Genomic DNA, 71,180 nt, shown 5'->3' on the forward strand with positions numbered 1-71,180 from the left:
TTTTCTATCTGAAGTGTAGGTAATATAAATTATTTTCCAAGTAATGTACAACAAAGTAATTACACCCTAGTTGTGACTGTGTTCTTTGAGATTGTGTGCCAGTCTGTCAGAGGTAGATGGATGGGCATGAAGTGTTATGCAAAGAGGGGGGGTTTTTCTTTAACCAATATGGGATGGATTTCAACTTGAAACTTGTTTTAACGTAGATTCAAAGAAGAAATATAACTAGATTAAGAACTAGTTGGTTGCAGGATGGTTATTTTGTTGTTGTTATCGTGTTTTGTAACTTCAGCTTTAGCTTGTCATTTGGTTGTAGATTTGTACATTTGTAAAATGAAAACTGAATTGGAGATTCACAGATAGTTTTAAAATTTGTATATTGTTGAATAAGCCAACCAAACTAACATATCTGCCCTCTCAAGCGCCAAAAAACTCCAACCAGTGTACATGAGGCGAGCCTTTCTGGGAGGTGGCTTCCACAAACCTCCAGAGAATTTCACCGAAAAATGCACGCCTTTCTGCGAGGCTTCCACATGCCACACGGAGCATTTCACCGAAAAGGCGTAGCGAGGCGCAGTCAAGGCGATCAAGACAGAACAAAAGGAAATTGATGATTGTATACCCCAACAATCATGTATAAAATGATGATTGTATACCCCAAATCAAAGAAGGATTCATCAAGGAGGGTAGCAAATTTCTTCTATGTATACACATGAGCTTTAGAAAGTCAAAAGCCCGAAGCCAAACAAACCTTATTGCAAGATAATCTATAATTTTTAGATTTCTTCTATATACACCAAGGTTGTACTATTTTCCCTTCACTATGGCTTTCTCCCATTGAGTTTCCCTAGCAAATGTTTTAATCATGCAACTTATCATCGGGGCCACTCTTGAATTTTTCAGGCCCAGGGCAAATGTGAAAAATTAGGCCCCTTAGATATATAATTTTTTTTTTTTTTTCACTTAAGTGCTAGACTCACTTTTATTTTTCAATCAACATTTAACTTATTCAAATTAACTAAAAATTTAACATTCAAGAAAAATAAATTATATAAATTCAAACTTCAATATACAAAAATCTAAAATAAGACGCTACCCTTGATACATTCAAATCTAATGCATAAACAAGATAAATACTTGTAACAATTCAATCATTTTCTTTTCTTTTTTGACTTCCAAATTGTTTTCTTTTTAGGAATCATTGCTACTTGAAATAAGAAATAGTAGAAGGAAATCCAATGAAATTTTAGTTCTTAAAATAATAATAAAGAAGAACATAACTTAGAATTTGAGAAATCCCCCTCCACGACAACAAACTTAAAACTTCCAAATTTGCAATTAGTTAGCGCTTAAAAGAGTTGAAACAACCCATGTTACTTTTAAAAAAAATTAAAAAAATATATAATAAATATAATATACATCTTTATAAATAAAAATAAATTTGGGCCCCTCAGGACAATGACTGCTCTTGTCCAAGGCCGACACTGCTTATCATTGTTGTGTGAACATCCAAAGAGAGTGTTGTGAATGTTATTATATTGATGCCATTCAATTACATCTAATATTTATTATATTGAAAATGTATTTATTTAAGATAAATCATCTTAGTAATATGCTTAGGGTTCTGTTTGATATATATAACTAGAGACTTGATGACCTATTTAATCACTTGGTTACCTATAAAATAAGAGTTTAATAATAAAAAATAAAAATAAAAACACTCTCTAAATTCCCTCAAACATTTCTCTCTTGCTTATTTTGTTTCTATAATTTGAAGTATATATGAAAAGTTATTGGGAGTTGTCACTGATTAGAAAGAAATACAATTGGGTGAGTCTGTATTGGAAAGTATGAACAGAAGTCTCCCCTAATCATGTCATGTGCAGTATGATCCATCTCACCTGCCATTGCAAGGATCACCCACTTTTGCACTTAAATACTTTGGCAAAGTCATTGTCCATGAACGTGTGTAGTGAACAGGAGCAAGCAAGATTATATGGGAAACCCATTTCCCACATGCAACAAGCCCCACAGATATGCTGATGATTTATACACCTGGCATTTTTACCTGACTAACTCTCAGTGCTTTTTGAATCTATGAGGCCAAGAGGGAGATCATGCATCCCCTCGCGTTCCCATTTTCCTACAAAAGTTTAGTGGCATGGAGCCCAAAAAACAAAAAGGTTTAGTGGTGAGATCGACACTATTTAGGCAGATCACGTGACGTCGTGTCATTGGTCAATCAGCTCGGTGAAGATCACATGCCAGCAATTCACATATCAAAATCAAGCACTGTATATAAAACTTCCAAAGGAAGATGTCAATTCTTCTTTTATTTTTTTCATTTTTTTTGGTTTAGGAAATCTCAACCAAGGGAGGAAATTTATTAAATCAAGAATTGCAATGGGAGATGATACATGAAGCCTAACCTCGACGCATAGACTTTAAGAAAAGAACGTCTTAAATAAAATCAGGAGGCATATGTACTCAAACCAACGAAACCTCTTTATATAAACCAAACTTGGCTTGTCTATGCGCTACACCATTAGCCTCTCTATGGACATCTTGGAATAAGAAAGATCAGGCTTGAAGGTAATGTAATTAAGCTAACTTAGAGATCAGGCTCTGTGAATAGACCTCTCGTACAAAGTAAAGCTTATTTTGTGTCATGCATGAAAAAGACAAGTGTCGTGCTTCCCACGCTCATGCAGTAGTCTGCTGAGTGTTGACTGCTTGCATCGTTTTCGTGACAAAGCGTTTTGTTCTACTTGGTATATACGTCTAGTGCGTGCATAGACATGTAGCTAGCATTATTACAGAGGGGGGCCAGCCAAAGAGTATGTACGACCACATGATATATGTACAATTGTTTTACTACGAGGTAACTGATAGGATTTTTAGTACCTGTGTAAATAGGGTTAAAATCACATAAAATACTTGTAAGAATACAAGACTATTGTATTATAGATGCTCATGCAAGGTCGTTCTCCCCAAGGACTATTTAGCAATTTATGTAAAAACAATTTCCAATTAACTACTTAAAATTAAAAGATGAGAAAGATGAATATGAACTTATTTGATACTAAAAATGAATTTTAAACAAAAACAAATACGATTGAATGGAAAAAAAATTTTAAATACCAATTTATAAAAGCACTAGGGTTTCACTATTACCTAGCAATCCTATTAATTTTTACCAATTACTTATGATTTGCACATGCCATTTTGAAGGTTAGGTTTTCCTAATTTATATTCTACTTGGAACCTCCAACATAGAACGTATATCCAACATGCAATCCGTTCAGACGTTCGGATCAAATCTGAACATGAAAGACTCATTAAGTTCTGTGAAAACTCTTTGAAAAACCATGCAATCCGTCCAGACATTCTGATCAAATCTGAACATGAAAGACTCATTAAGTTCTGTGAAAACTCTTTGAAAAACCATGCAACCCTTAAGACGTGGTGTTCATCTCAAGTGAAATTACAATTACTAATCACAAGAAGCTAGCGTCAATTTCAGGGAACCTTTCGATCAAAATTGCATCTAATTACTTTTCTAAAGATCCTAATGGTGATCAGATATTAAAACAATTAGATAGTTTAAAACAGTGATTAACAATTCAAAGAATGCATGCACTCAATCATAAGCAATTAAATAAAAATCACATATTCATGCTAAGGCTCAAGGCTTCACCATAGCAAAAGAGAATTAGTTACGCATATTCATAATTGAAATCCAAGAAAATATTATTAAGAAGAAAAAGAATGAAAACACCTTCAAGTCGCAAAACTCAAAACCCTAGCAATTGCTCTCCACAATGTCACGTTCAAAAGTGAAAAAGAAGTCCCAAAATTACTGTGAAAAGAAGCTTAAATATCTCCTAAAACCTAGCTGCCCAATCCCCACAAGGAAACTAAGTTAAAATAAAATAATACTAGGAGATAAAATCCAAGTTGGATTAGGAGAATCTGCCCACAATCTGCCGCAGCCACATTTTGGCCTCAAATCTCCTCCAAATCTTGCCCAATATAGCTTGTTTTAAAGATAAAAATATTCTGAACACTTCTCTAGAAGGCCACGAACCCATCCGAGATCATCTTGGGCTCCAAAAATGCAATAAAAGCCCAAAATGTCACTATTCCAGCACCATGCATGGCTCTTTTATTTTATTGCCATAAAATAACTGATTGGTTGAAAAATCTGAAATTTCGATACGATCAAGCTAAGTGACTCACGAATGTCCTTCAACTGGAATTACTCCAAAATTCGTCCATTTGATTATGTTTTGCTCTAGAGAGAGTCGAAAGTCCCATATTGGAAATATAATTCAAAGTATCAAAATTCTTCCAAAATATTAACCAAAATATACAATGAATGAGGTTAAATATATAATATAAAATATACCCATTATTAACTAACATTGATCATTTACTTGGTTTCATTTGGGTGCAAAAATTCTTACTTTTTTTTTGTGGGGAAAAAGGAAATTACAAAACAAAGCCCCTAGAACAAGAATGCCTAAAGGGGTTGAAATAAAAGACGGAGCAAATTGATAAGGGAAGACCAAGCTCCCAACAAACTTGCAATGAGAGCCCATGGTCCAGCTTAGCAACCTGATCTACCGTGAAGTTTGCCTCCCTAAACACATGCTGGAAGCGGATAGAAGCAGCAGAAGTGTTAAGGAGCCAAATATCCTGAATAATTTGTTGGATGCTCCAAGGGGGATGAACTTTTTTAGGACACTGTCAATAAAAAGTTAGAGTCACCTTCAACCACAATTTGACCCCAACTTCTATCGATGGCAGTAGCAAGACCATCCCGAAGAGCAACACTTTCAACCACATTTATGGAGTTCGCAAAAATTCTTACTTACATATACACAATGCGCCTTATTCTCGTAAGAATGTATACGCATGCAACTCATTATTTATAATGAATCTTGCAATTATGTGTACTAACCTAACATATTATGTTGACCGTACATAATAGCTAATTTGCCTGAGGTTGGCATGTCCCTGTTCTAATGGCAATTTTTTTTTTTTTTTCTTCCTAATAAAAAGTCTCTATACAAAAAAGGAAAGGGAGTACTTCAATTACACCAAAAGTCCCAACAAGTCAGAATTGATAAAAGATTTGATTCACATTGGGAAAGTTATATACTATGACAGGCATTAGATACTAATTCACAAAGCAACTCAATTGTTTGTAACATAATCAATAGAGTGCATTTGACAATAGGGGATTAGAGGGTAGATAGGCCCACAGCCTGCCGAATGAAAAATACTTCTAGAAAATCACTAAACACTAATGATGTCATCATGATCTCAGTTATCAAAGATACATCTTCCTTCGATATGGCAATAGCCTGTCGAGGTTGCTGAAGCTTCACTTACAGAACCTAAGCCTTGGATACATGTCGCCCTCACAGTGATTTATGAAGTTCTGCATCGAAACTTTGTGCAAATACTCACTTCCATTCCTTTATAAAAGGGGAATAGTGCCTAGGTAAAAAAGTAACTACCTTTCACTTTTACTATTACTCTGTCAAAAGTACTGTGTCTCCCGCACTTGTTGACTTAAGTATTAGAGAGCCTTTGGCAAGTACCACACCGATGCCCAAAGCTTGACGACTGCTTCCTTTGTCCCTCTTATGCATGTCAATCTATCTACCGAAAGTCTCCCTACTGAAGATCTACACATTTCCATCTTCGTTGAAGACCCTATACTTCATTATCTAAAGTTGAAACAAGATTTGAACATCAACAGATTGGCGTTGTCTGTGGGAATTGACTTCTAAATCTCACTTCTCTACTAGCCTTTCCTGGCTCCTTCACCCATTAGTGTCTCCCGCACTTGTTGACTTAAGTATTAGAGAGCCTTTGGCAAGTACCACACCGATGCCCAAAGCTTGACGACTGCTTCCTTTGTCCCTCTTATGCATGTCAATCTATCTACCGAAAGTCTCCCTACTGAAGATCTACACATTTCCATCTTCGTTGAAGACCCTATACTTCATTATCTAAAGTTGAAACAAGATTTGAACATCAACAGATTGGCGTTGTCTGTGGGAATTGACTTCTAAATCTCACTTCTCTACTAGCCTTTCTGGCTCCTTCACCCATCAGACCGTTATGCCAAACAAAGCTAGCCTTGGTACTGAGCACACCCTTAATGTAGAGTCCTCTAGAAGGAAACATTCTGCCGATGTTGATCTTCAGGCTAACGTGGAGCAACTCCATGCTGATGTTTCCAAAACCATGGAGAACTACGACCACCTTTGGACAAAAAATATTGAATTGGAGCATGACTGACATGCCTTGAAGCGTAATTGGGAGAACCCTTGCCACCAGTTAGCCCAACATGACATTACCCAAGGTGTCGAGCATACCCTATCGAACCAGCCAGCCATCTCCTTTCATAGTGCCCTAACTTAGCGCTTGACAAAGGCGAAGGTCTTCTTCATCCCGAAACAACCAAGTCGAGCCCCCTCCAGATCTCACCCCAAAGGACCAGCCTCATTCCCCAACCAAGGTTTATAAGGATTGCAGAGATCGTATCCACGAGCTTCGGCCAAGACTTATTCGCGTCTCCGTGGACCTTGACGATCCACGTGTCGCACACCTTGGTCCTTCTCCAAAACCACAATGTTTCTTCGCTCCAGAACAGTTTATCAAACGACATCTGGACGCCTATTCAGGCTACACTGTACTCGTTTATGTATGGCCTGGAAGCCGTCTTGCCTTTAGAAAGTCAAATTCCATCACTAAGGATAGCCATACAAGAGGGATTGACTAATGAAGAGAATGCGAAGCTGCGTTTCCAAGAGTTAGAAGCACTATCGTCAATGTCCAACTCAATCCTTCCTTGTCTAGCCAATTTCATAATTAGCTCCTTCAACACGAAGCACTTCTCTACTGGATGGCTGACAATTCAATGGTACTTGCAAAACTTAGAGTTGCTAACCCAGTTCATCTCCTAGACCGCTTACATTCTGGCAATTCGATCACATTTTTTTCAAGCAAGTCCTCAAGCATCCCCCTTTTTTTCGTCAAATTGTTGAAATTTGGGAGGTTGATATCCCATTAGCATCTGCAGGTTATCTATCCTCCAGGTGTATGGCATGGAATATATGAGCGTGTCTCGGGAAGGAGCTCTGTATTGAACCCTGATGGTGTTCGCGATCTTGTCCTGAAGTTTTTGGACTGACAGAGAACCCACTAAGGCGGCGTCGCCTTTTCCTTGCAACTTCTTACCCGACTCTATTTCATGACCCAATCCTTTCTCGTTGGATTCAGCTTCATGATGTGGTCCTTCCTTGTGCACATCTTGACCAGACTTATTATCATGATGTGCCTCCCAGTTGTTAATGAGGGAAGCAATCTGCGGATCTTTCTTTTTGACCATCTTCGTCAATTTTGTCACTGCTTCGCTCATATGGGCAAGCTATTCTTCAATAGACATCGTTCCTGCCACCATGACCTACATGGCCATAGGTAGACCCGGCAATATCGGACACGACCCGTTAACACGACACTAATTCGCACAAAAATAACATTATTTGGGTCGAGCTTAATGGGTTGGGTTGAAAACTGTGGACCCGTTACTCACCCAATAAGCCAACGGGTCGTGTCCGATTTTTCGCGAATCACCTGTTAACCCGTTAAGAGCAACGGCATTTTTGTAATTTTGTTATAAAATTAACCTAGCTTGAATTGAAGCTTCTGTTTCGTTATTCCCTTTTCACGCCGTCGCCACTCTCTGTCTCTTTCTCTCAAGAAAAACAAACAGTCTCACTTTCTCTCTACATCCAAACCAAACCATCAACATCAACTACTTACCTTTCCTCTTCTCCAACAAAAAGGTATGAAAATCTCAAGTATTTAAGAGTTTTAATTTTCATTTATGAATTATATCAGTACCAAATTGAGTTGGAAGGATTGCTTTCTGCCATCTGTCTTTCCCTTTTCTGTCTTTCTCTTAGCAAAGTAGGCTCAAGTTAAGATTCATTGATTCATTCAATAAGCATCCTTTATTTCATACAAATTGGGGAATAGATTAAAAAAAAACAACTGATCCAGTCCTTTACTAGTTTAGTGGCTTCTGCCTATTTTATCAACTTGATGCACTATGTTCTTTGTTTGATTTATTTATTGGTTTAGATGAAGACTTGCTAATTAAAAAAACCAATCAATTGCAACTCGAAAACCAAAGAATTTATTATACTTTTGTCTTGGCAATGTTGCTATACAAATATGTGTATAATAAACTCATTCAATGTTGTTTATGTCTCAAGATTGAGATATCATAAAATATCTTAGTGGATATGATGGATTTTCTATACAAGTATTTTATCTTCTCTTTTTTGTTTTTTTTTGGATATTCAATGGGTATGATAATGATTGATTAGCTGCGCACTAGGCTATTATTTTGATTCTTGAAACACTCCATCTGTGAGTTTTATATTACTGTAATTGATATTGAATTTATGTCCTTTTTTTTTCTTTTGAAGCTCATGGATGTTACAGAGAGTATCGAAGGTATGAGACTCACAGATGAGGAGTCTATTGATGTTTCAATGGGTGGGGATACAAGTGCTGCAAATGTAGAAGATAAAGAGTCAATCCCTAGAAGCAAAAAGCCTAGAGGCATCAATATTGGTGAGAGAAAATTGAGATCTTCTGCTTGGGAAACATTTGATTTATTGCCTCTTGGAGAAGATAAAAAAAGGCGTGCTAAATGTAAAAATTGTGAGACAATTTATGTGTGTGATAGTAGGTGTGGAACTGGAAATTTGTTGAATCATGCTAAAAATTGCCTTAAGAAACCACATGGTGATGTGAAACAATTACTTATGTCATCATCTAGATTGCGTTCCCCTAAATTTGATCATATCAAATTTCGTAACTTGTTAATAGAGGCAATCATAAAACATAACTTGCCTTTTAGCTTTGCTGAATATGAGGGAGTTAGGGCTTTGTTTGCTTATGTCTCGCCAGATATTAAGTTGCCTTGTAGAAATACTATTAAGGCATGTGTGTTGAGGATGTTTAAAAGTGAAAGACAAAAACTTCAGAGTTTGTTGAACTCAGTTCAGGGAAGAATTTGTTTAACATCAGATTTATGGACCTCTCTATGTACTGATGGTTATCTTGCTCTTACTGCCCACTTTGTTGATAAAGATTGGAGATTACATAAAAGAATTATCAACTTTTGTCATATGCCTCCTCCGCATTCTGGTGTTGCATTATCTGAAAAAATCAATACATTGTTAACTGAGTGGGGGATTGAGAAGAAGTTGTTTTCTACTACTCTTGATAATGCTTCTGCAAATACTGCTTTTGTTGATATTTTGACGAATCAATTGAACTTTAGATCTCTTCTATTGATGGGTGGTAAGTTTTTTCATGTGTGTTGTTGTGCCACATTTTAAACTTGATAGTCCAAGATGGACTTAAAGAAATTGATTCTTCAGTGACATAGATTCGAGAATGTGTCAAGTATATAAAGGGATCCAAGGCAAGGAAACAAAAATTCTACGATTGTGTTGCACAAGTAGGGATTGTGGGTAGTAAGAGAGGATTGAGACAAGATGTCCCTACTAGATGGAACTCAACTTATACCATGCTTGATAGTGCACTTTTCTATCATCGTGTATTTATTAATTTAGGGTTGATTGATTTCAATTTTAGTAGTTGCCTTTCTCCCCAAGAGTGGATTAAAGTAGAGAAGATTTCCAAGTTTTTGGGGTATTTTTATGAAGTGACATGCTTACTTTCTGGGACAAAGTACCCCACATCAAATTTATTCTTCCCTAAGATCTTCATAATCCAACACCAAATCAAGGCAACCATGGAAGATGATGATATTTTCATGAACAAGATAGGAAGTAATATGAGCATGAAGTTTGAGAAGTATTGGTCAGAGTACAGTTTAATTCTTGCAATTGTAATTATCTTGGATCCTCGTTATAAGTTGCATTTTGTATAGTGGGCTTATACTAAGCTTCACGGTAAGGATTCTCGAGAATTCAAGGGTGTTATAGACACATTGACTTCCCTTTTTCATGTGTACACGGAAACTTTATCTCCTCTTCTTAATGCAAGTTTTCCAACGAATGAGACAACAAGTCACAATAAAGGTGGAGACATCATTCTTGAGGTAAATTCAAATTATTTCTTATTATTTTATTTATGTATTCTTTCATATTGTATATTTGCATGTAACTAATAATTGTGTTTTGATTTTGTATGGTGTAGGATTTTGATAATAGTTTCAAAAATGGTTCAAGTTCATGTAAGAAAAATGAATTGCATAAGTATTAATTTGGATGAGGAAAGACTAGATAGAAAGCAAGATATAGATGTTCTTTCTTGGTGGCAAATGGAGCATTTTCATTATCCAATACTTTCACATTTAGCTCGAGATGTGTTAACAATTCCCATTTCTACCATTGCATCGGAATCGGCTTTTTGTATTGGCAGAAGAGTATTAGGTCAATATCGTAGTTCATTATTACCTCAAACTGTTCAAACTTTGTTGTGCACTCGAGATTGGCCTTTTGGAAATGGAGGTAATATTTATATAACTTAATACTAGCAGCTATTTTTTTTTCTTTTATGTTTTTCCATTATGTGAATTCTTTGTAATTTTTGTTTTTTCAATGCTTAGCAATAGATGAAGGAAGTGCCGAAGTGGAAAGCCTTACTGAAGATATCTTCAATCTTACTTGTGAAGAGACTAGATCAGGACAATGTTCCAATAGTATTTCCCTTGACGATTGATGAAAGGTAACAATAAATAATTGATATTTTATTCATATTGTATCCCTCCATAATTTTATTTTTTTCTCATATTTGGCTGTTGTGTTTTTTGTTTCCTTACAGTGAGATTGCATATTTGGTGAAACGTGAAAGTTGCAATTTTGAGATCATGGAGGATTGAAGTTTTGAGATTAGGTTCATGGTGGAGGCTCTAGACTTGTTCCTTTTCTCCTTAACATTTTATTTAAAACTTGTTTGAATTGAGATTAATTTGAAACTCACATTGTCTAAGAGTTGTTTTGTTCGCCAATGTGTAATGTGTAAGACTTATTTAAAGGATTTCATTTTTATTTTTATTATATCTCTAATTTGAGGTGTTTTCATTTAATAATTTGTTAAAAAATATTGTTATTTTTTAAATGGGTGAAACGGGTGAAAAACGACCCATTAGCCATAACGGGTCGTGTCGTGTTATTCGCGAATTTGTGCGGGTCGTGCTTGGGTCTAGTGTTTCGACCAGTAACCCGCAAAAACGACCCATTTGCCAGCTCTAGCCATAGGATAAGACTAACCTATGGACGTCGAGGGTTGCATGGCAATCTTCTTCTATTGGTCGTCAGGCAAGGATCCATGGTATGAGCCTGTGCTCAAGTCAACATCTGAAACAGACGAGAGTGAACGTTCTCTTGAATTCTTCGAGCTCGAAAAACTCTTTTCTTCGTTCCAAGAGTTTCTCTTATCGGCTTGGGAGGTATTCTTCTTTGCCCCTAAGGAGGCCAAATTGATAACCGTTTCACGCCTTCAATTCACATCTTTCGCCTTGGCTTGAGTCGGTATGGAAGTGACATGTTAAGTTGCGGATATCGCCTTGGCCTTGCTCCGGGTGACGACCCCAGCAGAGTCTCCGCTTGAGAAGGAGGTGCTTACGCTTTTGCCTCTCGTCGAGAGAATGGTTTGAATCTTCTTGGAAGCTATTGTTTTCAGTGTATTGATTAAGCTTGGAACTGGAAAAAGAGATGAGAGGCAGAGATGGTCCCACTGGGTGTGCCAAATTTGTAAACACGAAAATCCTGCGACAAATGATACAAGAACACGTGTACAAAATAATATTAGTATTAATGAAATTTAGGGTTACAATCTCTGTATTAAATCCTCTTATTCAATCTCCAAAGTGTTTAAAGAAAATTTGTGTTTTATACAAGGGTCGTAGAGACTTGATCTTGATCAATTGGGTAACACAAGGCTTGTTTGGGGATTGGATTTTTCTAGGGTGGAGGAACCGGCACGTACTTGTTGTGCTTGGTGGCTCTTCCAAAGTGAAGTAAAGAATGCAGAGAGTTTTCTGTTTCTTCTAAGTGCTTGGCCTGTCTAACTCCTTTCCTTCGTCTTGAGCCCTTTTATTTATAGGCTCCTACAGGATGTTTGACCTAACTACCTTTCCTTCTTTAGGTCCTTACTTTGTGGGATTTTGATTTGATTTAAAATCAATTCTGATAATTTGGCAATTTAACCTAATTATCTTCGATTGATTGACTTGATTAATATTTGATTTAAATTAAAGTCAATCACAGAAGATTCTTCCTTTTAAGTTGTCTTCACTTTGAACCGTTTGATGCACTCTGCCAAATGTCGACACGTGTCACCTTTGACAACTAATCCAATTTTGATGAGTCGTATGCCACATGGGCATATTATGGGGCCCACAATTTAATCCACCGAACCTAATTATTTTCTTATCTAATGGAATTTATTCCTCCAAAATTTCTTTGTCTACACCAATCTTCAAATGATTTTGCTTATGGACAACGCCAAGCAATCTTGGATCCATATGGGTGGCATGTTAACAATTACATACAAAACTATTTTGAGGATTTATCATTTGATGACTGCTCTTCACAATGCACTTACTCTACACATAGAGATGATGAAGATAGTGAAAATTTGAATCTTATAGAAATTCTATGTGGTACTAATTCACTCATGTATCTTACGATGCAATGTATAAAGCGTAAAATATTGTAGTAAATCATTATTATAAATGATTATGGTGTGTTTAATCTTCTTTCATTAATTACAACATATTTTCTACACTCACAGTGTTTTTCAGCTCGCTATATAATCAACTTAAATCAGTTAAACCCATCATGCAATGCATTTCCTTCCAATTTTTTGTGATAAACTAATAGATAATTGACTAAATAAACATCCTTCAAAGTTTCTGTGGTTTTTATTCAATTTTATAGATATCGATAATATTCCGATATTTCCATCGAAATTTTCGTGTTTTTGGACTACCAATATTTCCGATACCATCGATATTTTAGACCTTGCCTTTGAACCATATCCACTCCTTTCAATCCGTCTTAGGGTGCAAGAGCCTGTGTGATGAAGGCATGTATCTCTTCTTTCCTTCCACGCTCAGTGAGGCTACCCTAAATTGGTTATATTGGCTGAACCCCGACATCGTCAACTCCTTCAATAGTCTTAAGCAAATTTTCTTAGATCATTTCAGGATCCAGACCGATTGTTTGTATTCGGCAGACGATCTCTACATGATTCGGCGGGGTGAAGACAAACCCCTTCGATCGCAAGACCCATGCTAATCTTGCAGGGGATTATCGAGTGACAAGCACGAAGTCACCCCGCCAATCGCAAGGGCCATGCCGATCCTGTAAGGGACTCTCACATGACAAGCACGGTTACCCCTACCAATCAGCAAGCACTGTGCCAATCGTGCGGGAGACTGTCATGTGACACACATGAAATCACCCCCTGCCGATTAGCAATCACCTCGCCAACTGTGTTGGAGACTCTCGCGCAACACACGCAAAATCACCCTATGCCAATCGGCAAGCACCATGTCAATCGTGCAGGAGACTCTCGTGTGACATGGGCGAAATCACCCCATGTCGATCGATAAGCACCGTGATGATCGTGTAGGGAGAGCTCCTCGTGTGACACGCTCACTCCTTTACCAATCGATAGGCTCTGTGCCGATCATGTCGAGGAGAACTCCTAGCGCGACACGCACACTCTACTACCAATCACGTAAGAGAACCTTTTGTGCAAGATATGCGCTCTTCCCCATTTGGTAAGACTTATGCCAATCATCTAGCTGCCTACCCCATGTTCACTTCACAGTTTAGCCTAATTACCTTTTTGCCGAAACGATTCCTAACTTGCAAACTTGGGGGATTGGGGGCTACCTACGGCGTCCGTCACGCCGAATCTCTCAGTTTGATTATTCGGCATTTTACAAGTTTCCAACCTAGAAGCCACTTGTTGATCAGCAACTTATGGGACTACTATTTGTACCATAATCAACCAAGCACATTCGGCATTGGGGGACTTGCGCACAGCCAAACCCATAGCCTGACGAAGGGAAAACACTTCTGGAAAATATCTAAACATTGATGATGTCATTGTGATCTCAGCTTCCGAAAGATACATCTTCCTCCGATGCAGCAATATCCTATCAAAGCTTCAACTTACAGTACCTAAGCCTTGGACATGTATCGCCCCCACAGTGATTTGCACAAAGTCTCACATCGAAAATTATATATAAGCAATAGTCTAAAATTACTCTAAATTAATCTTATCTGCAAAAAGGGGAATTCGAACTTGGGTATAGAGAAACAGAATCATTACACTGACCAACTGACATAACTCACATCTACAACTCATTCCATTTCTTAAAGAATGGTTTTGAGAACTATACCATGTTACTATATCCATGTTTAAAAGAACAACAAAATAAACAATCACATATACCTTTGAATAAAACTGTATTATTACCATATTTACTGATATCACACCTCTCACATAGATTGGACTAACTAAAATATGTTGATTTTATGTAAACAAATCAATAACATAATACATGTACATCAGAGAGAGAGAGAGAGAGAGAGAGAGAGAGAGAGAGCAAATGAAGTAACAGCTACCATGTTCATTTTTCATATGAACTAAGTACGACATCCGTGAACATAGCAGGCACTTCCTCGATAAAGGCGGCAAATTAATGTATATTCTAAACACCCCTCTAATCATAATTAGTGCCTCCCAAGTACTTTTATTTTATCCTTACTCATTAAAAACTATATAAATTCCAGTTGAGGTACAGATGGAAGGTACCACGAAACAAAGAGAGGGAGAGAGAAAGAGAAAAGAAGATGAAGAAGAAGACGTATAGCTACATGTGGGTATGGTTTGGGGACAAAGCAAAGGAAGCTTAATTACAGCATCCATCCGAACAATTCACATGGGAGCTGTGACGTGATTCCCTACAGTTTCTCTGTCCACCCTTTCCTTCAAGCATCATGCCCAAATCCCCTAATCCCACTAATATATTAAGATTATCTTACAACTGCTAATATAATACTGGGTCCACCTCCTGTGCATAACCCTCGCACCAAGAAGCTTCAATGCGAATGGTTTTTCTTGTTTTCTTTCTTTGGTTAATTGATTACGTACGTATGTTAGTAAGACTCGTTAGAGTAAAATTTTACGTGAATATCCCAAATTCACAGAGATGTTATAATCGACTGGCCTAACTCACATTTACAAAAGAAAATATTTTTTAATACGACAAGTAATTCCTAAAAATGGCCATGATACTATTGATCCAAGGACGAGTAATGGGGGTTGGTTGGCACTTGGTACTATATGAATCATTCCCCCACCCCATGTGGATGGATCAGACGGTCAGAATTGAGACTGCCAAGGTTAAACGTGGAGGGGGTGGTGCATGTACATCATCGGAATGTTCCCTTGGATGCAAAATGCAAAAAAGAAAGAAAGAAAAAAAATAAAAATAATGAGGTTATTATTATAAGCTCCCCCACTAAAGAGACGGGCACGAGGGCACGTGGTGTCTGATTCCTCTAGTTATTAAAACTAGTACTGGCGACTTTCCAGTAAAACCGTTGAGCCCCAACCTCCTCCCAGCTGGCGATAGCTGTCCGATCCCTCCCCTCCCATGTGACCCCACTGCACATTAGAGATCGAGAGAAAAAAATATTTCATTAAATAAATAATAAAAAAATTAAAAATGAAAGAAGAAGCTCAAAATATAATCATGTTGTCTCGTGGGTTTCTTTCTTAACCCCCTCTCCTCAACAATATTCATGATTGAACCTTCAACATTCCCTGGTTTGTGTGTATTTTTTTTTTGGGTATATATATAGGAGCCTTTGTTGGAGCTTGTAATTTTGTTTGGTTTCTTCCAAGACTCATATCCCTCATCTCCTCTCTTTCATTCTCTCTCTCTCTCTCTCTCCTCTCCCTCCCTTTCTCTCTCTTAATCATTTTAACATTCCAAGTTTGATTGAGATTGTGGTTAATTTGTGTACATTATGGCACAATTACCTCCAAAAATCCCAAGCATGACACCCAGTTGGCCTGACTTTTCTCACCAAAAGATGCCTCCCATGGGCCATTTTGCACCCAATGGAAATGCCCCAGCGGTCAACGCCGCCACCGCATCTCAAAACACTTGTTGGGTTGATGAATTCATTGACTTCTCTTCGGCGAGACGGGGGTCCCACCGGAGATCGGTCAGCGACTCCATTACCTTCCTCGAGGCACCAATGCAGGACGAATGCCGTGCACCGCATGGTTCACACCCCAACAACAACCACGAGTTTGATAGGTTTGACGACGAACAATTCATGTCCATGTTCACAACCGATGAAATCTCTGCTGCCGCCGCCGCCGGCCCCACGGGCTCGTCCTCGAACCCGTCCTCGCCTTCGGACCATAACAGCATTAATGAGGACGAGAAAGAAGCGGAGGCGCCTCATCACAAGCAGCTGAAGAACGAATCTGAAGAGGTGGAAAGCCAATGCGAACAACCAAATCCAAATGATACAACAAAGAGCACGTCCAATGACAGGAAAATTGATCCAAAAAGGGTCAAGAGGTAAATCATGCAACACAGAGTCATTTTCCAATAACGTAATTACCCTTTTGTAATTTTGTAAAAATTATGTTGAATTAAATTTTTAATTACGTGTTTTTGTGTTTGCATTAGAATCTTGGCAAACAGACAATCTGCACAAAGATCACGGGTGAGGAAGCTGCAATACATATCAGAACTCGAACGCAGCGTTACCTCTCTACAAGTAGGTTAAATATGTAATTCTGAATTTAATTAATTAATTTCGTTGTGAAATTATACCTTAATTACTAGCTGATTAATTAATTTAATTAGACTAAATTTTACTGACTCTTTTTTTTCCTTTCTTTTTGGTTGCAATTTGCAAAACGAAGGCTGAAGTTTCAGTTTTGTCACCGCGGGTTGCGTTTCTTGACCATCAACGCTTGCTGCTAAATGTCGACAACAGTGCTCTCAAACAAAGAATTGCAGCATTGGCGCAGGATAAGATTTTCAAAGATGGTACGTATATATAATTACACTTTTATATCATCAATTATTTAACTTCACAAAATTACATAATTAGTAATATGAATCTTGTTCATTTTATTTTGTAACAAAACATCATGATTTTGGACTTGGGTTTTAAGTTCCTGGCATATGCAGACCTATGTTAGGCTAGTTGGTCAGGGCAAGTGAGTCGGCCCCTTTACACCCAAGTTCGAGTTCCTATTCCTGTAGATTAGATTAATTTAGATTAATATATCGATTGTATATATAGGAAAAATATAAAATTAAGATCAATTTCAATCTAGGTCACATGTGTCCAAATATCAAATTTTATAATAAACTTATTTTTATCAATTTTAATTTATCTTGAATGAAGACCATTATTGTCCTTCAATCAGTTCAGCTCCTAGCTACCAACTTTTATACTGGTGTACTGAGATCTAATTAATTCCCTCAGCCATGTTAGGAAAAAAAATAAAATTAAGAGCTGCAAGCCATAAAAGGGTGGTTATGCTTGGTACTCAAAACTATGAAAATGGAAAAAGACCTCTAGATTGGATAAAGAGACTTATTTGATCCAACCAACAATCAATGCACAGCACAAAGCAGCCTCAAGGTCATCCATGCATGCTAAGAGTAGGAAAGAAAATTAAGGAGATGATGCATATCATGTGGCACTTCCTACTTTGAAAGTAGAAAAGAGGATCATATTAGAGTGGTGGGACGAACATACGAGTAATGTTAGATAGATCACATTTATGGGTCAAATTATAATTATAAATGCAGTCCACAACAACTGTGATACATAATAATGTATGAATTTTTATTCATATTCTTTTAAGGGGTGTTAGGTAAACTCCATGAAGATGTATGAATTTTTATTTTTTTTTATTTTTATTTTATATACAAGTTCAGGAGGGAAGAGAAGTGATTAGGGATAAAGTAATATAATAATGGTCTCTAACGTATAGGCATGTGTTTACATGTGTACTTCTCATGTGCAAAATTTTAATAATGTGGGTTGGGCTGTCATAAGTGATCACATGTACTTATGAAATTATTTAAACCTTATTATATTTGGTTTTTTTTTTTTGGGTAAAAAAAAATGCAGCTCATCAAGAAGCATTGAAGAGGGAAATAGAGAGGCTAAGGCAAGTGTATCACCAACAAAACCTCAAGAAGATGGAGAACGTTGCTCAATCACCAACAACACCCTCAGACACCATAACAACTCCTGAAAAAGAACAGCTCCTCAATGTTTCCTCCTAATCATCATTTAAGTTCCTCTAGTATGGTTAATTAAGGGTCTAATGAAATCTCATCGTGTGGCCTCCAAACAAATTATTACCCTAAATTCATGTCTATGGGGTCTATTGAAAATCATATCAGCATTTTGGATGATTGATTTCAAAGCTACATGGGTCTTTTGGGGAAATTGAAGACGGATCGATTATAAGAAAAATAGACGCATAGTTGTATAAAACTGATTATACTCACCGTATGAGTAAGTTGGGTGATTTTTTTAAGACATGATGAACACGGAAAGAAGTCACATTATTCTGGGTGACTTGGCTGCTGCTGCTGCTGCTGACCTGTGCAGTCACGTGTTGTGTTTAGCTGTAAAGAAGGGGACCACTCAGATAATGAATGATTGGGTTGCAGGAAGGAACATGTGCATCTGTGGTTTTTAGAAAGAAAAGAAGGATTAGGATTGTACCGCTTTAGCTGATTTTGGGTGTGTATGTGATGATTCGTTAATATTCTATTGCCACTATTTTTTTAATTTAACTTTTATTTTTATTTTTGGATTTTGGATTTTCAACTTAGTGCTAATTGGTATAAGGCAAAGTATAGTGGGGTTGTGTTGGGATGAACGAAAGTAAGGGTAGTAGCAGCAGGGAGATGCTCGGCACTTTGAGACGTCAGATTTGTTGTACATTTTTAGTGTATTATTGGTTGTAATAACTTCATTGGCCGAAATAATTTATCAAAACGAGGTTTAAATTATAAAGAGAACGAGATTTCTCACACACATCATCAACATTATGCGTCAATATGCAAATCAAAGTTTTTTTTATGGTCAGATTAAGTTTTGTTAAACAAATGTTGTTAGCATATGACATAATGGAGCAGATTCATGCTCTACAACCACAATCATTCCATCACTGTCATGAATCTCTCCAATACAAACCGTTGGATCATAAAGTACAATTGATATGAATTGTTGGGTTTTCTTTATCACGTATTTGAACAAAATATAAGATTCTCACAACATATAAGGTTTCATCTCAAACCGACCATTGGATCAAATAAAGTAGATTTAATATCATCCATCGGATTATTATATCTAGTTTGCACAAAATTCAAAATCCGACATTATATAATTTCATCGCATCTTAAACTGTTGGATTTCACTAATTAGATCCTCACGAATCGGTAAGTAGGCATGGCATATACAACTATATCTTCTGCAATGGAGAATTGTGACATTTTAACTGTTCCTGCACCTTCTCTGGTTTGTGCTATTTTGATGAAAAAACTAGATAGTAAAAAAACCATTTTTTTGGTTAGCTACATAAACCCCTCAAATTTTGGGGGCATTTCAATTTCAAATTAGTACTTGAACTTCGAATACTTTACGAAGTCATACGGAAACTCACGGTAACCATCATGTACTCGAGTTCCTCTGTTAGTAAGAGCGTTATGAAATTGTGTTAATGCTTACTTGAAAAATATGAATTCTTTCACAAAAAAAATATTTCACTTTTCATGCTCACAACATGGACAAAAAATGAAAACAAAAATCAAATTACTCTTTGTCTATTCGACTAAGATTTTATTGGATTTCAAAGTAATTAGGAGTCGTCTATGAATTTTATTTGACGTTCATAAACTCCATAGATACTTTGATTGAATTTCATATGAATTTTGATGAAAATTTTAAAAATTTATCGTAGAGTTTTTATAGATTTTTATAAACTTCTATAAATTCTCTTGTACTTTTTAGTAGTTCATTTAATGTGTATTTTCATTAGTTCCAAATTTATAATGTTTGAAATAACAGTAGGTCATCATGTTTGATGTTGGTGGTTGGAATATAGAGATAGTGGTTGTGGTGGTGGTATAGAGGCATTAATGGTTGTGGGGATAATGTTGGTAATGATCATGTCAAGTGGTGGCTACATATGGTGAGTGTGGTGGCGACGATGGTGATGATGGACATGGGGTGGTGGAAGTCATGGTGGTGATGGCTATTGCAATATGATGGTTGTGCTGGTGGCAAGGTTGCGGTACTGGTGTTGGCTATGATGGTGGTAGTTATCATGACGAAGTGGTGGTGGTGGTTGTAGTTAAGATGATGGTGAAGGTGGTTGTGGTTGCAATGGTGGGAGTAACAATAGTGATGGTAAATGGCTATGGTGATGTGTTGGTGGTGGTGTTAACCATGACAAGATGGTTGTAGTAGATGTGGTGAAATCATATCTTGACATGAAGAAAAAGATTTTCTATAAAAAATATAAGGGGAGGAAAGATATATTTAGAATAAATGGGAATCCACTCTTTTTGTATTTCCTTCAAAGTCAATGACTTTTGTTTTTAATGCAATTAAACTTTTGTAGAAATTTTAGACTCAATTGAATACAAAACTAATTGCACATGAGTGGCACTACAGTGGAAATGTGGGCCAAACACTCCCTCTCTCCCCAAGTGCATCTGGGTTCGATTCACTTAAGAGACAATTTTGAGACAACCCCAATTCTAATATAATACTCCCCCCCGCTCCCCATCCTAGCGAATGAATATATATAAAACTACATAACAAAAAGGAAAAAATTATAAACAAATTAAAATTTGCAATTGAATACAAAAAATGAAAAAAAATATATATTAATAAACGATAAAAATGAAAAAAAAAATTTTGAAAGAGAAATAAAATAAAATTAGGCCCCGTTTGGTAGCCTGAATTGGACAAGACTGAATTTGACTTTGTATTTTAAATTGGACTGGTTGGAACTGAACCAGACTTTATATATGTTGTTTGGTGCTATACTGCATATATATAAAACTACATAAAAAAGAAAAAAAAAATATAAACGAATTAAAATTTGCAATTGAATACAAAACTAATTAAAAATAAATAAATAAATAAATAAAGGAATTAAAAATGAAAAAAAAATTGAAAGAGAAATAAAATAAAATTAGGCCCCGTTTGGTGGCCTGAAATGGACAAGACTGAATTGGACTTTATATTTTAGATTGGACTGATTGGGACTGAACTAGACTTTGTGTCTATTGTGTGGTGCTATACTTAACTTTGGACTAAGAGGAGAGCATAGAAGAGAAGAGAATAGACTAGGAAGAAGTGCTGAGCGAGATGAGAGCTCACACATTCGGTGAGAGAAAAGACGTGGCTTTGAAACCCATATCTAACAATGGGTTACGAAGCCCCCGTTTTTATGAACTAATATTCAAGATTCATATCTAATCAGTTGTGCACTTAAAGCCTACAAAACAATATACTGAACTCGTATCTATTTTAATTGGATATATTCAGTCCAGTCTAGCCCACCAAATAGGGCCTTAAAATCCACCAAAAAACAAACTAGACTCATGTCTATTTTAAATATATATCCAATTCAGTCCAGCCCACTAAACAGGGCTTACAGGTTAAGCGAGGCACAATCCAATTTTAATCTTTAAACCCTACCTCACGTCTCTCGCCTTCTTGTACTTCACGGTCACTATTTTAAATATATATCCAATTCAGTCCAGCCCACAGGGCTTACGGGTTAAGCGAGGCACAGCCCAATTTTAATCTTTAAACCCTACCTCACGTCTCTCGCCTTCTTGTACTTCACGGTCACTCGTAAGCTTCAGTCGACAAACATATAGAGAGCCACAACCAGCATACCAACAGAATCAGCTATCTCCAATTTTGCCTCCACGTTTTCTCTTCGAAACTTCAGTCGCCACCTCTGGGTAAGATTCTGCACTCTGTTTCTTGTTTTCTGTTTAATTTCTGTAGCCCTAACTTTTTTCTTTCCCTTTCTCTCGCGTCATGGAGACCCATCCAAGATTCAACGTCTGAACTTAATTTGGGAATTTTGATTTTGATTTCGCATTTGTATATTTGCACGTTTATTTCAAATTTGTAAATTTCTATTTTCCAGATAATTAGTAACAAATACATGGTTGGGGAGAGAGTTCAATACTTTTACCCCAAAAAAAAAAAAAAAAAAAAAAAGAAGAAAAATACATGGGTAGGAGTTACAGTTCTCATTTAAAGACTGTTATTGTTAAGTAGTGTAATTTAGATTTGTTGTTTTGTTTGTTTGTTTCTTTTTTCTTGTTAGGCAGGGTTTAGTGAGAAATGGAACATGGGTCCATATCTGATCCCAGCCAATCCACATTTTCTTTGATTGATGAGGATCATACATTTGCGAATGCGATCAGGTTCACTTTAAATCAGGAGTAAGTGCTTTCTAATTATTTAAAATGTTTTTACCAAATATGTGACTGTTGATATGTATCAATAATCTGCTTCTTCTATAAAATTGCTCTAACTATAGCTTTCTAAGCACGAACCATAAGTTAATCATTATGAATTTGTACATGTTGAAGAAAATTTTGCTAAATCGGGTTACCATTCAATTGGAATGAGCAAAGTGGGAAAAGCTTTATAAGTTTGATTTACAAATTTTCCTCAGAATCCTGTTCATATTTTCCCTGTTGAAGTAAATCTTTCTATAAGATAGGATTAAGTAACTGGAAAATGATAATTATAATAATAAGTAGTAGTGGTGGTAATAACAGTTTAATGATATCTAAATGAAGTTTTTTTTTATGTTGCAGTCCAAGGACAAAATTTTGTGGGTACAGCATTCCTCATCCATCCGATAATCGAGTTAATATTAGAGTCCAAACAACAGGTAACATATATATGCTTTGCCTTCAGCGATATATATGGACTTTTATGATTATTCTTGTTCTATCAACTATGTTTCTCATAATTGCTGGCCTTGCACTTGTTTCTGATTTATTTATTTTAATGTAAGATAGAGACTGATGGTTGTATGCATATATTACTTGTTTATTATGAATAGTTACAACAATATCTTCTATTCACTTGGTCATGCCTCCAAAATACTCAAGTTGTGTATTTGATACTTTGCCTGATCATATCTGTGATTGGAACCAAGTTGTGGAGTCTGAATCAGTTAATTGATTGTAGCAACATTAGGTACCCATAAAACAGCTGCTTAATCAATACCCTACAGAAGTGTGGGCTCTGTATTACTTCTAATGGAGTTTCTGCTTGAACATGTAAACCTATTATCATCTCAAGATAGTTGATTTGGACCCCTTAAAAGTTCTAGTATGATAATTAATGCATCAAGCAGTCCTGCTGTGGCAGATACGCATTACCATTTAAATTTGGGGTTAGCCCTGGTGGTGATGGAGGAGTGGGGAAGAGGGTGTAGGACTAGGAGATAGGTTAAGGAATCCCATCTAATGTACCAAAATGTAGTCTTCGTTATGGAGGCCAAGGAGTTATATACATGAAAACTTACTTCACTCTTACACTACAGGGAAAATTTTAGAAATTTCCTTGGTGTTTTCATAAGGAATTGCAGTGTTGAAATCAGTCTTGAAGTTTATAATGCGTATAACACGGATATTTCATGAAACTTTACAGGTGCTGCAGCGAAAGAAGTATTCAAAGATGCAAGCCAGGATCTCATGGTTGTATGCCAACATGTGAGGAGCACCTTTGACAAGGCTGTCGTTGATTTTAGAATGAGCAAATCCGTGAATGGCATGGATATTGACTCAAATAATTAACCCTTGATATCTTAGTTTTGAGAGTGTTGCTTCTTCTGCTAGCACTAAAATTGACATGATGTGAATTGAAGTAGACAAAGGTAAAAGAGATGGGATTTGTTTGCACTGTTCTGAAATTTCTGTTTTCAAAAATATGTTATCGAACATTAAAACAGAATGTTTTGGTTTAGGGAAGCAAATGTTATTGTATGATATTTTCAACGTTAACCTCCGTTATGAAAGTTGCTTCCTCTCTGTTCTAGGTTTCGATTCCCCCTTCCCCCAATATTGCTTATATATATAATAAAATAAAAATCTAACTGAGCATTGAACATTAATTCTTTGAAACTACCATACTTTTATGGTTTGAGTGTCATTGGATTGTTTTCTATTTTTATAATTCTAGTGACCAAAAAAAAAACTGTATTTTTTGTACAAGAAACCAAACATAATTTTGAGATAACCACTGAATCACATGCATTCTACAATGGTAGTTGGGTCAAATTTGTAAACATATACTTGGAATCTTCCTTGAAAGTTTCCTATATAATAATCTCTGTCAAGATCAACTAGCCTCCGATGATTTATGGTTTCGACAGCTTATTTGAACATGTAATTCGAATCTTCCTTGTATATTTTATGAGCACATGGATAAAACCAAGATTACATTTATGACCCTCTGGCTGCTACATTTAACTGAGTGTGATGGGTGATCCATATTTTATGAAGAAAAAGAAAAGAAATAATACAAATTTATAAATAAACCCAATCCTAGACATGTATTTATAAAAAAACCCAAGCACTATTTAAACATAGAAACACACCCAAAATCAACCCCAAAGTCAACTTTTTGGGTGTGTTTATAAATGGGTTTTGAGTGTGTGTAATGATGGGTTTTGGGTGTGTTTATAAAGTGTTTTGGGTGTTGGGTTTTTTTATAATTTCAACCTCCATTTTGGGTGTTTTAGTGAAACTCCCAAGAAATAAATCATTCAACCGCTGTAATTAGAGAGCTCATCCAATCACCAAAAAGAAAATATGGAAATTAGAGGGCCAATGGTTCAATATTTAGTTGGAAGACACTCTGACATCACAGGGCTGCGCCCTCAAATTATATCTATGGATTTGCTATGGGGCAAACTGCCCCCGTCACGTAGCGAAACCTTTGCACCAACATTAGGATTAATTTATTTCAATTGTTTATATTTTTCTTTATGAACGAGGACAATAAGAGGAAAATTTATTGAATCTTAGAAGAAGTAAAGTGGAACTAACTTATATAGAATCAAATAACATGACGTCTTGAATGAAATCAGGAGGCAACTCGAACCACTAAAACGAGTCCTCTTCAGTTAAACCAAAAGTATTGATAAATAGAATCAAATATACTTTATATTTATACTTTTGTAATTCGAATCAAATTATTTCAATTTCAATTTAGTCCTTAATTAGAATTGTCAATCTAATTATGAGTTTTGTATTCATAAGCCCACTCAGCAAAAGTCTTTCGGACAACTTTACCCCTCCCTATCCAAACTGACATGTCTTTCACACTAAACAATGTAAAAACTTCTCAAATCTTGTTTTTGATCAAACAACACTTCTCAAATCTAGTTGTTTAGGTTAGCAAAAGTCTTTGATTTCTATGGTTCTTTTCTTTTTTCTTCTAAATATATATATATATATATATATATATATATTTCTCTCTCATTCATCCACTTGGCCACCCAAGTTTAAAATATGTTGCATGTTATACTTCCTCTACGGTCACATATATATATTACCCATCTACTTTTTTGGATCTATTTTCATCTTACCTGTCTTCCAAGTTCGACCCCACCTAAACAAATTCCTAGTATCCAAACTTTACGCCTAAAACATGCCCATGAACCATCTAAAGCTATATATATATATATGCAAAGCAACACAAGCAAATGCAAAAAGAGTACAAGCTTCTTCCCCAAGCCAAAACATGGCAAAGAAACTCACACTCCTTTTGCTAGCCATCTTGTTACTTCAACAAGCCAGCTCCGGCGAAAGTCGGTCCATAACAAACGACTTGCCATTGAGCATGGTCTCCGATGGAGTACTCGAAAAAACTCCGAAACCAAATTCCATTTGGCTGCCGGGCCGCTTGTTCTCTTCAGATAGTTGTGACCAGACATACGGCTTCTTGCCATGCACAACCACAGTTTTGGGAAATACTTTCCTGATCATCGTTTATGGCTACTTGATGTTTCTATCAGCCAAGCTGTTGTCTAATGGAAGTGAGATTCTGCTGCAGATTTTAGGGCCTGGTATCGTTGGTGGTTTCTTCCTGCCTCTTTTGAGCTCTATACCTGATGCCACCATTATTCTTGGTAAGCTTAGCTTTCATAAACCTATATAGCTATATAATATATTAACCTGCTATTGGACTACATTCGGAAGAAAAAAAGGGCTTATCTCTCTATAAATTCTTCCTATAGCCCAGCATGCTTGCCTTCTAGAGTGTATAATCGACAAACACATGGGCACTTCGTCAGGAATTGAAATAATTCCAATATTCATATGTTAGTAAAACACATGAAAGTTAGGAATTGAAATCATTCCTTGAGAAATGAAAAGTTCACATATTGTATATAATGATATGTATTCGTGTTTTCACCATTTTCAATTGATTTTGAATTGGAATATGTTCTAATTGTATTAATAAGCTTATTTTAAGGATGAGTTTATGCTCAGTTTAACGTGCTATGCTATCCGAGCAATGCACTGACTTTTCTTCTCCTCTATTTTATTTGCACTGGGAAAGGAAGAAAAATAATTATCTGTAAAATTATGTCATTATCAGTAAGGTCAAATGGCGCAACTTAAGTTAATTATGTGCATAAAAATTATTTTATTTCAAGTAGCCTTATTGCGTAAGTAGTAAGTACTTGACATGTTCATGTGATAGTGGAGTAGTTAGTCTAAGCTCATCATGTCAACTAATGACTTGGCCAAGTTATAAAAATTGGTTAACTAGTAATTTTTAAACAATAAAATAAAAAATAAAAAATCGCTTGTTGACTATGAGAAAGTCTTGCTGCTCAGATTTGAACAACTGACTACCTCTTACCCACCCTAATTAACAAACAAAATATCAATATTATTAACAAGCTAATAATTATACATTAGCCAGTTGGTTAAAGTGGATGTGCTCCCCCCCATTCTGCACCCAAGTTCGAATCTCCTGTCCCGTAGTTTATATTAGATTAAAGTAAAATATAGTTTGCATACATGGTTAGGTATGCCTCGACCTTCTATTGGCTTATGAAATGGATTACCCCTTCTCTTAAAAGAAAAACTCAAGGAAATTGGGGTCGAATTGCATAAGGAGATAAAAGAAACTTGTCGCTGCATATTTAATCTTCCGAGTACATGCAGAAATGAAAAAAAAATGAAGTCATGTATGTGACTCTAGGATGGACAAGCCCGCTTCTTTAAGTGCCCATCTTTTTCTTTACCTTAATACAAATAATTGTGTCTCTTGCAGAAGAAATTTCAATTTATGTGTTATTTATTTTGTTGGTACGTAATACGTATGATGGAGTAAATTACTAGATGAGCTCTTTCTGGTGTTTCTTAACAGCGTCTGGACTTTCTGGAGACACAGAAACGGCTCAAAGTCAGGTCTCTGTGGGAATGGGCTTGCTAGCTGGATCAAATGTTATGCTTCTAACAATTCTATGGGGCACCTGTCTCCTAGTTGGCAAATGTGACCTTGAAAATTCAGTTGCAGTTGATCAAAAAGATGAAAAACGATTTAGCTTAACTGGTACTTTTTCCTATACTGTTCTTGGCTTAATGTGTGTAACTCAATGTTTATAGGATTCTACCCTAAAATGAAAATTAAAAAAAAAGAAAAAAAGAGGTATATTCATTGTTCTGTTTATTTTTTATTTATCAGGATCTGGAGTGAGCACAGATATTTGGACAAGCTATGCTGCAAGGATCATGGTTTTCTCTATTATTCCTTTTGTAATTGTCCAATTACCCCAAGTTTTTCACACAACTTCTGACAGTCGCTTAGCAATTCTGATTTCGCTCATCGTCGCCATCTCCTTCGTGATTGCTTATAGCCTCTATCAGGTAGCTAGCTGAAAGTTTAGTTTTCAAAAAGATATTTTTCAGTTACCAAATTTCATGTGTGTTTGATTTGTATACAACCTCAGCATCTTCCCATCCGTTCTGCACTAATCGCTGCATCTTATCTATGAAATATATATTGACGCAGGTCTTTCAGCCATGGATTCAGAAGAGAAAACTTGCATTATCAAAGCATAAGCATGTGATGTCAGAAATTCTAATGCAGTTGAAAACAAATGCGCTGGGAAGACTTCTTACAAATGACGGTGATCCTAACAAAGTTGTTATAGAAAAGTTAGTCTTTATTAAACTCCGCAATCTTTGTCAGTTCCATTGGGATCTATTTTTCAAACAATAAGTCAGGCATTTACAAATTCAGAGTAATTCCATATATGATGTAAATTATTTGCTTCGGCATGCATTATCCCATGTTGGAAGGAAGCCTTGCATCAGTATTTTACAGGATCTTGGCCTTCTCTACCACATTCCCAATTGATTTTGGGTTAGATGCGTACATTCTAATAGATAATGCTTCTTCAAACCTATCTAGGTTTAAGCACTTATGTTGCTCCACAACTAGTTGAGATGGGGGAATATAGGTTTTAAGTACTTATGTTGCTACTCAACTAGTTGGGATATTTTTCTTTTCTTTTCGGGTTTTCATTTACAATGCATATATAAAGTTGTGTGTCCACTGTACTACAGATAGAAAAAAGTTTTAGTCGCCTAGTTCGTGCTTTGACTAGCTTCCATATTATAATGTCAATGCTGATATTAAATAATCTGTTGATCTAATGATAGGTTGTTCAAGACACTAGATCAGGATTCGGATGGTTATCTAAGTACAGCAGACTTAAGATCTCTGATTATAGGAATCCAGTTCGACGATATGGACATAAACATCGATGAAGCAATTTCACAAGTGATGAGAGATTTTGATACATCTCATGACTCAAAGATTGATGTGGATGAATTTTTCAAAGGAATCTCGAAATGGATCAACAAGGCTAAGCGTGTCGCAATAATGGAGCGTGGAAAGCTTCCACCATCGATGAAACTGTTAGAGGATTTTGATAAGGTAAGTTGTTTAAATCCTCTAATTTTCTCTAGCCTACACATATATGTATGTATGTGTGTATATATACATATATATATGTCACTTAGTTAATGACATCTGTGGCTGCATATTCAGAAAACAAAGAAAGAGCAGGATCAGTTTATGGATCAAATGGATGAAGTTGTGGAGGATGTTAAAAATGTCAAGTGGCATGGCTCCAAAGCAGTAGGGTTGCTGCTTCTGGGAACTATAGTTGCTGCAGTGTTTGCTGATCCCCTTGTTGATGCTGTTGACGCCTTCTCAACTGCTACGAGTATCCCTTCGTTCTTCATCTCATTTGTCATTCTACCTTTTGCTAGCTCCAGTGAGATAGTCTCCACTCTAATTTTCGTCAGCCGGAAAAAGCAGAGAACTGCTTCATTGGCATACTCTGAGGTAGACAATTTGCTAACAATCTCTACCTTTTCTTTTGTGTATGCTAGACACTCAAAATTAAAGGCACCTTGGGATTTTTGTACTAATTTAGGGTTGTTTTCTATATCTATTCCTTCTTTGTGGTGCAGATATATGGCTCAGTAACAATGAGCAACATTCTTTCCCTGGCAGTTTTCTTGGGTCTGGTTTACATTCGCAACTTGACGTGGAGCTTTTCCGCTGAAGTTCTCGTTATTGTAGTTGTCTGCATTCTAATGGGTGCCATTGCCAGTTTCCGAACCACCTTCCCCCTTTGGATGTCTCTGGTGGCTATGCTGCTTTATCCACTTTCTCTGTTGCTGGTTTATATTCTTGACTACGTATTTGGGTGGTCTTAGATTCATTCTGCATCAGTTTTTATGTTTAAGCAGCTTATGGTAAATTCAATTGGCAGCATAATTTGAACCTAATACTTGTTTGCATCAGATGTCTCTTGCTCTCTTGTATCTTCTTGGTAAGTTATATTTGTCAATTACTCAAGTATACCATGATACTCTGCAGGGACTCCTAAGCCTAACCAAGAAATTGTTTTGTTACTTGGTAAATTTAGAAGTAAATAAAAAGCAAATATGAACTCATTTATTGATGATTTAGACCAAAAGTGGTAAGAACTAGAAGGAGAAAGAATAATACAAAGAAATTACAAGGATGAAAGTGCGAATATTCAGCTAAACCGCAGGCACCATTAGTATATATTTTTGCTTTTTCTTTGTTAATCAAAATGCTACACTTACCATATTTTTATGCCACATTTCTATACCAGATGATGTGGCATGTCCATATCATATGCCACATCAATTAAATAAATGAAGTGTATTTTAATAAATAAAATTAGAAAAACAGAAACTAGTATTTTACATGATGTGATATGTACACATCAACTGCCACATCATGTTGTATGAAATTGTGGTATAAAAATATGGTAAGACTAGTATTATTCTTAATCAAATAGTATTTTAGTGAATCTTCCTAGTAGACAAGAGCATTCACATTCTAGAAAGTCCAAGCATTGCCTAAGAGGAACTTAATAAAGAATAGTTCAAACTCAACATGATCAAGGAAACTAAATGCAGTCGAGTGGAGTTGGATCCCTCGCAAAAAGAATCTAGTAGCTCACGCTGCGGCTTCGTTTGGTATAAGAGCGGTCCATAGGGTTACCTGGCTGGATCAGCCATCACCGTCCCTTATGGGTGTTTTAACCTCTTATGGGCTTCCTTACACCCCCAATCCTTTTTCTTCTGTTATTTAATATTTTGTTTTGCTGGGTTAGGTTTCCTGAACTAAGGTCTGTCTAGCACGTGCTCCTCTCCCAGCGTATAGTTATCTTATATTCTCCTTTTGGCTCCCCCTGTCTGGGGTTTATGAAGTATCTCTTATGAAAAAAAAAATTCAAAATTCTCGCACAATACACCATTTAATGAAATACAATAAAATCAATAAGTTTTTGAATATCACGTTACTTTTTCTTATATTTTAAAAGTCCTTATTGAATATCACTGAACTTGTATTAATTATTTAAAAATCTTAATTGAATAACACCAGACTTTTATTGATTACTTAAAAAATTCTAATTGAATATCGTTGTATTTTTAAGCTTCAAAATTATTCATTAAAATCTCAATTGAATACACCCTCCTAAGTCCAACACGATTCAAAACAGATCGAACTTATGCAGTCAGGTGTTGGCCGACTCGACCTATTTGACAAATCAGGTACTGCCTTCACAAATCACAAAAATAGAATTTTTGTTAGGCCATATCCAACCCAAGAGGCTAAACCCAAAATATCCCAAATTATAGCATGAAACCTCTCCCAACCCAAGAAAATGAAATGACCAAAATTTGGGGAAACCCAAACTTAGGCCCAAATACCAGTCCAAGTATTGCATGGACCCAAACTATTCAGTGGAGCCCACCAATGGCACAACCCATGTGCATCCAAAAAGACATTGGGGCCCATGCTGGTGGCTTTGTCTCCCAGCCTGACGCAGCACATGCCACGTGTTGGCTCCTGCTGAAGTTGTCATTACAATTCAAATGTCTTTAAAAAAAAATAAATAAATCTAATAGTAACTTTAAAAAAGAGATTGGGGCTTGCGCTGCTGGCTTTATTTGCTGGACTAACGCAGCAGGTGCCACGTGTCAAGTCTAGCTAAAGTTATCGTTGCAATTCAAATTTCATTTTTTTTATTAAAAAAATTCTAATAGTAACTTTAAATCAACAATCTAGATTAAATCTAAGCTATTTTAATGGTAAAAAAAAATCCAACGACTGAAATTTAAATCCAACGATTAAAATAATATTTTAATTTAATCCAAATCAGATCCAACCTCAAAACTCACTCCAACCTCTATAAATACTCACCCATTTCTCAATTAATCTTCCAAAAACTTTTTTTCTATTTCTCAATTTATTTTTCTTTGTCAATTTCATCAATCTTCTTTCATTCTCGTACTTTTGATATCATTTCAAGCACATCATCTTCTTCATTCTCATACTTTTCATATCATTTGAAGCTTTCAATGGATAACCGTGGCAAGGCCATCTTTTCCTTTATGTTTGATGATGATTTAGATGATGAGGAACATCATCAGAGTAATACAAGCCATTATCTACCGTACTTCACTAGAGAATGAAGCCACCAAACATGGTGGGTCTGTAGTGGGTTGTGAGTACAAAAACCGTGAGAGGGAAGATCTCCATCGCAATCTCATATCCAACTATTTCGTTGAAAGGCCACATTTAAATACTACGGACTTTCATAGCCAGTTCCAAATGTGGAAAGAGTTGTTTTACCGCATCTTGAATGATGTTGTCAACAACAAGCCATACTTTCGCCACAAAAAAGATAGGCTCGGTCAACAAGGGTCATCCTCTGAACAAAAGTTAACAGCTGTCTTTCATATGCTCGTATGGGGATGCTCATTCTAACGCGATCGACGAGTACTGTAGATTGGGTGAAAGCACAGCTCTTGAATCACTCCGTAAGTTTTATTACGTTGTGAAGCCGTGTATGGCCAATGGTACCTCAGGTCTCCAAATCCAGTTGACATTTACAAGCTATTGCACAAGGCAAGTAGTCGAGGCTTCCCAAGCATGTTAGGAAGTCTTGACTTCATGCACTGAAAATGGAAGAATTACCCATCTTTCTTGGGCATGCCAGTTTATATAGGTCACAAAAAAAAAAAAAAAAAAAAAAAAAAACCATTGTTGTGCTAGAGGCCATGGCCTCGTATGACACATGGATATGACATGCCTTTTTTGGAGCCGCTAGATCCAACAATGATATCAACATTTTAGCTCATTCTCAATTGTTCAGTGATGTGGTACATGGAATGGCTCCTCATGTTGAATATATTGTCAATGGAAATCAATTCCATTTGGGCTACTATTTGGCAGATGGGATCTACCCCCGTTGTGCTACTTTGATGAAGACCATCTCTTCTCCTGACAACCCGAAGAAAAGGCTTTTGCGCAAATATAAGAAGCGTACAGGAAGGATGTTGAAAGAGCATTTGAAATACTGCAGACTTGATGGGCTATTGTTCGAGGACCTGCACATATGTGGTGCAAGGATAACTTCCACTCAATCACGATGACGTGTATACTTTTGCACAACATGATTGTAAAGGATGAGTACGAATATGTTGAAAAGGAATATGATGATGAGGATATGTGTCCACAACGATCCAGGAGGGCCAAAGCAAGACAATATGAGATGGGGCCAAGCATTACATATGAGTACCACCAAGATAGGCAGACTCTCTTTGATTACATGATTCATCATAATAGAGTCCGATCTCCACACGTGCATTAGAGTCTTCAACATGATTTGATCAATCACCATTGGAGGAGCTTTGGAGATAGTGAATGAGGTCGACAATTGTTTCAATCCTACTTTTGTGTTTTTTTTTTTTTTTTTTTTTATGTTGTGTGTTTTATTTTGGAATAAAATTATATTTATGGAATTTCAATTTTTTTAGGTCAAATTGTTAAAAAAAAATAAATAAATAAATTATGACGTTATTTAAAAAGATTAAATGAAGAAAAGTTTTCCATTAAAAAAAATTAAACTTAAACTATTCTTAAACAATTTAATGAAATTGCGGACTTAAAATTTGAATGTGGAGGGTTAAGAAAAAAAATTATTTGAGTCCGAGCAAAACCCAAATAATTACTTTTTGAAAGGGAAAAATTTAGAAAAGACCTTACAGTACACATATGTATTGGTTTGTACCAACACCCAAAATAAATAAATAACACCTGTATTGGTTGACTGGTTGACTGGTTGACTGGGTGACTGGGTGACAATTACATAAACGGCAGTCTCCGGCAGTTTGGTTGTGTTCTCACTGTCTCTCTTCTTGTCCGTCAAACTCTCTGCTCATAAGTTCCCAACAGTAACGGTCACTTTTCATCCATTCCCCCATAAGCCCCTCCCCTCTTCCCCCAATTAATAAATTAACCAAACGGCTATATTCCGTTCTCTCTATTTCTGAGTCTCTCGAAAAACCCAACGCCAATTTCAACTTGTAAATTAACTCTACCCTCAGCTGCTCTCTCTCTCTCTCTCTCCCTCTCTCTCTCTCCCAAAATGCACAAAGGCTTAGCTTTCTGCCTCCTCCTCTCACTCTCCCTCTGCAACTTGGTCCCGCCCTCCATGTCCAAGAACGGCGTCGTTACCATGGAGCTGTGGTGCGTGGCGAAGAACAACGCCAAGGACCACGACCCCACCGACATCCAAAACACCCCCCCCCCTACGCCTTCAACGACTAATTTCTAAAACATGGCATGACCAACGAAAGCTGCAACTTTGATAACACTGCCGCTCTCACTTCTTTGAACCCCAGTAAGTGTTCTCTTTTTTATTTTCTTTTGTTGAATTTTCTTTCTGGGTTTATGGTTTAATTGGAGATTAAGAAGTTAGATCACAGATGGGTATTTGGTGGGTTTAGATATTTAGATCTAATTTGGATTAAATAACTTGTTTCTTATTTTTCCAATTTCAGGTTATAATAAGTGCAAATTCCCATCCAGGTAACCCATTGCAATTTCTTTACTTGTACTTTTGTTATTTACTGTTCAATATGAAGGACAATGAGCATGTGGTGGCCCCCGATAGTGATCAGATCAACATTTGTTATTTACTGTTCAATATGACATGAATTATTAGAGAGGTGCATTGCACGACTTCCAAAAAAACAACTGCACTGCATTATTTTGCGTCCTGACATCTCAAGCAATTATTTAGTTTCTTTCCAATTCGTTTTATGCAAAGAAAAAGAAAAGTATCAAAACATAAAGGAAGTGCAAGTTTACTTGGCAATTGAAAAGGGAGGGCCTTAAAAAAAAAAAAGCAACATGCATCTTTCCTCCTACGGAAATTCAGGCATTGTTTTTAGACTTTAGGTTTAGGGTTTAGGTCGGTCGGTGGATGGAAAATGAGCAAAAAAATTGGAAGCCAGCTCTTCATTTTCTCCATTTGGGAGTTCAATTTGAGAAAAGAGGAAAAAACCAAATTGGATCCTCCGAAAAGATAAAAGAAATCCGGCCTATGGCTTAAGGTTGGGCCTTCTTTCTTTTGGTTTTCATTCAAAACATTTCTAGTTTTCTTTCATATTTTATTCTTATGTTCGTTTAGTAGACTTCTAGTTCAAAACATGGAAACACTTTTATACGTATATTATTATCTTGATAGACAAACGATCATTCTTTCGATGGGCATTTTTTTTATAGTTAGATGATTTCTAAGATAATTTATGGGCACTGTGTGACCTTGTTAGTTAGCCTTCATATACTAGTCACCTGGCTACTTGGCAAGACCTTATCTCGAATTTGGTATCAAGACCTAGTATTTAAATAGTATAATTGGGATAGTAAAGTACCTTGAGTATAAAAATCATTCGTACATGTGATGTGATAGAAAACACAACACTCCTTTTAAAAAGCATTATTTTGAATCAAATGATTAAAACCATTTGATGTATTTTGAATCAAATGATTAAAAGCATCTGTACATCAAATGGTTATGGCTTGTTTTGGGATTACTTCCTTAGAAAGTATTTTTGCTCATAAGCGCTTCTAACAAAAGCACTTTTAAGATGTTGAAATTATCATAAGAAATCCAAGTGCCTCCTGGAAAAACACTTGGGAATACGTCATGAAGAAGCACATAACATTTTCTACCAAATTGTATCAAAAGTATTTTTAGCTGTCATAAAGCTTATAGCCCTCCCAGAAGCACTCATAAACAATGTAAGAGTAGTTACCCCTGCGCCTGAGGTTTTGTGTTTGAATCCATGCTCCAATAATATCGCTTGTATTAAGATAATTTTTTTTGGGGAATTGTGCCAACCACCTTTCCAATAAGAAAAATATTTGGCTTCATACACATAAGGAGTCGTTTCTCCTAGGAGGCAAATCACAATTTGACATGTGTGCATAAACTTTTCTTTTTATAATTTTACTGAGTTACTTTTTCATGTGTGAGGCTGTGATTTGTGAGTAAAGAAGCATTGTCCCTCCGATAATACTAACGACACCAAATTTAGGTCTCAAATGAGGTGTCATATGCAACTTCATCATATTTTAATTACTATTGATACATGTACTAATATTTTTCAACCTAATTAATTTTGGAGTTAAGTTAAAAGTTACCAATGCATGCTAATGGGGTCTAGCCCAGTAGAAAACAGTCTTAACTTGATCTTTGAATGAATATCTACAAAATAAACGGTTTGGATTAGTGAAATGCAATCCAGAGTGGGGCCTATAAGGGTGTCCTCAATAAACTTATTTGAGGATCCTCAATGAAAACTCTCTGTATGTATATATATAAAATAGAATATATATCAATTATCTTTCTGTAGTCATCATTTAAGAACACAAACTAATCACATCCAAGTCCAATAAGTTGAGGATATTATGATCTAAGGTCGGCCTCGTATTTATTTCATGATTATAATTTATCTGGTGGTATAACGGTGACGGCTGGGTTGGGAGGTTGGTCAAGTAATTGGGGGTACTGAAACCAGTGTCGGTCTTGGACAGGAATTGGAGGTGCTACCTCCTTGGGCCCATTGTATAAGGTATAAAAAAATCTTATATTATATTATCTATGTATTATATATTTATTTAATATTTTTGACAAAACAATATTTAGATAACGTTGGATTTCTTAAGATTGCTGCACTGCACCGCTGCCACTCCTCCAGGTTTAATGTTAGACTTTTCTTGTTATAAATCTTTCTTATTCTTTTTTTCTAAATCCCTTTTTCTATACCCTGTGAATTACGCTTTCTTTTGTAGATTGCTGATATTCCAAAATTCAAAGGGTGGACTTTTATTCAATGTGAAATTGGTACTTACAGAAATCAATTCAAGGGAATTTTTTATGGTTTAATATTAAATTAGAAGTAAAAAATGGTTTAGTGTACCCAAGTCCATGCCACTAACCACACATGTTTTCTTGAAAAATTGTTGTGCTGATTAATTATATATGTTAATTGATGATGAATAGTTTAAGTTCCAATTTTATTTATGGAATTAAGTTATGGTAAATTTTGTTAATATTATTTTCGTATTTAATAATGTGAAGGCCCCATTTTACGTTTCGTACAAGTCCCTTTAAATCACAACATCGGTCCTGAGTAAAATATTGGGTACTGTGCAGTGGTGAATTTTAGGTTAAGTAAAAAATTATTATTTTTAAATCTATGTGTTAAAAGAAATTAATCCATACTAAATACATGTGTCAATGTTGATTTAAACATAATGATGATGTTTTCTAAAAAAAAACATGATGATGTGGCATATGCCATTTTTTTTGTTCTTTCTCGAATTTAGGAAGGAGAAGTGAGTTATACACGCTTATGTGTGGAGATTTGAGCATTAGGCCAATGGTCTGCAAGTTAAGCCATTTTTTCATTGGACTGGTGATGCCTTATTGTTATTCTTTACACCCAAAGGCGGATCTACATTTGGGCTGGAGTTGGAGAATAAGCTAAGTGATACAAGCCCAACCTAGGTAAATCAAATAATAACCCACCCATCTATGTAAAATTAAGCCCACCCTTCAATACAGAAATAAGCCCACCTCTAAACCATATGTACACCCTACAGCAGACATCATATATATTATTTTATTTTCTAGCCACCCATAACTACATAATTGCATTTGAGAGCTTAGAAGAAGTAGCTCTCATCCTCCAAAATTCTATCAACCTATTTTCAGTGGGATCTTTAGTCTAGGTAAATTTCTCTCTTTTTTTATTCAATATCTAATTTTAATGGTTATTGTTAAGTTTTATATATATATATATATATATAATTTTATTTTCTTGCCACCCATAACTACATAATTTCATTTGAGAGCTTAGAAGAAGTAGCTCTCATCCCCCAAAATTCTATCAACTTATTTTCAGTGGGATCTTCAGTCTTGGTAAATTTTTCTCTTCTTTTTATTCAATATATAATTTAATTGTCATTGTTAAGTTGTTATGATTTAAGGTTTGTGTGTTAAATTTTGGGGATTTTTCTTATGGAATTTGTTGAGATTATTCTTTTTCTTATCCACTTCACTAGGCAACGCTTTTTTTTTAAATGCATTTTTTTGGATTATGCAATGAACATATAATTTTTTTTTTTTTTAAGTTGGACAATATGTGTTTAATTTAGTATTTATTTGTATTTTGTACTTCTTTGTATTATATTTGCTCGTTATGCGAATAAACTTGTTTGATTTATAAATTTTAGTTAGATGTTTATTTCAAAAAAAATCTTGTGTAAAACGGAAATAACATTGTTTTGCTATCCCTAATCAATCACAAACTGCCACGCAGAAAAGTTATCACGCGTGGCATACTGTTCCCGTTACACATAAGTGTTTCTCCTTTGGCTAGAGTCTAGATTATCCTGCCATATATAGTAATAATTCACAAACATACCAGCTACTATTGGATTCTCTTTTATTGCAGAAAATCAAAACGAATCCCGCAAAAAAAGGGAAAATCTTTGTTTTTAATCACAAAAGGGTTGGAAATTTGTATCTCTTAAGAAAAACTTATAATCTGGCCAAAAGCTAATTAATTTTTCTTATTCACGTGGAACACACGCAATTATTTTTGTTTATCTTTCTTAATTATGCTAGCCGCAAATTACCATCTTAACTAATTTTTAGGTTACCAAACGGTTACCAAACCACGAATAAGTCTTCGTCGGACCAAGTAAAAGACAACAACAAACAATACAACTAACAATCCAATATCCTTCACGGTTGACAATCGAGTATACACAGAGACTTTCCAATAAAGTAACCACCGGAGCCAAACAATCAAAATCAAGTAAAGTTTTAATGTTTATAATCATCTGTAGCAATAAGAGCAGCACTCAAATTGTAATAAAAACCAAACAAAAGCAAAATTGTAACAATTAATTCAAGTATATATAGCAAAATTAATGCAATATTCACTGTCTCTCTAAATCTTCTATACCATCCTCTTGGCCACAAGATTGAATCCTTCTTGAAGATCTGTCCATGCTAAGCATTCTTCTGAAAGAACTCAACCTCGAAATCGAGCCATTCGATTTAGTACCAGAGCTGGACTGGGCAGCACCATCTGACGTCCCTTCTATATATGACTGAAACGCGGAGTTCAAAGGCGGCTCCAGAGGCGGAGCCGTGGGCCCACCTGCCACGGGATCCTCCCGTGGCTCGGGTTGGAGACGCGGCTTTGCCTCTGTACGGCAAATAGGGCAGGTAGTGTGGGAATTCAGCCACGTGTCTATGCACTCCACATGGAAACTATGCTTGCAATTTGGAAGCAGCCTTGCCATCTCATCATGATCTAACATGCTCAAGCACACGGCGCACTCTATTGCGTTGGCTTCCCCGTCGTCCTGGCCGTCCGCGCGTGTGAAAACGAAAGTGGGCAAGGCGGAAATGATGGAGGGCTCCAGGCCGGTCTTGGGCTGCTCCGCCATGTGGACATGAGCCATGGTCGAGCCTAGATGATGACGCATGGAGGCACGGCGAAGCGCCTGGCGTCGGAGGACACACCTAGCGTAGGTGTGAAGCACGATCACTAACGAAACGACGACAGATAATGAGATGATGGCTGTGAGCATGATCTTGCTGTTCAAGTCGTACGGGTTTTTGTGATAAACTGGAGGATCATCCTCGTCTTCGTATTTTAGGAGGCGCATCGGATTTAGGTGCGAGGAGGAAGACATGGTTTCGTGGTTTGGTTTGATGCCTCACTCAGCGCCTCTGACGGATTTGTTGAGAGAGGGGCTGAAAATTGTGTTTTATGTGTTTGGAGTTGAGAGTCAAGAGTCAGAGAGTTTGTGTTTTGGTTTTGGGTTTTGGTGTGAATACTTGTTTGGTTTTTTCAGTAGCGTTGAATGTTGACTTGTTTCTTTCTTCTTGGAAATCATTTTCTCATGTTTTAAAGAGTTTTCTTAACGTGTCATTTAATTTGTTTCATGCTTTTAATTACAAAAATGGTGGGAAATTATTTTCTTAGAAAATAGTATAAATAGGATGCAAGATATATATTTAAAATTTAAACTCTTTCTATAATCTGCTTATGGGAACGTTATTAATTTTGGTCAAATCTCTAATTTATATTATCCATTTCGTGGAGATTGGAGATAGACGAGGTCAGATTACCCCAATGCACAACACCTTCTATACAAGCAGGCAGGGTCGGTCGTCAGGTAATTACTTACGTAATTATATATTTTATCATTTTTTATATTATATATTTTATCTTTGAAAATTAATGTAATGCTTTTATTTTCTCAGACTTTTGGCAGAAAGTGATGGTAACTTGGCATCAAGAAATTTGGTTGCATTTTCAGACGCGTTATAAGTTTTTGATTGGGTGGCCTAAAAATAACGTAAAACCGGCGAGTTTTCATATGAAGAAATGTGCTTTTGACTTGAATGTTGTAGCGATGGTGATGGCATCTGATGTGTTAAATGGTCTAGAGTCAACAAACAAGACTTTAGTGTGTGTCTCTGTCTGGGTGTATTTTTTTTAAACGAAGACTTTAGTGTGTTAAATGGTCCTATTTTTTATTTTTATTTTTTTTTCTAATTTCCTCGTTTAATAGTCTAAACTCTAACTCAATGACATTATTATAAACTTTAATTTCTTGTTCATATGTGACTTTGTGAATCTTTGCATGTGCTTCACGCTATTGGAGGATAATATTCCGTTCACGATTGTGTATAATTATCAGTTTACGTAATAAAAGTTAAAGTGATGCTAGGGAGACCATATTTAGATACAAACTTTAGTATTATCTCTCTCATAGAGGTGGAGCCCACTATTAAAATGGGTCTCACCTCTATTAGAGAGATAACACAAGTTGGTCTCTCAAATTTTCCAACCTTGGAGCATCTCCAATAGCAAAAGTTACATATATCTAGGGGCTGAGCCACATTGGGGAGAAATTATAAAATAATACGGATGTACCATGTCAATGTATAATACTTACATTCAAATTTCGATGCTTGTGTATTTTTGAAAAGAAATTAATTACTTTATTACAAATGGACTTGCTTAACTTTTATCTTTTAAAATAAAATTAGAAAAATAAAAAACTTAAATAAAAAAGAAAGAAAGAAAGAATTTTCCAACAATCCTTCGTCCCCAACCCAAACACCCATAAAGCCCTATATTGTGCCACTCCTCTCCTTTTAAAAATGGACATGTGTCAAAATTTGAATGGAAGTATCTTATGCTAACATGATATATCCATACTATTCTATAATTACCAATGTAATCCCGAGCCCCCCCCTCAAATTTTTTATATTATAAATACTATAATGTTATCAGTGTTATGTATTTCTATATATATACTATTTCAAATACTATACATTTTTACTTTGTTCCAGCATCAATTGGATAACCAATGTAGTATGGTATTTTTATATTGTACCCACATGTGACCCAACCTAGTGAAAACCCACATCTAATGTAGCCCTACCTAGTGAAAACCCACGTCTCCTCCAAAGACTTGCAAACCCATTACTAAAAAGTTTAAGGGTAAATTACTCAAATGGTCCTCAAATTTATACTCGATTTACATTTTGGTCCCTTAATTAAATTATTTATTCAAATGGTCCATCTGTTTGGGCCAAAATTCTGCATACCCAGCCCAACACTAAAAGCCCAGAGAAACAAAACGAACAGGGCCCAAGCAGTACTGGACTTTACGATTAGAAGAATCAAGGGCCCAAAATCCAGAAAGCCCAACTCAGGATCTATCAAAAAAACTTGGGCTTCGAAAAGAAGAAAAAGAAATCAGCCCATAGCTCCAGAAAAAATCAAAAAGGGCTTGGCATGATTAAAAGAGAAGACTAAGCCCAAAAGGAAACAGGCCCACGTGGATCTTTTTCTCCATGATTTAGAAAAGTCAACAATTTCAACCGGGTTGATAAGGAGTTGACAAAGGCAGCGAAAAGAAGGGACATCTCGAATCTCACCAAGATCAAATCCCTTTTATATATTTAGAGATATTGTTTCTACTCAAAAGAAGACACCATCTTTCAAAGGATACGCATACTGTGTTTTCTAAAAAGATAAGCGGAAATAGGAGTTGTTCAACTGGAAAATCAAACTAATCATCACAGTTTGAGCTCTCACAGGGGACAGTTGGAATTAAAGAGGGTTAGGTTCTTTTCAAAAAAGAAGTAATTGTCCTAAGAACCCGACCATTGAGGGCTTATCTGCGAACTGATAAAATCCCTTTTTACATTTAAAAATGAAAGATCTTTTGGGAAATTTTTCCGCCCATTATTAAGAGAAAGAAGCCCCACTCCAAAGCATTTCTTATAAATATAGGAGAGGTGAACAGAGTAGAACACAACAAAAAAAATAAAACAACCAAAAATCAACCAAAGACAAACACTCAAAATGATCACTTGATCTCTGAGAACCTTCAAACAAACTGAAGCAACCAAGAGCTCATTCGAGCCACGAAGAAGCCATATAAATCAGAACCTCCAGTTCGACTTAAGAGAAATAAGTCATTCAAAACTAGATTTCTCTCGTTATAAATTTGGTTCAGCAAAAGCCAAAACAAGCAGAGTTTGAGTTTTAAAAAATATGAAAACCTCAACAAATTTATGGAGAGCCACGACCAAGGAATGTACCACAATACAGCTCCAATAATCCTCAAGCCACCACTTACGCCCTTTTAGGCAAGAGGCGCACTGCCCATTCAAAATGCCTCACAGGCTCAAAATAGATTAAAGCTCACAAACTCAAACTTTAGTATCGATTTACAAAAGCTTAGCTTGAAGTTGAGAATCCGATCCAAAGACATACACAAATTTGATAAGAAGCTTCTAGCGAGAAATGGAAGTCCAAATTCTTTTTGTCTTTCTAGAGTTGATTTTTCCCTTTTAAGTTTTGTAAAAGGTACTACTTAAAAGCAGTTTACTATCTTATCATTTATTTTGGCCAGAGCTACCAGTTTTGTACTGTGAAAAATTGTAAAGTCATCACCAATCTGAGGCAAGAAAAGAACTTACTTGGGAGATATTCCTCACCCAAATTCACAATCGCTTGTTTAGAAATCAGTAACTTGGGGAGCAAGTTATCTATTATAAAGAAGTCTGCTAGGATTTTTATTGCTAGCAGTGCACGCTCGCACATTAAAGAAAGTTGACTTATTGACCAGTCAATGATTTTTAAGTCAATGGGGAACTTTACCCTTCCATCACAGAAGCAAATACGAAACGAGTGAACACCATCAACTCTATATTATTCGCTCCATTAGTCATACCGTTACATTCTGTCAATATTTCTGTTAAATGTGAGAGCAAATTGGTCATTATTTACTCTAAAATTAGGTTAAATCTAATCGAAAATTAGATGATTGGACCACTGAAGTGAATAATATAGAGTTGATGGACCATTTGAACGAATAATTTAGTTGAGGGACCAAAATGTAAATCAGGTATAAATTTGAGAACCATTTGAGTAATTTAGCCAAAGTTTAATATAACTATCTTTTATACCCCTCTTTTCTTGGTGTAGACATAATTTAGGGAGCTTTAGTAATATACCCAAAATAGGGGCTAAAATTATAATATAAAAAAATTCACATGGAATCCACTTTAGAAATATACCCAAAAACTATTTACTACATAAGAAATGAGTGTTGAAGTTCCTATAAATTACATATCTACCATTGATTAACTTAAAAGAAGCCCAACCCAAAAGTCTGCACCACAGAGAGAGAGATAAAGTAACAACCGATGAGTAATAATCCAATTTTGAGTTTTTTTATATGAATTTCTCACTAAACGGTAAATCATGAAATCTATATATTAAGTAAACTATTATAAAAATAAAAAATAAAAAGAACAGCTGCCAATAGTAGGGTGTGTTTATAAAGTTTGTTTAATGTAAGGTAGGGTGTGTTTATGAAGTCAATTTCATGTAGGGTATTTCTATGATTCTATAGCTAGAAATGAGTTTCTTTATAGTTATCTATAGAATTTACCCCTCCTCTTAGAACTGGGTTTTTGAATTTTTCTCCTAAACTCCATATTATATTATCACATTTTAATTAAATTAACTCATTTAATAATCTTGATTTTTTTTATTATTGTTTTCTCTTCACTTTTGGTTTTCCTTAGTTCGGGAAATTTTGATTTTTTTTCTTTCTATTTAGTTTAATGAGGGGAAAAGCTTTAAAGAGATTTGCTAAATCGCTACTCAACTCTAAGTATGTATTTGTCTATCTCTTGTCAAGGACAATTATGATTGCAACGAATAAGCAATATAATTCTTGACATATGTGATATATATATATATACTATTTTTCGTATGTATTGTGAGTTTGAATTTTTGATTCTTTATAATTTGTAAGAGGCCCTTACACATATAAAATTCTAGCTTCACCACAATGTAAAATGAAGTTAATAAGGATCTGTTTCCATAACTATTTTGTTTTTGGGTTTTGAGTTTTTGTTTTTGTTTTCTTTTAACTGAGAATTGAAAACTTGTTTAGTAACAATTTTTTGATAATTTTCCTTTGTTTTCTCGTTTACCAATTCTACATCACCATACATGCAACACAGTTTAGTCCCAAACTCAAATATCCAGAACCTTTGGACCTAGAATCGACTCCTCAATGCCTAGGGTCTAGCCCCCAGAACACCTGAACAAGGCCTTGGACCCTAAAAAGGCCTTGGACATCCACACTATAATTCAACAAATATTCAACATAACTAAAATTTTTGCCAAAGAATTCTACGAACTCCTTATAACATGTACTATATTTCTAAGTTCCAACAAAATAGGTATTACTTTTAATTATAATAATTGAACTAAGTCAATATTGAAATTAAAACATGGGTCTCACCACCTTGAGAAAGTAGACCCATATTTTACCTCTCCACACCCATGCAACAACTCCTAGACCGGCCCTAGACCACCATTGCCCCTCTTAACCACGGATACATGCGCGTGTTACTGGGCACACTACTAGAAAATTTCTCTAAAGGTACATTTCAAAGAGCACATAAGAAGGATTTATGCCTTTTTCAATATTATTAGCACAAAAAGTACTTAAACGTGTCTTTTACACAACAGACATAGTAAATGCGTGTCCATTTAAAATTTATTTGAATTTGTTTGTGCCCACTTAAATTTGGGCATGAGCTTTATGTCGAATACTAATATCAGCTTACATTTTGTCACCTTAATGTCAATTGGAATAATTATTATAGTTTAAAAGTATGATTAATTGTGCTTTCCATAGGACACGAAAAACCTTTTTGTACGTTTAGATTTTATATGCTTTTAAAAATGATAATTTATTCAATTTATCAACTCCTCGTTTTAGGAGAAAAAATTATATCTTTTTTATTGAAAGACATTCCTACTCCACCGTGGCTTTCCCCAAGACCATAACTCCCCACAGCATTGAAAGGTTTTATATATTTTTGCCTTCCTCATCAGTACTCCTCCTCCACCCATTACTTTCCCCAAGACCATAACTCTATCTCTAGAAACCCAAAATGAGCCTTATTTATCTCCTCCTCCGATTTTACTGATGCCTACTTTCTCCCTATCTTCCCAATCCTCCCCACCATCCTCCCCACCATCCTCCCCAACCACAGCATCCCCACTGTGAAAAGCACTTGGAGCAGCTGAATAATACGACAAAGAATAAGAAAGACAGATCGATCAGACGGAGACAGATTCTGGGAATTCCATGAACAACTGTAAATTGAAATAGGTGAAATATCTAAAATTTGAATCATTTTCTCTCTCTCTCTCTCTCTCTCTCTCTCTCTGGGTGCTGCTATAAATTCTTATGGATTGTCGAATACGTTCTTTGTGAAATGAATGAAAATGAAAAGTTTTTGTTTTGTAGGACAAGCCTAACAAGTTTGGAGTTGTCCACTGTTCCAATTGTAAGACAAAGCAATTTTACTTTGACCGTATTGAAAGATGTTGACTGTTTTAATTTGAGTGAGCAAATTATGTATTTGTATAATTTGCTTTTATACACAGTTTTTAAATCTAATTAGGTATGTATATGTGCAAGTTTGGTTGAAAATTTTAATTTTAGTGAGCTCATTGTGTTCATTATGTTTGCATTACTTGAGAGAGAGAGAGAGAGAGAGAGAGAGAGAGAGTGGAGGCGGTGGAGAAAGAGAAGGAGGAAGTGGCGGTGGTGGAAAAAGAGAGAGAGAGAGAGAGAGGTGAAGTGTCATTGATTTGGATGGTGGCCGGAATGGTGTGTAGGTGGAGAGAATGGCGCGTTGGTTTTTGGCAACCCTAATTTTTTTTTTTTTTTAAAGTAATTATATTTAGCACAAATGAATGGTTTGTGTTCATGTACAAAAGTCAAATGAAAAGCATCGATTGATGTTGTTAGATATATGCGATATTGGTGCCCAAAAGTCTTGAGTTTAAGACACGAAAAAGTAAAATTGTGCCTTATGAACAATGAAAACTCCTATATAGGAGACCAACTATTTTAAAGTGGTTGTATTATGGCATCAATATGGACCACGAATAATTGTCTTTTGATTTAAAGAGCACAAATAATAATTGTTCTCAAAATCAGATATTCTAGTAATGGCACGGTGGCCATCAGCCAAACTCGGTGACACCGAATCCAACCAGGTAACCCTCGGAACCAAACAACAGTGAACGGTGAATCGAGGAGTTGCAATTTCCCACACAACCCGATAAATGACTAGAAACATGCATCAAATTTGTGCTAGTCAACCCATACGATAATTAAAAATTCATGTCAAATTCGAGTTAATCCACTAAGACACAATTAATAAATGGATTCGCCTCCATCCACTAGCCCGTTTATTAACATACCCAACTTTTTTAATAAATGAGTCGTGTAAACCCATTCAGAAGCCATCATATATAACCTACTGAATTCTCTATTAAAAAAAAAAACCTATTTGATTTTGTTAGTTTAAAGAGTTAATATTAACCTTTGGCAAAAAAGAGTTAATATTAACTTTTTAAACATTAAATTTGTTTTTTTTATTAATATTTTCAATATTATCATAAGTTTCTTAGCATATATGAGTTATATTATAATTACCAAAATTAATAGATTAAATGTTTATTAATATGCTAAACAGGTTGAATGAGTTAAACGAGTCAAACAAGTTAAATGTGTCAAACAAATTAAACTGTTAATAGGCTAATCTAAATAAAAATTCAATCCAACACATTTAGTGAATGGGTACATGGGTCCTGTCGTGTTACCCTTATAATAAACAGGTTGTGTTCAGTTGGGACGTTCTTGAAATGTTTAATAAACGGGTCGTATTCGTGTTGAAATTTTTTAACCCATTAATACCGGACACCACAAGACTCATTGCCACCCTTAGTCGAACCTCAACACTTGACCCCCGGGCATAACACAGTGACTGTAGAACCTTTGTCAATGACCCTCGTAAACAACCCGACATCCACTTGATTGATCAGACCACCAGAGTTGGTCGTGTCCAGTTCAATGACCACCAGGTCCAACCGTCAACAAGTTAGACTCCACAGTCACAGTGCCATTTTGCGCTTGTTTTTATGTATTACAAGAGAATTTTTTATTTTTTATTATTTTAATACAAGCATTAGTCTAAACTACAAGGGAGATGTGAGTTTCACACACACACTATTAAGGTACATGAGGATTTAAACATGAGACCACTAGTCTACAAGTTAAAGCTATTTTTTACTAAGTTAGACCTCGTTGACATATTCCAAGAGAATTAATTGAATAATATTCAAATAAAAATTTCGCTTAAATTTTTGTTCCAATAAGAACAACCCACCTTCTAATGTCTGCGGGCCTTCTATGAACCTTGGAGCAACGAGATGACTTTGAGCTAACCTAATTAAAACCAGTATTGAATGACTTTGGGCTGCAACCATGCTAATTTTGGGCTGAAATTCGGACCTTAGATGCATTAGGCAAAATTGGGTTGGTAAAGGCTGGGCTGAAATTCATACAATAAATTCTATTTGAAGCACAATTCACAAGCTAAATGCGTTAGGCAAAATGGGCCTGTTTTACTTGAATGCCAAATTGGGCTTGTAAGTTATACTTCCATAAGTAAAATGAAGGCCGAATCTACGAAACTCGAAAAATATCTTTTGGGCACCCAAATTTTGTTGATACTCATACATCAAGAATTTTATAGTGAGGGTTTTATATAGGGAGATTCATTATTATACCCAATATAGGGTTCTAAATTATAAAAATACCCCATATAAAATGGAATTTAGAAACGTAGCCAAAACTCATTTACAACATAACAAAGAGGCTTTTAACTTATTATAAATTACAAAACTGCCATCAATTTCTTAAAACAAGCCCAACCCCAAAATCTCATAAAAATACCCAAACCATTCAATAGGGCATCAAAAGTAATTTAATAATCAATATTAAATTCAATAAGGTCAGCTGTCATTTTTTGAGTTTTTTTTGGGTTTATTTATAATATTAGTGCTAAGAATTGGTATATCACTAAATATCTCTTTTATATATAGTCCTTAGGTGAGATTATATCTTTTAATTGTTAGATTAAATTAGATATTTATTGGATCAAATTGGTTAGTCTGATCCAATGATTAAAATCATATGGATACTCAATCATATAGCGGTTCACCACAACACTAAAAAATTTCTCATCATAAATCATATATGTGGTTGATTTCAAAACTCTCAAACTGATCCAAAATATGTTTGCATCTCAACCAGGAGGGATGCAAGACTTTGATTTCAAAACTCTCTCCCTCTCTCTCTCAAATCATGTTCAAAGTCCAAAAAGAAAAAAAGAAAAAATTTGGTACGAACACGCAACACAATTTACAATTAGACGAATGCTAGGAAGATTACAATTTGTAGACCACTTTGTGTTAGCCTCTCTAATAAATGTAAGACTCATTGTATTGGTTGACTCCACCCTTATTAGAAATGTGGTACCGAAGTGATCTATAATTTAGTCTCCCTAGCATTACTAAACAACGTGCATTTTCTTATGGGCATAGTCTCTCTCCATGTAAAACCACAAACAAAATGAAAAATGAAAAAAACACGTCACTAAAAAAGAAAGAAAGAGAAATAGTGGTTGTGACAGCTTGGATATTGTCTCAACATAATCCTGAAAATATATATATTTGTTGTCATCCTAACCTAAAATCTGTTCTTTGCTCTGTGACTCTGCCAACTTTCACATAATAGGTAGAATAGTACACCAAACCATGATGGTACTTGAACAGTTCTATGAATAAATTGACAAAACTATAGCAATGTGTTATAGATAACTCAAGGACTTTTACCATTCATATCTATGTGGTACTTTCACATTTAATATCAAAATGCAGAATACTTTGCACACTTCATAATAATCTAATAAAAGCAATGTTAAAAGAAGGTTGGTCACTCTCATTTCATCCATTTGCACTCATTTATTTTATTTTGTATGCTGATAATGGAGTAAGTAAAATGACACACAAAGTACGCACAAACAAGAAGATGAGCGCAAACGGAGAAAATGAGAGTGTAAAAGTCGCGAGAGTTAAAAGAACTCCCACGTTCTTTACAAAACCATCGTCCAGGAAGCATTTGAACAGTTGTACAAAAACTCCATGTACTTTGGTTGTGGAAGCTTCTTTCCAGTTTCCACAACAGGGGAGGCTGAAGCAAAGCCATTGACATACTTGTGCATCTCTTAATGCAGGAATTACCAAGAATGAACCAACTTGCTGTTACAAAACTAGTTCAACCAAATTAAAGAAAAAGGAAATGTGGGGATCATAAGGATTAAAGTGATAACCCTGAACAGAAATATCCTGGTTATATGTGTCACATTAAGTAGTAACAAAGAAAACAAAGTTGAGCCAACAGAGAGACCCACTTGATGAATAAACAAAAAAAAAGTCCCATCAAATTTAAAAACAACTAGGGAATCTAATTAAATATATAGATCAACAAAGAAGAAAAGAATGTTTGAAAATCCAAACCAGATACTTTTCTTTCCTTGGTAGACCATTCAATTGGATTGAATCTTCCTTCTTGTCTCCCAATTTGATACCCCGAAGATAGAATCTGCAAAATTCACACCAAAGAAATCAAAAAATTTAGACTGTTGTCTTTGGCAAATAAAAATAAAAACAAAAACAGTGTACAATAAGAAAACAGAAACTCTATATACAAGCCAAGAGTTTCAATTTGCTAATTTGTCAATACATCTTGAAGAATCTTTACACTTTCCATGGAAACAATGTTTGAGCAAGCAATGATTTCTCCATTCTGATAGAGGAGGTCATGTGTTCAAATCTCGTGAATGTGTGGTTCTTGAATAAAAATAAAAAAATAAAAATTGAACAATGGGATATGGAGTACTCACTAGTTATCCAATCAATGGTGGGTGGAATTGGGAGAGGAAGTGGATGATGGTCGATCTGAAACACCGCCATTATCGGCCTCCTCAGCGTCAATACGCGTGGGGATGCAGAACACTGGCAAGCCGCCATCAGAGGCGAAGCGGGTGCCAAAGATTGAAGAATGGTGAATCATTGGCTGCTGCTGCTGCTGTGTTCTCTGCTGTGTGCCAAAGATAGAAGAATCGTTCCAGGCCCGAGCTGAAACTGATGGCGAAAAACTGGACTGAAGGGTACCCCCCTGAGCATGAGCATATGCTTGCTGTGGCAATGCTTGTGAGTGTGAGTTGAATACAAATCCACCATCGCCTCCTCTGTTCTGATTGCTCCATGCCACCATTCTCTGATAACTAGTGTCAAATCCCACCGTTGATCCTCCCGCCCCCGTGGCGAAAAGGGTCTGAATCTGATCGTTGTTGTGGTTGGTGTCTCCTTGGGATTGCTGGCTGTGAGTGTGATGGATGTTTAGGCCTTGGTCTTGGAAAGAGTGGAGAGAGAGGCCAAGGTCTTGGCAAGGGTTTAGGTTGGTGGTTCTTGAAATCAGATCATGATCCGCTGGGTAGCTTTGGAAATTGATGGATGAATTGGCTGCTGAGCTTGTGGGGAAGAATGATTTCATGGTGTCAGCTATGGTGTCTGAGTCTAGAGATGGAGGAATGTTGAAGCTTGAAACATTATTTGCTTGGTTGTTGTTATTCTCACCCATTTGCCTCTGCAGCTGGTGGAAATTGTAGCCAGAGGACTCCGTTTCCTCTGCTCCTCCTGCAATCACCATTTCATTTGGATTGGATTGATCGGGCTCAGCATTGTTTGCTGCAACACCAGTGATAGGGTGCCAAGGAGGAAGCTCAGCAAGCTTGTCAATGGAGGATTTTGCTTTCTTGATGAGCCAGTCAACCGCTTTGCTGGGGCGGTCATAGCCGAGGCGGTCTTGAACATCGTAGAATTGGATGGCGGTGTGGGCAGACAACCGGACGCGGCGGTCTCGGGGGCCTTTGGCGGTGTAGACCTTGCTGTGGCGGTCTTTGCGGCCGGTGGATCGAACAATGTGGCCTCCTTGAACTTGTATAATCTCTCCTCCTCCTCCTCCTCCAGTGCTCTTCATTCCCATTCTCTCTCCTCCTCTTTGCTTTGCATATTCTTGTTGAATGCTTTGGTGGTCTAGAATTTGATGGTGGTTGTTGTTGGGAGCTACTTGTGTTTGTGTTGGGTGAGAATTTATGAGCTCCCCATGTGTTTGATGCTGGTTTTGGACAAGTTGGAGATATTGCTGATTCTCTTGGAAATCCAGATTCCTAATCTTTTTTCTCTGATTTTGGGATTCAAAAATGGTTGATTTCTTTTGCTTGCTTTACTGCTGTTGTTGGGGTTGCTTGTAGCTCTTCCTCTGAAAACTGTCACAATTCTGATACACCTGTTGCTGCTGCTGCTAATCCCAAAAACTCTGCCATTGCAATCTCCAGATTCCTGACCCCAATAAACCCTACAAGAAAAAAATCCACAACCCTCACTCAAAATACAAAAAACCCAGAGTCACCAGTACAGACCCAGAAATTTGACTCCAGTTTTGTTTCTACAAATTTACAGATAAGGTAAACTTATTGGTCCATATCATCTCCATGAAAAGAGTAAGAGCATGCAGACTAGGTTGGTGAGTTTTTCTATATGTGGGCACAAAACTACTGTATTAAAGAAAAAAAAAATGGAAAGTTGAGTTAACAACAAAAGTGGGTTGTAATTGTATTGGGTATATATGTATAATATATCCACCAAGAAAAAGGGAAGAGACTCCCAGAAGAACTTTGGGATTTTGCAAATGAAAACTGGAATGTTTTGAAGGGAAAGATAGGAGAAGTCAGTGAATGAGGTTTGGAGATGTAGCGATTTGAAAGAAAACTCCTACCTTGGCCTATGACTATGAGAGCTGTAAATACATCTATTAAGGGTGGTAGAGTTTGGTCAGGGAGCTAGAGGAGATTAAAATCTTGAGTCATCTCAGCCCCACAACCCGCATATATAACAAACCAGGTCCCAACCAAAACTCAACAAGTCAATGTCTAACTCTAGCCCAACTCCTTCTAGTCTCAACTCTCTCTCTCTCTCTCTCTCTCTCATACTTTTTTAATCTCATACTTTCTTAAAAATAAAAAAATTTATACAAGCAAAGCGATATTTGGGGAGGATATTTTCTCACTCACACACTGTCAATGTGTCATGGGATTCGAACTTAAGACCATTGGCCTTCAAGTCAAGGCCTTTTCCACTGAATTAAACCTCGTTGGCCTTTTATAAGAGTAACTTTTTAAGCATATGTTAGTAAAAGAGTTTAGGGTTAATTAGCTATGATTAGAGTGCATGGTTCATAGAGAGGCGACTATCAATGGCTACATCTTTCACACACTCCTTTTGAAGGCGTTGATAATGATATCTAACAGCTTTTCTGGTCCCTTTACTCTCTTTATTTATATTTATTTATTCTCATAGTTCCACCACAAAGATATGTATGGTTTCACTAAAATAAACGACAAACGTGCTCCCTTCAACTACACTTTTCTGATCAGCTCCTTTTTATGCATTTTGTACTCCCACAATCTGTTCGATCCAGGGTTTGTCACATGGCTACAAAGGACAGGAGCTTACTTGGCAAGCTTAGTCACTGCCGTGTTTGTTTTTAAGCAAAAGGGAACGATACCAGATGAGACATAGAACTAGAGATAAACTTTGGTTTTACCAAATTTCATAATAAATTTAGAGAAAAACTTTGGTTTTACCAGTTTTTTTAAGGCAAAAATTAGCAGTTGGGCTAATTTCCACTTGGTAGGCTGAATTTTCTAAAAAGTAAGTAGCACCAAATTGTTATATGTCAAAAAAAAAACTTGGACAGTGTTTGAGCCCATCCTAGTCTAAGGATGGTTCCGCCCTTGATCAGGTGGATAGATTAGTAGCATTCACACTTGATGAGAGTTACACATACTTTTCTCTAAGAAATGCTAGTTTTAATCGTCTAATCAAATCATCATACGTAGTATAGTTTTAATTAATGAGATGGTTTAATTGTAAATCTATCAATTTTCAAGTATGTTTATTTTAGGGTTCGAGATATATGTAGATTTATGTGGGCAAGAGGCAAGAAGAGATGCCTTCCTTTAATGTGATGACGTATAAGATCGAGAAATAGTTGTATACTGTTGGAATATGAGGGTGTGACTTCTAGGCTTGTAGCCTTTATTAAGTCTGCAGCGCACCGTTGCCTCTAAAGAAGCAGCAGCAATGCGCATACATTCTCCAATTTTCTTTTTATTTTCTATTTTCTATTTTTATTTTTATACGAACTTAGGAATATTATCGATGTAAAAGGCTCTATGAAGAAGATGTCTAGAATTCATTTTCATAAAAGGGGCTTTCTCTATCTTTTCTCAAGCACACCATATATGAAGGGCCTTGTCCCTGTACCAAGATGGATATTGGCCGCCCATGTCATTTGCTTCCAACACGTGGACCAATGAACATGGTTTTTTTTTTTCTTTTCATTTCATTTTTTATAGCTACAAAATTTGGAGTATATAAAGGTTTAGATTCTATATGCAGCCATTATCTTCCATTGATGGCCAAGTGGGTAAAAAAGGGAGAAGTGGGTATAGAATGAAATGGGCAAATTGAATTTCTTTTATTTTATTTTCCTTTTCCTACAAGTTGGAAAAAGTTGTAACCATGCAATGCAAGCTACATAATCTTTTTACAAGTATAGTATGTTCGTTCAAGAATATAAACCGAGAATCATATGCATAAAGTACAAGCATGACATAATTGACACAACAAAAGGTTGGATAAGGTATTAGAAATCATGACCTCAAAGCCTATCACCACCATCATCAATTCTAAAGAAAAGTGTCTCAAAAAAAGAAGAAAGACAATATACAGCAAGAAAGAAGAACGATTGTACGATATAATTGCCATATGTTACATGCCTGCCTAGAAGGGTTTTTATATTTATTTTATAAAAGTAATATTAAGCGAATGAAATCGAACTTAAGACTTCGGATACAATATAAATACTCTTAATCACTTGAGCTATAAGCCCTTAGCGTCTGCCTATAAGATTGGAGATGCACAGAAATCAGCTTAATTGCCAACTAAATGTTGACTACAATTACATTATTTCCACTAAGGTAGCTTTAAGTCCTATCCTACTTGCTATATATCATATGAAAACTACAAGCTCGGAATTTAGGTTGCAGCTTTCCCAATTTAAACTATTAGTCTTTGTTTTACAAAAAGTGGGAGGAGCATTCAATTCATTTTTTTTCTTTGGGTACGTATGAACATTCAATTGAATAATTTTTCACTAAAATCAAATAGAGAAAAAGAGCTACGAAAGTAGGGTTAAAAAGGATTGGATTTTACCTCTCTGGTAAGCGATAGGGTTGGATTAAGCTGCCCTAGGAGAGCTTTTGGTTTAATTAATGATATCACTCAATCTCAATGAGTATGCGCCTATTTGTACTACAAACAGTACAATTATACAATGTTGCTGTATTTCGTTTAGGGAAATGCTAGCAACCTTCTCTCAAATTTTTGCTTTTGGACCTTAGAACCAATTAGTCATTGGTCTAGTGGTACCTCTCTTTTAAGTATTGAAAGAGATCTCAACTTCGTATCTTCCGTCTCCTATCTGTTTTTTTTTAAAATTTTATTTATTTATTTTGTTTTGCTTTAAAAAGAAGTACTACCCTCATGTTTAATTGATGATAGCTACTAATAATTAGCCAAACTTTAGCTACAGTTTGCCCTCCTTACTAGGTTTAGGTTAGCGGAAAATATGAATTTATTAGATTAGGTAACGTAGAACACGTAGCTTGAGAGGTGGATGAATTTTGTGCCTAATACCTTGTTGAAGTTGGAGTATTCAACTTAAAATTAATTAACTTCCAAAATTTCACATATTGCAATCTAAGACTTTTGTCTTGTGTATAACTTTATAGTCGCCACAATAGCTTTACCAACTTAATCTTGATTTGATTTCCATGGCAAAAACAATTATGTTGACTATTACGATCATAGATACACTCATCGAGGGGATATTAGTCTGTGGCATTTTCGACATTTTAAGATCGTTACATGATATTAAATAGCCATACAGCTCTCAGTTTAATGACATTTCTCTTCACAATATTGTAATATATCTCATCTGAAAGGAAATGAAGAGTAAGTGGACCGAGTGAATTGATTAAGAGAAAACAAGGAGTGTAAAAGTATGAACCAATGAGAAAGTGAGATTTGAGAATTGCAATAGTAGCCATATAACTATTCAATCTATTATTTAAATCCGTTAAGGAGAATAAGGGGCATATTTGACATTTTATTATTGAGCTTAACGATGGAATTCTCTTAAAAAGGCCCCTCAACTCCAAGGAGACATAATTTTTCAATTTAATTTCCGTTTGAGCCACGCTCTCGTGAACTCGAGCCTTGTGTCATGGATCAAAATAAAATTCCACCACTAGCCTCTAAATACGAGAGCCACTATACTTCAAAAATTCTGTTACTAAAAGGGCATAATGATCAAAGAAGACCACACAAGAATTCAACTAAATAAATGAAAATTCGAGTCTGTCGTTACAATAAAGGTAAAACGAGTTTGAATTTAATTAAAACTCTATCTTTAATATTTTATTTTTATTTTTATATAAGCGATATTCTATTTTAAGCCCATGTCAGCAGAGTGGGCTGCAGAGGGGAATTCTATTTTAAGTTTTGATATGAGTTCATAATTTCATTAATTATGGTAGGCGATTTTTAGTTGAGAGCTCAAGTTGGCTCGATGGACTATCGTAAAGAGTTCCAGGTTCCATTTTTTTGATTTTCCAGAACTAGGCCCCAAAAACTCCAAAATGATATGAAGACCTTAGGGAGCTGGAGATCATTGAGTCATTTAGGTATCAATTGCGGGAGATGTTTGCTTTAGTGATTAGGATTAAGTTCAGCTTGAGAAGTTGTGGTGTGGGAGCTAAGAACTCACACCCAATTTGTAGGGGCTTAGGGCTCCTCTATGTCACAAACCCTAAGCAGATTATCATCATGGATTCTTCCAATTCAACCAAAAGTCTCTCCTCCTTGCTTTTGTAAGCACTTTCCCCCATTAATAAACCTTCTCACTCAACCAAAATTGTTAATGAGGGCTCATATTCCAACAAAACCAGCAATAAATCAAAAAAACCAAGTAAATAAATAACCCTGCAACTAGCCATCATGATTCATATATGGAGCAGTCCTAGAAAAGGACAATGGCAGAGAAAAGAAGCAGATGATTAATTCACATCACCCTTCCTGTTCTATACATCATCTGTAGAAAAAGTGAAAGCCACAAATCAGGCTCGTGATCCGAGATGGTTTAAATGTCCCACTGTTATATTCTGTGTCCCTCTGCGTGTCTCTGAAGGAGAGCTAGAAGAAAGAGAGCAAATAGATTGTCGGAATGCAATTAAGTATTCATGAGGTGGCAGAATCTGCCAAAGTTGTTTTTGCCTCTCTTCTATGGCAACCACACAGCTTTCATTTTTAGCCCGCGTTTACTTGCACTCTAAATTTACTGCAACCTGCGGAAGCTATAACCAAAAACAAGAAAAAAAAAATTACAAGAAAAATTTACAGAGCTATAGGCAGTTACTTTCCTTTATGAAAGGTTTACTGGCATTTGTATACGCTCTAAAACTGCTTCCTTCTCTCTTCCTTTTGAATTTTTCTGATGATTTGCAGTTGGTTATAGCTAGAAACCCTAAAGACAGTGAAGTATGCTCTACAGATTGAACCCTAGCTCTAAAGGCTACAAACATTTCAGTTCTTCAAAGAAAAAAAAAAGGTACACTAGAAGGAAAGAGTTAAAAGTAAAGAGTATAGCCGCAAAAGTTGATCAACTTGATTTCCTAGTTATGGACCATCAGCAGCAATTTCCAAATGGTTATTTTGATGAGTTTGAGACCTTTTTTATTACCCAACTCCACAGAACACAGAGATCAGAAGCTAGCTAGACAAAAATGTGATGTAATTTCAGTTCCATTAATATTAGTACCAATATTAATGGAGCATAACAAAAGACTTTGGTGGTGTCCTGATTGGGCCCATATTTACGAGGAGTGTAACTTTGCAGTAATCGATTGGTCAATTTTTACATAAGTGATATTAGGGGAGGAGGGATTCAAACACGCATGACCTCGGATACTGAGCTACAAGCTTTTGGCTCGATTGGTCAATTTGACATGCTTTCAAGTTACAATGAAAATCTACCAGAAAAAAAGAAAAATTACAATGAAAATGGGAATTGTTTGCCCAAAATTGCCTCAAATGAGATGGCTGAGCAAAGGAAGGACCATAATTTCAAGTTTAGAGGGAGAAAAAAAAAAGCCAAAAGATAATTTTACTCCATGCAGTTTATTAGGGTTTACAACATCGTACCTATATGTAGTTAAAAAGGTCCAATCATACTAGGGTACATTATATGGCCCCGCTGAAAGAGCCAGGTTAGAGGATGCCACATCTTATATTGATTTTGAGCAAACCCTCATACTAAGAAGGCCAAATACAAGACACAGAGACAGAGAAGAACACAAATGTTTTTACAAACAATGTCAAGATGCAAAACATAAAACACAACTATTGCAAGACAACGAAACCAACAAGTACCTTGCTGATGACAAAACGGCGTCAGCATTTTATTGACAACAGTTAAGATTTTGGGCATGATTAGTGCTATCGAATGTAAATTAGATGGGTGTGTTTGCATGTGCTTTTAAATTAGAGGCTCGAAATTAATTGAAAACCCTATGAAACTACATGGATGGACGACTACAAATGTCTTTTGACATTGAAGGATCTTGTTTATTGATTGGTATATAGGATTCCACAACTCACATGTCGATGTTGTCACAATCGGCATCAATGTGGGTGTTGTTGTACATGGATATGAATTGATTGCGCATGGCAAGAAAGCATTTAAACGGTGACCCACTTACACAATGACACTGCCTTCCAATTTCGAAAGACACGCAGATAAAAAAGACAAACCTTAGCTGTCTCTAAGATATATGTATAATCACATGAATTTTAGAATATGACTAGGGTTTGCAACAAAAAGCATTTTATTTGCTCTCAAGCCAGCAATTGCAAAGCGTATGTAGAATTAGCTGCAATCTATCTAATTCTAAATTCGTATATGGCTACATACATCTACTTTTGGTTTCATCTGTGGTTTCAATTCTAGTAATTTAACCCATATAATTTGATATCCATACAATTTCGTGACAGGATAATCATGTGTCTCTCGTGTTGAGGGTATTTTCTATTATGTGCAGAATGTTTGGATAGAATTGAATTGAACGTCTCTTTAAATTGCAATGAATATCAAACTATATAAGTCAAATCACTAAAATGAAAACTACAAAAATTAACATCTAAAATTCGACAAATTACGACCAATAGTAATAACTTTCAGGCTTAGTATTGAGAAAACATATTCATAACATATGCCAGGGTAAAACTTCATCGAAAAGAATGAGAGCTTGTCCTATCAAAGGGGGAAAAAACCAAAATGAAAAAAGATTTCCCATTAACATCTAAGGGATTTGAGAGCTTTGTGGTCATACCAATCATGCTATTGGTGGGTCCAAAAGATTATACTTTCTTTAACGATGACTAGGACTTAGCAAGTGGTGTAAGAAGGGTATCAGTGTCAAGACCCTCAACCATGAATTCGGTTTATCTGGTTTTCCAACATTAATTTATGGCACCCCGGACCCTGTTGGCACAAGTCTCTCTTTTCGGGTTGAAGGGTTATAAGAGTCATAATCAAGGAACAGTTGAGTTAAACACAAGTTGTGGAAAAAAAAAATTACAAGAACAATACATGGACAGAAATTTCTAGTTTATAAATTCGGTAGGTTAACGCTAGGCATTCTCTTTCGGGTACAATTTGTTTTCAATTTCCTTCAAGTTAGTATTGTAGAAGAATTTCAAGCTCAAATCTACCCATTAGTACTCTAGCCAATTATAAAGAAGGACGGATCTAAAAAATTTCAAACAAGTTGGCTATAAATTTACTTTTTCCTTTGTTACGTGTAGATGGCTCATTACATTTTCTTGAGAGCTATTCGGATGAAGTAGGTCAATTTTTTTCTGGAGTAGGGCGGCAAATTTCTAATGAGTGGGGTGAACAAAAATTAACAAACTGCACTAGGTTGTAGCCCTCCCTAGTCTAACAGTGATTTCGTCCTTGTTTTATTAGTAGCTAGGCAAGTACGTACGAGCTTTTTTTATTTTTTATTTTTTTATTTTATTTTATTTTTAAAAAAATATTTATATTATTTAGACATAAATACCTTAGTTGATAGATATCCTTATCAAAATTTATTTTCCTCTATGATAGCGAAATTTAAGATGAAAGCAATTCATCTGGAAATTGAAAAGTGATAATTTTCTTTCTTCACCTATCTCTGTCGTCTAGAGCTGTATCTGCTGTCATGGTGCCTCAAGCAAACAATGACTACAAGACAGAGACTGGACTTCAACACAAAATATATACCTTGACCTTTCATCACGCACAAGTTGCTCCACTGGATCTCAGACTCCCCATTTTCTTGTTTCTAACTTTCTATTTGCCCTGTCCTTGTGAATTGTATTGGATGGATTTGTTTGTAGCGAGTAATTTCTCAGCAGAATGGGGCCCTGTCCACAAGCATATGGGCCCATAGAAATGGATTTGGGCCTCCAATTTTGTTTAAAAAACAGAACAGCAGTGAAAATTTGAGGAGGGCATCCAATGTAGCTGGATTAATAACTTTGGTCTGAGATAAGGGATGATCTGGTAGTTTAAATCGGGAGAAAAACTAGCTGCAAGGCACTGACTAATAGTTAACATGCTGGACTATCTTTAAAAAATAAAATAAAAAATACAAGCAATATTTGGGGAACAAGACCATCTTAGTTTCCAAGTGTTCTATATGTAATCCGTCGTTACGAAATTTAGAATCGAAGTCGTGTCCAGGCAATGGCTGCAACTGCAGCACCTCCCAATTGTGTAGCCCCTGAGATTTGTTCGTCTCCCTGCAGTAACAAAATAATGTTACCACTAAATTTACTAGAAAATCACAATGACATTGGTTTGATGGCGACAATTCTAGAGTTCAAAATAATAAAGGTAGAAGAATGAGACAGTTTTGTCCTCTGCCTGGCACAGGGTTCCAACTCTAGGTTACCTCACTTGAAGGATAATACGTGCAGAAAATAAAAGCAAGCACAAACAAGGTTGATTGGTTGAAAACCTTTGTATGATGATAACCAAACTCAAAAGACTAATCCCACACCAGAAAGGCCTTGCTTCTGTAATTGTTGGGCTAAAAGGTTTAATAAGAGCCCCATTTTTCGGGAGGCTTTGTGTGGTCGCACAGCACACATACCCTATGGGCCGAGCCTGTGTGCGTTCCCCATTTTCAAGGCCACACTTGAATGAACACAGAAACACAAAGAAATGTGGGAAAACAGGAAGATAGCCAAGGAAGATTACCAACATACCAGTATTATCCTCAAGATATCTTTCCCAATTAGAAAGATCCCCTGAAATGGAACAAAGAGAGGTAAGTTTTCAAGGATTTGCTTAATAGCCTCAACCATTTAACCCAACATATAGAAGCAAACTTACCAGGAACAACTGTTTTGAGAATCTCGGAGTAGAGATGGATTTTGGGAAGAGGAATATGTCAAGCAAAATGATAGCATTAACTGCCCCGCCTGCGCCCTACATACCACAAACAGAAGCTATAGTGAAATGAATTAAAGTTTAACAACTTTTCCTTCCAGAATATAACAACTAAACTAAGTAAGCTTGCTTGTCAACTGTAGTCAAACAATCCATGAAAAAATGAAGCTTTCGTGTCCATGTGTGAATTTCTTATACCCATTTATTAACTTAGCATTATGCATGGCACGTTTTTATAAATAAATAAAAAGGAGCTAATCTGGCATTATAAAAGTCTCAAAAATCAAGGCTGTGTGTGGTGACACCACTTGCACCACCCCAGGACCGGCCCTAAGTAAGGACCACAGCATGTAAAGAGTTTCTGAAATCATACCAGTCCCAGCTTGTTTGGGTCTTTGTTCTCCTCTCGCCGGCCCTACAAACAGTTGATTATGATGAAAAATACTCAAGAGACGTGTATATATTCGCAGTAGATTATCCTTGAACATAAGCTGAGTATCATTTTACCATCGATGACACAGCCAGGTAGGTTTTGTGCACCAAGAAAAAGACCGAGCCACCAAGAGCCCCAGCTAGATACAATCCCAGCAAAAATTGAGGCCCAAAAATTCTTTCAATCTGGTCAGTGCACCAAAAAATAGAGAAAGATATAATAAAAACTGATTGAATATATGACTTCATATAAAATCATAGAAGAGATCAAATTCAATATATATTGTCCAACTAAAAGATATGTCAAAATAAAATTTAATACCTCACAGTACCAAAAGAAAACTATTAGGAAAAAAAAAAAAAAAAGCTTCTGAGAAAATCAGCTTACATGCGCCCCAAACACATATAGTCCAATCATGTTATGAATGAAATGATCAGTGCCGATATGACTGAAGGCAGAAGTTATCAATGTGTGAAGACGTCCACTTCTGACATTGATTAATGCATTCTGGTTAGAGAAAATCAACGAGTTAGGAAATTGATCAGTGAAAAGCGAAAAAAACAGCTAGTCGACATTTTGCTTCCTTGACTCTTTTTTCTTTAGTTTAGGGTTACTTAAATTCTCTTATTTCTCAACAAGAGAGAGAGAGAGAGAGAGAGAGAGCAATGAAGACAAGTTGACAACACTTAGCCAATTCAAAACTGAGGAACTCACAATAAAATTCTTCGCCATGAAGCCAGTATCCGCAATCTTCCATAACAAAAACACAGCAGCATTAGCTATAATCAATCCCAAAACCACGTCAGTGTCCTCACCCTCTGATGACCTTCGGAGCCATGATCTCCTGCGAAGAGGAGGAAACTAGGTTTTACTGACAGAAAATAATTAACTTGCATACAATGAGACAGGAAACTTGGGGTGCATAGGATAGGAGCATACAAAGTGGATCCTGGGTTTCTACTTTATCTTGTCCATATGTTTTCCTTCAAGTGGAGAAAATGAGCACATGTCCTCAAGTAACGTAAAATCTCTTCTATCGACCAAAAAAAAGTTACATCTCTCTAATCTCACAAACAGAAACCTTTATTATATGTTCTATAACCCAAATATTATAAAGACAATTTTTATTACAAGCGATAGTCTAAAGGTAATTTTTCACATACGAAGGCATTATGCCCCGATCTATTCCGCCTACTCATGTTATGACAACTAGTACTTTGCACAATAAAATTTGTTCTTCATTTCCTAAATAACAATTAACAAAAGTCATTCTTTAAATGTTACTGTAATAGTAGGACTGCATTTTGCTATTATGCGGGCAGAAGAAGTTTGCAAAATAAAATGGCAAGAGCTTTTGCGATGAAGAAAAGCAAGCGATGGGCACGTAAATAGAAATATTTGTACGGTCCGCCAATCACAATTGGATACGTGTCGTCCTTTTCTGTCCCAACCAATCACATTTGGTCAAATCAAAATCAACCGTGCAGATACGCCAAACGGAAATTTCAAACGTTCGATCCAGGAATTCCACGATAATGAAAGGAAAAGAAAAAAAAAAACAGATAAAACATTGTGGAGAATTCATTCTTCTAGGGAGTTCGTTATTGAATTCACTAGCTTTTCCTTCATTTTCTTAACCAAACAGATAACTTCGACAATGAACAGAAACAAAACCATTACCCGACACTCCGAGGAGAAGTAAACTTTGGGTTGAACTTGAACTTAGAACTCTGTCTCGAAAATTGGACTCTGAGAAAGCCAAGCCTGAAATCTGAAAGACTCTTGCTTGAGGCTCTCAAAAGGGTATTTGAGAAACCCACCAAAACTGCAGTTTGAGTAATGGGTTGGAGAGCAACCCATGAATCTTTTGTGTGAGAGTGTGCTGCAACCTCCATGAATGAGGAAGACGGTGAAGCCGGTGTGCGGGGAAGGAGCTAAAGAAGTAGTTTTGGGTTTGGGTTTGGGGTGGTTTGGTGAGAGAAACCGATTTGTGTGGTTGAAAGTGGAAGATTGAAGAAGTAGTGGTGGTGGTGGTGGACGAGTTTGAGAGCTTTTTGGGGAAGTTTGAGGCCAGTTTCAAAGAAACGAGCCTCTGCATTTTTGATATTTTTATGAAAGCGCTCTTTGGTGGGTTCTTAGAGAAGGTACCCTCAGTCCCTCACCACCTGAGATCAATGGAAATGTGAAAAGGATGAAGAAAAATTAGTTTTTATATAAAAAATCCCAAAATTTACTTTTTACTTGTGACTTGGCTTATTTTTTCGAAATGCCTCCTGTGCTTTGTAACGTTTATCTCAGTTTGACCCCTGAACTTTAAAATGATCACATCTTCCCTCCTGAACTCTTGTTTGAGAGCCATTTTCTCTCATTCCATTAATTTGATCAGAAAAAACTGTTAAACTTGCTGACGTGAGGTGATATTGGTATTTGGTAATTTTCACTATTAAAAATTCCGAAATTCAGATTAAATAAAAAATATGGGTTTGTGCTAAAATAGTTCTTTTTTCACAACTTTTATTCTATAATAGTTCTTGCTCCGTATAGTGTTTCTTTGATGTCCCTATAATGTCTCTTTAAGAAAGGGAGTTATTTATAAAGGGAGTGCGGAAAAGAATTGGGGATGGAGATTCTACGTTGGTTTATAGGGATCCTTGGATTCCTAGACCACATTCATTTAAAACTATTAAGCCTAAATTCTCTGGATCCTAATACAAAGGTAAAGGATTTTATTAATCCTTTAGGCCAGTGGGACACCAATTTACTGATGTTGTGTTTTATTGAAGATGACCTGCAAGTTATTATCTCTATTCCACTTGGCTACCAACACCATAAGCAATTGGGTTAATACCATAGTTCAGTCACTCCCAAGTTGTGTTGAAAGTTTTATTTAGGCTTATTTTTTAAATGCCCCCTGTTCTTTGTAATTTGTCTTAGTTTGCCCTTTAAACTTTAAAATGACCCATATATCCTCTATGAACTTTTATTTCGTGAGACATGTTATCCAATTCCATTAATTTCATACGAAAAATTGTTAATTTGCCGATGTGATTGGGTATTTTGATAATTTTCACAATAAAAACTCCAAAATTCAAATTTAAATATAAAAAATACTGAAATCTTTTCCAAATGTTTAAAAATTCGGATGTTTTTAAATCTGGCCAATTTAAGCATTCTCTTAAGTTGACTGTCTAGTTAGACATTAACTAATGACATATCCACTGCATGCCCAATCTCTAAAAATTTAAAAAATATTTAATCAATAATATAAAATAACATTAAAACAAATAAAAATTCTTCTTTTTTTTTTAAATTTTATTTTAAACATACCCAGATTAGAGGGTCGTGACGGCCCATCCATTCCCAAGGCCTTAGCCCATATGGAGAGGGGTTGGGTCATTAAGTTGGAGTTTGCTTTTTTGCCCTTGATTGGGTTATCTCTAATCCTCTATCATCTTTTGGCCGCCATGACGATTCTCCTTCTCCCAACAAAGCCGTTGAGGCTTCCCGCTTATCACTTTCTTCTCTGATTCCTAATGAGTTGCTTTCTTTTGGGTTTTCATTTTTAGGCATCTGGATAGTTTTATTTTAAAAAGTTTTATTTATTTATTTTTATGTTATTTTATATAATTCATATAAATTTTTTTATTTTTACTGATTGAGTGTGGGGTGGGTCCCACATGGATACATCATCAGTTAATCTTTGACCAGACGATCAACTTAACAAAAGGCTTAAATTGGTTATATTTGAAAGTCATGGTGTGTAAATTGAAGAAATTGAAACCTATTAGCCCATATTTAAAATGATCCCAAAAATCTAAGGGGTGTTTTGTCATAAGCCCATAAATTTAGGAATGCAAAAGATTATGATTCAATTGGTATGGACGATCCTTTCATCTCAATTGGTATTTTGAAAGAAAGAACATTTGAATTCAAGTATTTAGGGAGAAATTGGATGAAGGAAAGAAGAGACAAAGAATGAGGAGAGAGAGAGAAGAGAGAATATAGAGGACATATAATTTTAGTTCTTTTTATAGTGAAATTGGGTAAATAGCCTTTTTTTCACAACTTCTATTCTATAAGGACAACAAAGAGACACTATAGAGACAACAAAGAGACGCTGCCCTATACAGAGGAAGTAGCTCTTCCTTTATCAGCAACTAGAAACTCTAGGGACAACAAAGAAACATACGAAGCAGCTCTTCCTTTATCAACAACTAGAAACTCAGTTTGAGGAATGTACCTCACGTTGAGAACTCTATGAACTTGGGAAGAAGGATTTTTTAGCAATTAGTGCTTGATATCTAAATGCCTGAATCCAAGGCTTCAAAATTCTCTTGGAGAGCAAATATGATCCCATTTAAGCCAACTGATTGTTAGATATATGCCCTAGAAGCCAATATAAAATAGTTAATTCTAAGGAAATAATATATAATAATCAAAGGGGTAAGAACGTTGCTTTAGATACATAACGTACACAAAGTAACAAGTCCATGGATTAAGATATAAATAGAAAGTGGTCTAAAGAAGTTAGATGCACGAGACATTTCATACATATAAATATCGTATCCTAAAATGTTCCTGGTTATAGGATCACCAATTGGACAATTGTAACCCACAAAAACTGGTACACATTATGTCTGCTCAATTGGGAGGATGACTAGTCTCAAGACATTCATGTAGAGACACTGAGAAAGATGTGTAGGTGCTCTATAGAAGATGGAGTCCACTGAACGCGATCAACTCTAGAATTCTTGTATGGAAGTCTTACTCACAAGTGTCAAACAAAGAATTCTAAGTAGTGATAATGCAAATTAATCCTTAGACCTAAGACATCACCGTTGTCTTGTGTATATGTTGTTTCTCTTCGAGAGCATTATACAGTATTCTCAGCATGTACGCAGAGATAGGTGAATGTACAACAAAGAATCTCTGCTCTTAGTAAGAAGAGAGAATACTCTAAACATATGATTCGTGAATCTTTGGCCATTGTATTGGATAGAAATTGAAACAAGAACGTTTGCAATTTTATCAAATTGAATTATATGATCTAGAGATGTCATATTAGAGATTTTGACACAAGTTTATCATATCCCGAGAATATGACATAAAATATTGAATTAGAGAAAGATCGAATTGCATTTTAATCACAAACTGACTAGGTTCTCTAAATGAATTATTTTTAGCTTGAGTAGCCATGACATATTGATAGGTGTCACTCATGTCTTGTGGAAGCCCTGTAAGGACTAATTATAATTAGCCTTCGCCAATAGGGAGAATTTTATGGAGGGATACAATTCACACTTGATTCAGAGTGAATCATTCATACCCATTGCCTCAGTAATTAGAACCTATAAGATCGCACACCGAAAAGGAATCAATTGGGAAATTATAAAGAGAATGAATGATTTTGTGACTTGGTCAAAGTTAATGTGAAAGTCAAAGGTCAAACAATTGACCCAACACTTGACATGGTTAACTAAGGATGACCGGGACCAACACTTGTTAGACAAGTGAGTGATTGAATTAGTCAAGTCACTAGAGTAATTAAATTGATTAGATTAATTTTATTATTCAATTAGAGTTATGAAACTTTAATTAAAGGTCTCATATGACTTGGAAATTCAAAAGGGATTTGACCATATGAACTTAGGCACATATGTGACACATTATAGGATTTAATGTGTTGGACCAAGATAGCAAAAGATGACACACAAAAAGGGGAGGGGGGGTGTGTGGCTACACTAGGGTTTGGGGGCATTTTTGTCACTCTTGTATTTATCCTATAAGTTTATAGCTATGGAATCCTATCTCCTAGGATTTTCAAGTTGGTGAAATTGGAAGAGAGAAAACATCAAGCTCTCTCTCCGTAACCCCTTCAATCTATCACATCAAGTGAGGGTGCTAGCACCACTCTTCACTTGTAGTCTACTCATTCTCTTATCCCATTCAATCCTTGGTGAAGATAGAGCGTTTGGGAGGCACATATCTTTGTACCCATTTGAAGAGCTACAAGGTGGAGAATCAACATCAAAGGGAGAGCCAACAACAAAGGGACTACTCCCTCTACTTGAACACCATTCCTGGTTTCAAGATTCGCTCCAAGGGTATGAACATCTTATCTTTCTCTCAAATAGGATTTAGAGAGTCTTTGGTGCACACTTTCATAGACTTACATGAGACTTGCATGAATCCCTAGTTTATTTAATGCTTCCACTCTTACTTTGATTTCATATTAGATATGGCTTGCTAGGTGATTTATACTCTCAAAGTTTGGTTGTAGATTTTTTAGAAATCTCTACATAACACCATTCCCACAATATTCCCTTCACTGATGTCCCTAGCTTTTGCAGCATTACTTCCCCAAGAAGATGCGACAATAGAATTAAGCTCTTTACAATCATTGCATAGTTTGGCCTAGATTGAGCAATCACTACAAAAAAAGTGGCAACAGTCACCATTATTCAGTGACATTTGGTGACGTTTGTTGGGTGAAATGTCCCCAAATAATGGTGACTGTTGCCACTTTTTTTTTTGGTAGTGAATGATTTTTATGAGAATTGAAGAGACCTATAATCACGCCAACAACAATTCAAAGAATCATGCTATATCTTCTCCTCAGCGTATTACCATTGTTTAAATGATAATTTTCATTAAATAAGAGAAGATGGCTGCACACATGGAAATTCCTATAAAATAAGATAACATCAATATTCCAGCTATGGAGCACATGTTCAAATGGAATTACAGTTCTTTGCCTACAGGATATTTCAGTTAAAGTGTTTGTGTCAAACATTGAAGCCAAGGAGTGATTATTCATTTAATCTTGAACTCTTCAAAATTAAGGGCCTATAAAAGAACCATGAAGAGACCAGCCACCAAAAAGAAAAAGAAGGCAAAGAGGAGAATAGCCGTAGGAAAGAAAAGGAGGAGAAAGGAAAACAGTCACAGGAAGGAAAAATTAGCAAGCACACTTTAGAAAGGGAAGAGCCATTTCAAGGTAAAAATATTAGTTTCATGGCACAATTTTTTGGTTTTTGCTCAAGACTTCAGGCTTCATTCAACTCAAGGGCTCCTGGCTATGATGGTTTCTATCATCATAAAAAGAACCAAGAATCTCTCAAAGGGATAGCTCTACTCAAGTACTTCCGAGGATACGATCTGCACCCAGTTTGTTTGATCAATCCATAGAGATTCTTGGTTATGATGATTTCAATCATCATATACAAAGTTAAGAATCTCTCCAAGGCTTGGCTCAGCTCAAATAATTCTAGCAGTTTGTTTGATCAATCCATGGAGATTCTTGGCAATGATGATTTCAATCATCATAAACAATGTTAAGAATATCTCCAAGGCTTGGCTCCGCTCAAATAATTCCAGCAGTTTGTTTGATCAATCCACAGAGATTCTTGGCTATGATGATTTCAATCATCATAAACAAAGTTAAGAATCTCTCCAAGGCTTGGCTCCGCTCAAATAATTCCAGCTATGTTTGTTTGATCAGTCCACAGTGATTCTTGGCTATGATGATTTCAATCATCATAAACAAAGTTAAGAATCTCTTTGATGCTTGGCTCCGTTAAAATAATTCCATCGATGTTTTCAGTCCACGACCAACAGGGAAGATTGTCTTCCATGATGATTTCAATCATCATATTTCCAACAGGCAACTTCGGTCAAATGCTTCCAAATGCAAGGAGCCAGCAGAGAAAGAGATAATGGAGCAAAGGGAAAATGGTGGGTTTGCTTGTTGTGTTTTGTTTGCAAAGAAGCAAAACAAAGAGTAGCTGAAAAAAAATGAAAGGGGTTTGTGTCGCACAGCCCTCCCTCCCTCTGTTGGTCTGCTTTGATTGAAAAAAGGAGTAAGGAAGAAGAGAGAACGGAGTAAAAAATGGTGGTTGACTTTGTTCTTGTGTTTTGTTTGCAAAGAGACAAAATAAGGAGCAAAGTAGTAAAAAAAAAAAGGTAATGAAATAAAAAAAAGAGGGTTGGGTCGCACAGCCCCTCCTTATCTTGAATCAAAATTCATGGTAAGCTTTGACTGAAAGAATAAGTAAAGTAAAAGCTTTCAATATGGAAGAAGATAAAGCATGTACTCAATCTGGATTTGTCTTTACGAAGCAAGAAGACAAACTGCTCCTGAAGCTTTCAATGTGGCCTACAGAAAGCACTTCTTTAATCTGTACATGCAAAAGATAAGACAAAAAGTCAGAGACATGGCGATAAACAAAAGAAAAAAAGAAGAAGAAGAAAATGAAGATTATGAGTGTGGGTTACCACGTGAAACCTCATCTCAGAAGGGGAAGAAACAATCTGTTTCTTCTTTTGATGATGTAGCAGGCAGCTTGTGAAGGTGTACGAACTAGTCTGGAACAACAACAAAATATCGAGCGCTTTGGTTTTAATTGCTGGTGCTCTCAATTTGTGTTGCACGTATACCCTTTTTAAAAGAAATTCTTGTGGTCTAGTCCTATTCGGAAAAGGCCCTTTTCTTCTTGTGATTCTTGTCTTCAAATTCAACAAGGAACAATATGGCCTATCCATACTTCACTAGGAGAAGGATTTCTATCCTTGGGTGTCTTGATCAAATTAAAAGGCATTTACTTTTGGCACCAAGCCGAAAAGAACGAAATATCATTTTTTATTTGTGATAACAAAGATCCACCAGCAAGAAAAAGGCTAGTTCCCTTTGCTGACTTATGGCGGTCAAGAAATGCTACTCGTCATATGGGGTGGAGGCAAGACTCAGGACAACCAACTTGTTCAAACCATTGATGTTGCTATAGCAATTGAAACAAAGGGGTGGCTAATATGATTCCCAAGTCTTTATGGCCTCCAAGACAAGAATTGAAGTTGAAGACAAATATTTAAAAAAAAAAAAACAAAGATTTCTTCGTGGTGGAAAAATTTGCCACATGAAGGAATGAAGACAATATTATTGTACAGGGAGCTTGAGGCTCCAGAAGACAATATTCCTTGTGGTGAAAAAATCTCCCACCACGTGAGGCTCCAGAAGGGAAAAACAATATGGTTTTGTTGTTTGATACCAAAGTGAAGTTTCTCACGACCCAATGATCTAATGTCAAAATGGATATCAAGACACAATGGGTTCATCTCATATCTCAAGACCTGATGTCTCCAAAACTTGCATCTCAAGATTCAGTGGTATTAAATGGGCTCATTCCATTATCTCCAGCCCAACAGACTTATCGATTAAAAAATCCAGTTGGTGAACAGTTGGTGCAAAGTCTCAAGTCCACAAATTATGGAATAATGGGCTTAAATTCTAAAATGCCAATTAATTCCCAAATCAACAAATTGAAGCCCAAGTGGTACAAAACTACATCAAAGGCCCAAGTGGTACAAACCCATGCAAATTAAATCAAATTTCTGAAACTACATCGGTTTGATCCCATCAGGGGTACGTAGGCAGTCTAACATCC

General features: G+C 36.0%; 7 protein-coding genes, 1 long non-coding RNA gene and 1 pseudogene across 11 annotated transcripts in view; 6 read left to right on the forward strand and 3 right to left on the reverse strand.

Annotated features, from left to right (window-relative positions):
* LOC103328507 (Pentatricopeptide repeat (PPR) superfamily protein) overlaps positions 1 to 356 on the forward strand; it is a 5,142-nt gene extending 4,786 nt beyond the window's left edge. The window contains exon 5 of the mRNA XM_089050900.1: positions 1 to 356. This exon is cut by the window's left edge and continues 274 nt beyond it. The gene's annotated coding sequence lies outside the window, so the exon portion shown is untranslated.
* A 15,460-nt stretch (positions 357 to 15,816) lies between these two features.
* On the forward strand, positions 15,817 to 19,129 carry LOC103328508 (basic leucine zipper 34). The gene is made up of 4 exons (XM_008230905.3): positions 15,817 to 16,684; positions 16,796 to 16,886; positions 17,035 to 17,161; positions 18,261 to 19,129. The coding sequence occupies exons 1-4, from the start codon at positions 16,119 to 16,121 to the stop codon at positions 18,416 to 18,418; spliced, it is 942 nt and encodes a 313-aa protein (XP_008229127.2). The 5' UTR covers positions 15,817 to 16,118; the 3' UTR covers positions 18,419 to 19,129.
* Positions 19,130 to 21,970: 2,841 nt separating this feature from the next.
* On the forward strand, positions 21,971 to 24,226 carry LOC103328509 (uncharacterized). Of its 2 annotated transcripts, none has more exons than XM_008230907.3 (4): positions 21,971 to 22,129; positions 22,504 to 22,621; positions 23,003 to 23,079; positions 23,847 to 24,226. In XM_008230907.3, the coding sequence occupies exons 2-4, from the start codon at positions 22,521 to 22,523 to the stop codon at positions 23,990 to 23,992; spliced, it is 324 nt and encodes a 107-aa protein (XP_008229129.1). In that variant the 5' UTR covers positions 21,971 to 22,129; positions 22,504 to 22,520; the 3' UTR covers positions 23,993 to 24,226. The 2 variants fall into 2 exon arrangements, with proteins under 2 accessions (XP_008229129.1, XP_008229130.1); XM_008230908.3 differs by having other exon boundaries at positions 22,508 to 22,621.
* A 1,676-nt stretch (positions 24,227 to 25,902) lies between these two features.
* On the forward strand, positions 25,903 to 30,095 carry LOC103328510 (sodium/calcium exchanger NCL1-like). Its single transcript, XM_008230909.2, has 7 exons — positions 25,903 to 26,331; positions 27,585 to 27,770; positions 27,903 to 28,084; positions 28,230 to 28,375; positions 28,883 to 29,159; positions 29,274 to 29,573; positions 29,702 to 30,095. Exons 1-7 carry the CDS (start codon positions 25,944 to 25,946, stop codon positions 29,948 to 29,950), a joined length of 1,728 nt encoding a protein of 575 aa, XP_008229131.2. The 5' UTR covers positions 25,903 to 25,943; the 3' UTR covers positions 29,951 to 30,095.
* A 3,810-nt stretch (positions 30,096 to 33,905) lies between these two features.
* On the forward strand, positions 33,906 to 40,776 carry LOC103328519 (PLASMODESMATA CALLOSE-BINDING PROTEIN 5). Its single transcript, XM_089051173.1, is given in 5 exon segments — positions 33,906 to 34,362; positions 34,365 to 34,461; positions 34,622 to 34,649; positions 40,256 to 40,328; positions 40,417 to 40,776. Coding segments are annotated over 5 exon segments (372 nt in total). The 5' UTR covers positions 33,906 to 34,206; the 3' UTR covers positions 40,435 to 40,776.
* LOC103328518 (E3 ubiquitin-protein ligase ATL41-like) lies at positions 38,853 to 40,001 on the reverse strand. Its single transcript, XM_008230915.3, has one exon. It carries the CDS (start codon positions 39,840 to 39,842, stop codon positions 39,078 to 39,080), a length of 765 nt encoding a protein of 254 aa, XP_008229137.3. The 5' UTR covers positions 39,843 to 40,001; the 3' UTR covers positions 38,853 to 39,077.
* Positions 40,777 to 45,535: 4,759 nt separating the features above from the next.
* Positions 45,536 to 46,228, forward strand: LOC148917739 (uncharacterized). The gene is made up of 2 exons (XR_016126223.1): positions 45,536 to 45,875; positions 46,014 to 46,228. It is a non-coding gene; the product is annotated as an uncharacterized LOC148917739 (long non-coding RNA).
* Positions 46,229 to 49,907: 3,679 nt separating this feature from the next.
* LOC103342637 (transcription factor TCP4 pseudogene) lies at positions 49,908 to 52,680 on the reverse strand (annotated as a pseudogene). Of its 2 annotated transcripts, none has more exons than XR_016126261.1 (2): positions 50,527 to 52,680; positions 49,908 to 50,225 (listed from the first exon to the last, which is right to left on the reverse strand). The product of XR_016126261.1 is annotated as a transcription factor TCP4 pseudogene, transcript variant X2 (transcript). The 2 variants fall into 2 exon arrangements; XR_016126260.1 differs by lacking the exon at positions 49,908 to 50,225 and adding an exon at positions 50,303 to 50,429 and having other exon boundaries at positions 50,527 to 52,542.
* A 7,729-nt stretch (positions 52,681 to 60,409) lies between these two features.
* On the reverse strand, positions 60,410 to 63,922 carry LOC103342651 (RHOMBOID-like protein 12, mitochondrial). Its single transcript, XM_089050648.1, has 8 exons — positions 63,421 to 63,922; positions 62,455 to 62,584; positions 62,128 to 62,247; positions 61,815 to 61,925; positions 61,681 to 61,722; positions 61,251 to 61,346; positions 61,124 to 61,165; positions 60,410 to 60,655 (listed from the first exon to the last, which is right to left on the reverse strand). The coding sequence occupies exons 1-8, from the start codon at positions 63,633 to 63,635 to the stop codon at positions 60,575 to 60,577; spliced, it is 837 nt and encodes a 278-aa protein (XP_088906774.1). The 5' UTR covers positions 63,636 to 63,922; the 3' UTR covers positions 60,410 to 60,574.
* Between the last annotated feature and the right edge of the window lie 7,258 nt (positions 63,923 to 71,180).

The sequence above is a fragment of the Prunus mume genome, linkage group LG4, assembly GCF_029339155.1.
Source record: "Prunus mume cultivar Tortuosa linkage group LG4, ASM2933915v1, whole genome shotgun sequence".
In the NCBI taxonomy this organism is placed as follows: domain Eukaryota; kingdom Viridiplantae; phylum Streptophyta; class Magnoliopsida; order Rosales; family Rosaceae; genus Prunus; species Prunus mume.

Bases quoted from the DNA above. Each gene is read 5' to 3' on its own strand.
- LOC103328508 (XM_008230905.3), top strand. From the start codon at position 16,119: ATGGCACAATTACCTCCAAAAATCCCAAGCATGACACCCAGTTGGCCT. The intron at 16,685-16,795 runs GTAAATCATGCA...TGTTTGCATTAG, and splicing joins GATCCAAAAAGGGTCAAGAG to AATCTTGGCAAACAGACAAT. The intron at 17,162-18,260 runs GTACGTATATAT...AAAAAAATGCAG, and splicing joins GGATAAGATTTTCAAAGATG to CTCATCAAGAAGCATTGAAG.
- LOC103328509 (XM_008230907.3), top strand. From the start codon at position 22,521: ATGGAACATGGGTCCATATCTGATCCCAGCCAATCCACATTTTCTTTG. The intron at 22,622-23,002 runs GTAAGTGCTTTC...TTTATGTTGCAG, and splicing joins AGGTTCACTTTAAATCAGGA to TCCAAGGACAAAATTTTGTG. The intron at 23,080-23,846 runs GTAACATATATA...GAAACTTTACAG, and splicing joins TATTAGAGTCCAAACAACAG to GTGCTGCAGCGAAAGAAGTA.
- LOC103328510 (XM_008230909.2), top strand. From the start codon at position 25,944: ATGGCAAAGAAACTCACACTCCTTTTGCTAGCCATCTTGTTACTTCAA. The intron at 27,771-27,902 runs GTACTTTTTCCT...TTTATTTATCAG, and splicing joins AAAACGATTTAGCTTAACTG to GATCTGGAGTGAGCACAGAT. The intron at 29,574-29,701 runs GTAGACAATTTG...TTTGTGGTGCAG, and splicing joins CTTCATTGGCATACTCTGAG to ATATATGGCTCAGTAACAAT.
- LOC103328518 (XM_008230915.3), bottom strand. From the start codon at position 39,842: ATGTCTTCCTCCTCGCACCTAAATCCGATGCGCCTCCTAAAATACGAA.
- LOC103342651 (XM_089050648.1), bottom strand. From the start codon at position 63,635: ATGGAGGTTGCAGCACACTCTCACACAAAAGATTCATGGGTTGCTCTC. The intron at 62,248-62,454 runs GTGAGTTCCTCA...TTCTCTAACCAG, and splicing joins TCATGGCGAAGAATTTTATT to AATGCATTAATCAATGTCAG. The intron at 61,723-61,814 runs GTAAAATGATAC...AACTGTTTGTAG, and splicing joins ACCTGGCTGTGTCATCGATG to GGCCGGCGAGAGGAGAACAA.